At 43.9% G+C, this 72,089-nt stretch overlaps 1 protein-coding gene across 1 annotated transcript; it reads right to left on the reverse strand.

Annotated features, from left to right (window-relative positions):
* Window positions 1–2,035: 2,035 nt before the first annotated feature.
* Window positions 2,036–47,737, reverse strand: rnf11b (ring finger protein 11b). Its single transcript, XM_028812457.2, has 3 exons — window positions 47,198–47,737; window positions 5,240–5,409; window positions 2,036–2,299 (listed from the first exon to the last, which is right to left on the reverse strand). Exons 1-3 carry the CDS (start codon window positions 47,318–47,320, stop codon window positions 2,128–2,130), a joined length of 465 nt encoding a protein of 154 aa, XP_028668290.1. The 5' UTR covers window positions 47,321–47,737; the 3' UTR covers window positions 2,036–2,127.
* Between the last annotated feature and the right edge of the window lie 24,352 nt (window positions 47,738–72,089).

A 72,089-nucleotide genomic window follows, 5' to 3' on the forward strand; every position in this document is an offset into this window, starting at 1 on the left:
TCAACTAAGTTTATAGAAACCCACCAAAGATCTGGTTTGGACAATAAAGGCTGAACTCAGTCAGGTCTAATCTGAGCTAACAGGGGGGCCGCGACCCCTCTGGATTTAATATGGAGACTGCAGAGTTGCCTCAAAGTCACGACAATGGAAATGTCCAGCAGGCCTCGACAGTGTGTGTATACGGAACAAACATTTACGCACACACCTTCAGGGCTGGGGGTCTCCATTTCAACCTCCTTGGTATTCGGGCCTCCTCACTGAGGACATCCAGACTCCAGCGCCACCCCCTTTGGGGTCCAAATCCGGTTTGCTGCCACACTGCCGGCCTGACGCACACACAAACCTTTTCATTTTTTTTATTAAAAACACCGAAGGTAACGGATTCCATTTGGAATGGGGAGGGAAAAAAAAAATCCCCAATCCAGGGCTGTGCAAAACAGAAGCTTCCCAAGTCCATGCCCCTGTGCCAAGGATGCCAGAGCCAAGGACGGCCGAGAACGCCTTGACCTGTTTGAGAAGAAAGTCACTTCAGAGTCTTTCAGAATAAAACACAAGATTCCATCTGGGTGGCACCAGCCAGAGCTGACCATGGGAACGGCACTGGCATCTAATCAGCTGCAGTAGGAAGGCCCGGAATGTAAAGGGGCAAGGGGGCACCCTGGAGTTGAGGGTGGTGCAACGAGACAAATCCATTAAGAAAAGATGGGCGACAAGCAGCAGGAGAGACAAGGGGGTGGGGGGGCTGTGACCAAGCGATGGAGTTTAATGAAGGCCAGGAAAGTTTGCCCATCAGCATGGAGGGGGGGGGGGGGGGGGGGGGCAGTAATGTTAGATAAGAGGAGTCAGTGAACAACTTGGACAGAATTGACTGAAAAACGAAAAATAAATCAGCAGTGGACGTCAAAAGACGACAATGAGGGTCACATGAAGACGAGGCTGCAGCTCAGACCACCGATTGACTAAGGACCTCAAAATCAGGAGACGGCACACCGGGCTGGGCTGAGGGCGGAGCAGCACTGCAAAGGGGCGGAGCTAGAACACAGTACCATAGGATTAGGGGCGGGGCACAAGAACAACATAACCTTGGAAGACTCCCACCTGGTTACCAAAAGATGGCACCCACGTGGTAAGCAGTGCCACCTCAGTTTGGAGGACCAATCCCCCCCACCCAGGTCAACTTGTCACAGGAAAATATTTAGGATTTGAAGGGACCAATTAAAGACAAAGCAGCCACCACTCTGAGAAGTAAAAAGGGTTGCCTTCATTTTTGAAGCCGTTTTACCTTACAACATGGAGGAGCGGTCTGAGCTGCTTTTGTGCTTTCCACCTTTGTGTGACGCTGAGGTGGCAGCTCTCGTCAAGACCTGTGAAGAGAAGTGCAATGTGCCCCGCGCCACCTTCCACTACTAAATCTTCAAGAGGCAATCCTGCGCCCCTCCCCAGTCCAAGACCACCGAGTGGGCATTACTTGGGATGAAAACAAACGAGAGGGAGGTTTGAAGATACATGTCATGGTGGGAGCCCTGATATGACAAAGTGGGCTTCCTCACAGTACCTCCGCCCATCGCCATCATGTCTTCCACTCGTGAATTCCCACCACAGCTGTTCCTGTCTCAGTGTCCAGTAAATAAATAAATAAATAAAGTGTTTGGATCTGCTTTGGCACCGGGCAGCCTTGACCGTAATGATGGAATCGGCCAGAAACAACCCTGGGAAGAGCCGACTGTGCCAAGCAGAACGAGGGTCAAGGCGTCACCCGCTCAAATTTCAGTTAAACAGCTCACACTTTCTCAGTACTGACCCTTTGGCGTGTAGGAGTTCACAAGCCTCGTCCCGTCTGTCATTCCTTGTTGTCTTTTTTTTTTCTCCCCCCCCCCTTGGTGATTCCGTCGTCTGAACCAGCAGGACCATAAATCTGGAAAAAGCCCACCGATAGTCCAAGAAGGGATCTGATGTGCATCCACCTAAATGCCAGCCCCCGCCCCCCTCCAATCTTACAACCACCAGGGAAAAGGGAGGGTGAGGAGTATTGGGGGGGGGGGGGGGGGGGGAGAGAAGAGGGGGGTTTTGGGAAGAAGGTGGTGATGGGGTTTGACGGGGGGGTCAGTTAGTGTTGCGCTGGGCACATCAATTGGTCTCATAGGATGACAACAAGGCAGCATCAACGGGCTCCATGCAGGAAGGGCAGGTGAAGGATCGCATGAGCCAGTCGTCTATACAGTCCAGGTGGTACGTGTGCATGCAGGGCAGGAACCGGATGGGGTCGCCATAAACAAAGTCCATCATGCAGATGACACACCTGCAAGGGGAACACACAAAGCCAGTGAGAGAAAGGACGACAGGATGGTTACTTCTTAAACATACGGCATCAGCAACACAAAGTGCCACCTTGTCTGCCACTTCATCCATGTGGCAGGGGCACAGGCAATTCACACAAGACATAGTAGCTTCCCTTCCTGGCTCAGATGTGTCCACTCCACTCCACTGGTTTGGCTGGATGTCATCTCCCTCAAAAATGGACACTGAAGCACACTTGAGTTGTGATGGCAGTGCCCTTGAAAGATGCCACATAAAGAGTGCCACATAAAGTGAAGAGTGACAGACATCCAAACACGGGCCAGTCTACACCAGTGACATGTACGGCCAGTAGGGGGCGGCTTTGGATTTTAAGGGGCTGTCCACAAACCTGCCTATAAAAAAGTATGCGCCCCCCCCCCCCCTTCATATGTTCTTATCATCTACAGTGCATCCGGAAAGTATTCCCAGCGCTTCATCACTATTTCCACATTTTGTTATGTCACAGCCTTATTCCAAAATGGATTAAATTCATTTTTTTTCCTCAGAATTCTACACACAACACCCCATAATGACAACGTGAGAAAAGTTTACTTGAGGTTTTTTGCAAATTTATTAAAAATAAAAAAATTGAGAAAGCACCTGTACATAAGTATTCACAGCCTTTGCCATGAAGCTCCAAATTGAGCTCAGGTGCCTCCTGTTTCCCCTGATCATCCTTGAGATGTTTCTGCAGCTTCATTGTAGTCCACCTGTGGTAAATTCAGTGGACTGGACATGATTTGGAAAGGCACACACCTGTCTATAGAAGGTCCCACAGTTGACAGTTCATGTCAGAGCACAAACCAAGCATGAAGTCAAAGGAATTGTCTGTAGACCTCTGAGACAGGATTGTCTCGAGGCACAAATCTGGGGAAGGTTACAGAAAAATTTCTGCTGCTTTGAAGGTCCCAATGAGCACAGTGGCCTCCATCATCCGTAAGTGGAAGAAGTTTGAAACCACCAGGACTCTTCCTAGAGCTGGCTGGCCATCTAAACTGAGCGATTGGGGGAGAAGGGTCTTAGTCAGGGAGGTGACCAAGAACCCGATAGTCAGTCTGTCAGAGCTCCAGAGGTCCTCTGTGGAGAGAGGAGAACCTTCCAGAAGGACAACCATCTCTGCAGCAATCCACCAATCAGGCCTGTATGGTAGAGTGGCCAGACGGAAGCCACTCCTTAGTAAAAGGCACATGGCAGCCCGCCTGGAGTTTGACAAAAGGCACCTGAAGGACTCTCAGACCATGAGAAAGAAAATTCTCTGGTCTGATGAGACAAAGATTGAACTCTTTGGTGTGAATGCCAGGCGTCACGTTTGGAGGAAACCAGGCACCGCTCATCACCAGGCCAATACCATCCCTACAGTGAAGCATGGTGGTGGCAGCATCAAGCTGTGGGGACTGGGAGACTAGTCAGGATAAAGGGAAAGATGACTGCAGCAATGTACAGAGACATCCTGGATGAAAACCTGCTCCAGAGCGCTCTTGACCTCAGACTGGGGCAACGGTTCATCTTTCAGCAGCACAACGACCCTAAGCACACAGCCAAGATATCAAAGGAGTGGCTTCAGGACAACTCTGTGAATGTCCTTGAGTGGCCCAGCCAGAGCCCAGACTTGAATCCGATTGAACATCTCTGGAGAGATCTTAAAATGGCTGTGCACCGACGCTTCCCATCCAACCTGATGGAGCTTGAGAGGTGCTGCAAAGAGGAATGGGCCAAACTGGCCAAGGATAGGTGTGCCAAGCTTGTGCCATCATATTCAAAAAGACTTGAGGCTGTAATTGCTAACAAAGGTGCATCGACAAAGTATTGAGCAAAGGCTGTGAATACTTATGGACATGTGATTTCTCAGTTTTTTATTTTTAATAAATTTGCAAAAACCTCAAGTAAACTTTTTTCACGTTGTCATTATGGGGTGTTGTGTGTAGAATTCTGAGGAAAAAAATAAATTTAATCCATTTTGGAATAAGGCTGTAACATAACAAAATGTGGAAAAAGTGATGAAGCGCTGGGAATACTTTCCGGATGGACTGTAAGATTGAATCACCGGGGATTTGACTTTTTGACACCGACCAACACAGAAAGGGTCTTTTAAAGTCAGAGGGGACGCACATCTCTGCTAGGTGGTCTAAACGAGTTACAAATATAAGAGCCTTGAGTCTCTGTGTTCGGATCTTTCTCTATTGGTGCCCGTGCCCCCCCACCCCACCCCAGTTCTTTGTGACGCTCCTCAAGCCGTGCCAGGTGTCATGGAGGTCGTGAGTGAGAAGCCCCTGACAAGGCCAGTCCCGAATGCTCCACTGGACTCACTCAGTCAGGACTCGGCCACCTCAGGACATTCACGTTGTCATCTTTGTGGCTTTCTCCTTGGGCCGTTTTCGCTTTGACATTAAAGAGTCCTTTCCTGTTGACCAGAGGTCTATAAATGCCAAATGAAACCCGCTGCTAATCCATTTCCTGTAATGATAAAATGTCTGTGGGGGTGAATACTCTTTATAGGCAGGGCATCGTCCCTACTCAGGAATTCGCCCAGGATGTCTGTGACCCACCAGAAGGTCCTCTCTCCCCCATACGATGGCCCAGCTGGGATGTGAATAAGGCAGCAAATTCTAGCATTGAGCTGAACAGGGAAACTCGATAACCAGAGGGGAAGAAATCGCTGCTCGTTACCCCGAAAGGTGCCAATTTTGCATCCCAGCTGTGCCATCCTGAGGAAGAGGAGGAGGAGCGACACCCCGAGTGATCTCCTCAGCTGGCACACACACATAAGTTGACTGCAACTGGAATTAGAAAGTAAGAGGAACTCCAGTAAAGGACTGGTTTGGCAGGTACAGGGGCAGTGTAGGGGGTGCAAACAGGACAAGACCACCTAACTATACATAGTGTAAAAGATTTAAAGACTCACTCTCGTATCTTCTTCTCTGAGTCGTCCCGGCCGGGGCCGTACACGCCTTTGGGGAGGTGCTGGATGAGGCCGATACGCTGGGCGATCCTTACTTGCTCCTCTTCCGTCAGCTGGGTGGCAAGGCGGGTCTGGCTGGGTGTTGGATGGTAGACTGGAACCTGTCCTTGCTCCTACATGGAAAGCAGACTGGCATTAGATAATCTGAGGCACAAACCACCACCACCACCACTACCATTCGTGTATCCCCCACCTCTTACCCTCGGGACCACAGAATTGGCGCGTATGGCTAACTGGTGGGGGGTTAGGTGAAAGACATTTTGAAAACATGAAGCTCTGCTGGTGTGTAATTTGTCATAACCTCTGATCTCTAGTTGTGTAATCTGACATCCTCACTCAGGCGATGGCATCTGCAAAGGCAGTCGTCAAGTTTGACATCTCCACCACCTACAAGTCAGGTAAATGGGACACCAACTGTCGTTTAGTTTTTCTTGTACTCATTTGGATTATTTAGTATTGACACCCCCACCCCACCCCCAACCCCATCTCTAGGATGAGGTGCAGGTCCTTTGGATTTTGCCCAGATGTGTTCATCTTAAGGTTGCAGCAGCACAACCTAAAGTTGGCTACAACTCCCAGCAGCCCTGGCAGTATTGCACACTATTGGGCAGAGAGTGCAGGGGATGCTGGGAAGGATAACTGACATGGGCTCTTTAATAAGAGAGCCAAGAAAGACACAGAGGGGATCGCAAACAACTGCCTGAATTTGTTTTGACGCATCACACACCACAGGAGGACAATTACAACCACCATGGACTGCAGATTCTGTCGGGATGTACCGTCCTGTGGCTGCCTGTCTGTGTGATTTCGTCTCGGCTGGGGGCTCCCAATGACGCCAAACCTTCACACTACACCTGAAACCATTCAGAGGGCCGCCACACTCCATCGTCATCTGCTGCCATACTGGACTCCGTTTATCAGAAGTCTTTATTGTTTACCGAGCAGCCGCTGCTGTTTTTGTTTGGTGTCATGTATTTAGTGTATGCAAAGAATTATCACCGGCACGGAATCGAGGAGGGCTTTTGCGTACACTTTTTGTTTAATAATTGTTTTTTTCTTTCTAATTGTTTCTTTATTTGTTGAATATATACTTTATTATATCCTTTAACTGAGCCTCTTATAAGTGTCCCTGCCTGTGTGTGTGTGCTGGGGGTGCCCACAATAAAAGAAAGAAATCACTGTCTTTGGACTGTTTGGGCCTTTTATGCTGTTTTTGTTTCCATCCATACATCCATTTGATTCCTTTGCTTAACTTCTTTAGTTTTGCAAATTTGAACTTTTAACAGCACTGGGCCCAGTTGTGAGCCTGTGCAGACCGAGGCCTGCCTTCTGAGTTGGGGTTAGGTGGCCTCAGGCGAGTCCTAATCAAGAGGCCCAGCCTTGAATAAAGGCAGGTGCGGACTTTTAAGTGGTTCTTCAGAGACCCCTACCCCCCCTTTTTTTTTGTGCTTTATGTAGTAGGATTTGCAACAAAACGCCGAAATTCAACAATTAAAAAACAAAAACAGGCCACACGTGATTAAGAGTAGCCAAGTTCAGGCTGAGCTGCATGTCTTTAAGGTCACAAGTAAAACACATGCGTTTATTAGGAAGACACTTAGCAGCTCACAAATCACAAGAAAAATTTTTTTTTTTTGCAAATTACCAATAATTAAAATAAATAAAAAAGAAAGAAGACCACAAACGGCAGGACAGGAAAAATGGACAAAAATGTTGAAGAGATCCAGAGAAAATCCAAATAAGTAACCAGGGGCACAAAAGCAGAAAATCCAAACGAGTACGAAAAAAACGATGTCTTCCACTTAAGTACCCCAGCTGCCAATAATTAGGTGGGCCCACCACCTCCATAGGCCACACGATACAGGAGGCAGGGCAGATAACCAAAAATGCGACACATGTGCTTAATAGCGAAAACTTCATTTTCGCTTCCAGGGAAATTCACACCACGAACGTTTGCCCAGAAGTGTCTTAATGCATTAATTTCACACGTTCCTGTCCGTCATTCAGTATTTAAATAAAGACCTCTAGTGAAAAGAAAAACAAAACAAAGCATCCATGTGCTGAACTTTCCTTTCCTGTGCAAAATGGGGTGTTTTAGTGCATCTGTGGGGGGAAAAATATTCAACATGTCACATTTGAAGAAAAAAAAAAAAAAGTACTGCACTCCAACACATGGTGCCAGCAAGAGGCATACATAGAATTCATTTTACCCGTGGGGTACAAATCATATACTTTATGTAGCTGCAAAAAAAAAAAAGAACACAGGTACCCACAGAAGAGCAACCTCTCAGTCTTTAGGGAGCACCATCTGGTTTCCTCCTCCTCCCCCCCCCCCCGACCCCCCAACCCCTTTGCATTTTGTAATTGCCTGCCAAATGAATTTTAGCGTCAGTATTGTGAAACTGCATTCAAATCGAAACTTGCCTGCTTCGCTCATCAATAATCCACCTTAATAAAGGGAGAAATGTCTGTCAGTTGCTGTCTGTTAGATGTCATTTGGTAAGGGAGTCACAAAAGCAGTGCTAATGTTTGCAATGTGTCATCTGTTGGAAAGACAAATGAAATGCCTTTTACTACTACACGCTTGACAAAATACTTTCCAGCTGTACTGTATGGTGCACTGTAAACATTAACACTGAAAATGCTGAGGTTTATGTTGACTACTTCGACTTCAACTCGTCTTAGATGGGTAGCACAGACAGTCCTCACAGTATATAAAACAAATGCTAAGGTCTGTTTGTTTGTCTGTCATGCGATTACTCGCAAACTACTAGGGCTAGCACTCTCATCGTGGTCTCAATTAAAAGGTTATGATGCACTACCCAAGCAAAAAATGTGGGTAGTGCCAACCTCAGTGAAGTTATATTGCATCTTTCTTACAGCAAAGTAATTGACAGGATGACTAGGCAAAAAGAAAAGGTGGTAACATCTGCTGAGGATTAAGCAAACTGCAGAAGCCGATTAGGTGATAGAAGCGGCAGACTGACGCCAGCTGTGGCACCTGCTCACCGTCAAGACACAAACGGCATGGCATCCTGCTGGTGCTTGTGAACTTACGGGGGCTTAGAACCGGACACATTCTGGAAAGTCAAAACATTTCAGCTTGCGGCAACTTCAGAAAAATAAAATCGTCAACAGAGTGACAAGGCTGAAAGAAAAGCGGTGCCATCTGTTAAGGGTGTCACCACTGGGCTGAAAAGTTCATTTTAATAAAAGCTTGATTGTCACAAGGCACTCTACTAATAATCCCCCCCCCCCAGGACACACCACACTCATCCTTCAAGTTGGTAATCAAGTGGGTGTAGTGTGTTTATTGATCAGGACCCATGATGAAGAACTCCAAATTAGGAAGAAGAGGAAGATAAAACCATCAATGATGTTTGTGAAGTTGTATTTTTGCCATGGACTTTCCAAAATGAACAGTTCAACTTGCTCTACTTGAGGACCGGTGGTCCGTGTGTTTCCTAGGGCTTAACGTAAAACAGAGGGTGCATCAAGAACAAATCCTGATTATGTTCACATAACACACAGAGTTCATGGGGGGTACTTACTTTGTCACACACTCCAGGGGCGCAGTACCATAGCTGACCCTGTGCTGTGCCACTCCCCCAAATGTCATGTGAAATGTAACCAAGTATATCAAATTATATATTAAATTTAATAAGTTAATAAACACAAAAGTTCTTATTTCATTATTATTTAGTATTAAACATAATTAGCAAAGTTGCATTTTTTGTTTTCTAACTCGCCAAAGCTTAGTACCACATAAAAGAGTAACAATCATCACTTGACATGTATGAACCACAAAAAATATGACTAAGCACTAAAATATAATGGTCATGTGACCAAAGATGGACATTTTCCAGGGGTAACCCTCCCCCCATTTACCCCCACTGCTATATCAGATTCCTATGAGGAACCACCACCACCACAACACCCTCCACCCTAAAAAAGCCCACCTCATAAGTCTGCTGCTGCCACTATAAATGACACAGCCGAGCACAAAGCCAAGAGCTAGATGGCGGTCTATTTGTGTCCTCGGCGTCAAGGTCTCACAGTTGATGGACCCCAAAACTCCCGTAGGCTCCTCACATCTTGACCGAGGGTCGCTTCAGGCAGCCAATTGTGCCACCTCCTCGCCCGCACTGCAGGCTCCCAAACACGAGGAGCAGATTAACCGCGATGATCCGGCGAGTCACGTCTGCCGGCTGTCCTCACTCCACCGAGGTGCTGCCAGCTTTATGCTGTGACATAACTGAACTGTAAGAGCTCCCTGGGGCTGCTAAAGCCCACAGAAGTAGGTCACGTCGCAGCGGAGGTCTGCTCAAGTCGAGACTGGACCCCCCCGCAAGGCGGCATTAGAGCAGACAGGTTAGAGGAGGACGCCAAGGGCCTGCCATTAGCTGAGGTGCCACCCATGCAGACTTTAGCCACAAACCGGCTGCGTGACTCCTAAAAGGAGGTCAGAGCGAAACAGCTGGACGCCCCACTGACTCACAAGGGGAACATTTCCTGCAACAGAAAAAAAGTGCCAGCCGCTAAAAACTGGCAGGTGCAAGAAGTCGTCCGAAGTGAGCCGGCTGAGGAGCTTCATTCCAAGGTGATGAGTCACTCAGCCTCTGGGGAATCAGAAAAATAAGGAAAAAAACGTGAAACCGAAGAAGTTAACCAAGCCAAGGCTGCCAGCTCCATTCCTATTAGAGGTGAGGGCACAAATAAAAGAGAAAGAGAGAGAACTCCGAATACCTCATGATGCTGAAAGGCGCTTCATCTACATATGACTGACAAGGCCCGACACTTTGGTCACTTCTATTCAAATTTAATAATAAAAAAAAAAAAGGGGGGGGGGGTGCCTGTCATCCAAATTATAGACAAGCCGTCACACACACCTGACAATCAAACTTCATCTCCTGCTACTTCTTCCTCTTTTCCAGCTCATGGCAGTTGGCAGAGCAGCTTTAAGGAGCATCACTGCCAACAACTGAAGTGCAGTGTGAGGTGGTGACAGCAAATGAACCCAATTATCTGCCACTCCCATCTTAAATGACAGCATGCAATAATAATTATAATAATTCTTTACATTTCTAATTATAACACTCTTCTGCCTACTCAAAGCGCTTCACAGAGCGAGTGTGCAGACACATCAACCACCACACTAATGTGCATCCATCCACCTGCCTGACATGACGGCAGCAATGTTTTTATGCTGGTACGCTCACCACGCATGAGCTGTTTGATTGGCTGTGTCTCACCCCTTCACCACCTGAGTCAGGGGGTCATTAGGGGGGGCAGAATGGATAGGCTGTGGTGGGCAATTTAGCATGGAAATCGGGATACACCCTACCCAGGGATCTTTTATGACCAGAGTGTCAGAACCTCGGCTTTATGTCTCATCCGAAAGACGACACCATTTTTACAGCACACTCTGACACTCTGAGCCACACTCAGACCTAAGGGTAAGAGGTTACTAACGTTAGGGTTAAATGTAATAAGACTCTTGAAATGTGTTTTTACGTTGTTTTATATCATGTCAGAAGGCTTATAACAGGCAGACTGTTCATATTCGCTTATAAAGGATACCTTAACTAAAGAACCCCTCCCAAATTTTGTTCATTACACACACTTTAATACGACCGTTTATCTACAGTGGGTATAGAAAAGAATCCCCCCCCTCGAAATATTCCCATTTTTATTGCTTTCCAGCCTTAAATGAAAACACACAAACTTAATATTTTTGCCAGCTTTACTTACTCAATGCAACCTCTAACATCCAAGTGAAAGACATCACAGCTACAGTTCAGAAGAATTAAAAAAAAATAAAAAATAAAAAACAAGAAATCCTGAGATTAATAAAACACTCAATCAGGTGTCAGTGCCCCCCATTCCCATTACGGTTACTGGCTTCTTTCCACCTGTGATCAATTGTAATGAGTGTGATTAGTGAAGCTGTTCCTGGACCATTCATTCCCTTGCTTGGCAGTACGACTGAGACCACACAACTGACTATGGGTGGCAGGCCACTTTCAAAAGATCTCAGGGTGAGAGTTGTGGGCAGACATAAGGCAGGAGATGGAGACAACAAAATCTCAAAGGCTTTATCAATTTTAAGGAGCCCAGTAAAGTCCATCATAAAGAAGTGTTTGGTACCACTAGGACCCTCCCTGAATCCTCCAAACTGGATGGAAGAGCAAGGAGGAAACTGGTAAGAGACCAATGGCCACTTTGAAGGAGTTACAGGATTTGATGTGTCATTTAGAATGGACTTTAAAATACTGCTTATGGTTTACAAAGCTTTAAATAATCTGCTCCATCTTATATTTCGGAATGTCTTACACCTTACACTCCAAATCATAACATTAGATCTTGAAATGAGTGTCTACTTAGGGCTCATTTATACTTCACGCCTCAGAACGCGTACACGCTCGCATCATGGCTGCCACGCGTTCTGAGCATTCATTTGATGCGTCCTCTGAGCAGATCCTCAGAAATTAACGAGACACGTGCATGAGTTGCAGTACCAGCAAAAAGTCGGGGGGGGGGCGCAGTGTGCTAAAAGTTGGAATGTGACATCAGAGTCTCTGTTTACTATCTACATGTGACAGAAAGCCGCTTTGCGGATCCTACGAGATCGGTCTGCACGCTTCGATATTTGATAAATGGTTTGATGTGGTGAAGCAAAATGCCGACATACAGATGTATTCGTGGTGCTTTTATATTCAAACATCGGATTTTCCCGATCGTAATGACACAATACGTTTTAAAGGTCTCACATAACGTCTTCTGTGCCATCTTTCTTTCTAGGGCTTCCTCTGGTCCTGACAGCAGCGGATCGCCAGCAATAGATCACCACAGTGAGCACATTAAATGTATGACATTTCAACTCTCTGCACATTTAGAATCCTTAGATTTATACTTGATATCACTTTCATGAAGAAAAGCATTAAAGTATGTATATTACATTGTATAGATAAGTCGTAATTTCGTTTAAGTAATGAATACTGCTAATAATTACACACCTGGGGGTGACACAGTGGCGGAGCGTTGCAGGGAGTCACGTCGCTGATATTCCCTGCCTGGAGTTTCCATGTTTTCCTGCTGGGTTTCCACACTGTGCTCCAGTTTCCTTCCAAAGATATGCAGATTTGGGGATTTGGTGCCGCTAAAATGACGCCAGTGTGTATGTGTGTGCTTGTATTCACCTTGCGATGAGCCGAGGCCTCGTCCAGGGATTGTTTCTCACTCGCGCCCAGTGCTTGCTGGAATGGACACATCCCTGGATTTAATCAATAAACATCCTTTTCAGAGATATTGCGGTAAGGTGTCATCGGAATTTAATGGGTGTTCTAGGCAATTCACAACACAGAGAAGCCGGACTTTTTCTCGCCGTGATGATATCTTGCACCGCCACCTGGCGGATTCCTCCAGATTTACGTAAAGTACGCGCGCAAGAATAAACACTTCCAACGCTTACGTAGCTGGAGCGTCCGCTGGAGCATGCATCGCGTCGCGTGAAGTATAACTCCGGCCTTAGAATTCCAAGAGCTAAACTTAAAAGAAGTGGTGAGGCGGGTGACCTTCTGCTGTTATGCATCTAAAATCTGGAATAGCCCACCAATAGGAATTTGCCAGGCTAATACACTTTAAAACGCGGCTGAAAACACATTACTTTAACATGGTCTTCTCATAGCTTCATCTTAGTTTAACCCTAATGCTTTGTATATTCAATTTATTATTATTTATGGTGGCTCCAAAATCCATACTAACCCCTACTTTCTCTTCTGTTCTTTTTCCGGTTTTCTGTGGTGGCGATCTGCGCCACCACCACCTAATCAAAGCACCGTGATGTCCTTACATTGATAGATTAAAGGCCTGAAGTCCACATGACCGTCATCATCAAGTTCTTCCATGAGAACCCTGAATACCATGAGGACTGATTGAGGTCATTGATGTTAGGTAGAATGCCTACAGGGGGCTGGCCAGGTGGTCTCGTGGCCTTGGAACCCCAGCAGATTTTTTTCCTCTCTCCAGCCGTCTGGAGTTTTTTTTGTTTTTTCTGTCCTCTCTGGCCATCGGACCTTACTTTTATTCTATGTTAATTAGTGTTCCCTAATTTTTATTATTTATTTGGTCTTTTTTCTCTTTCTTCACCATGTAAAGCACTTTGAGCTACATTGTTTGTATGAAAATCTGCTCTAGAAATAAATGTTGTTGTTGATGGCACAGAGTGGTCATTAATGGTGTGCAGGTGACAACAATTTCACAAGCGCTCTACAATTGTGGTTTGTTCGGGAGGGTCGCACTTCTCAAGAAAGGCCACATTAAGGCTTGTCTGAGGTTTGCCAGAATGCACCTTGAAGATTCTGATGCCAAGTGGAAAAATGTCTTCTGGTCAGATGAGACCAAAATCAAACTATCTGGCCTCAACACTAAACAGTACACCAATGCAGCTCACCATACCTACAGTAAAGCATGGAGAGGGCAGCATCCTGTTGTGGGGGGCCGGGGGCTCACGTTAGGGTAAAAGGAAAAATGGATGGAGGAAAACCTGCTACCGTCTGCCAGAAAGGTGAAGATGGCCAGAATGGTCACCTCTCAGCACGACAACGACCCGAAGCACACAGCAAAATTGACCACACAGTGGCCGAAGGAGAAAAAAGTGAATATCCTCGTGTGGCCAGTCAGAGCCCAGACATAAATCACACTGAAAACCTGTGGAAATATCTGAAGATAGCAGACCACCAACGCTCACCATCCAATGTGACCGAACTTGAACAGTTCTGTAAAGAAGACTGGGGGGCAAATATTACACAATCTAGGTGTGCAAAGCTGATAGAGAAGAATCAACAGACTCAAGACTGTCATTAAAGCAAAAGGGGGGGTCAGCAAAATGAGATTGACACGGGGGGGGGGGGATCCTTTATTAATCTCAGTAGGTCTTGGTTTTGATTTTTATAACGTTTTTGAACTGTAGCTGTGATATCTTTCACTTGGATGTTAGAGGTTACATTGAGTAAGTAATGCTGGGCAGAAACATTAGTTTGAGTGTGTTTTCATTTAAGGCTGTAAAGCAAAAAAAAAAAGGGAATATTTTGAAGGGGGGGGGGGGATTCTTTTCTATACCCACTGTACGCTTTATCACTTCATGTCCATCTTCAAAGAATGGCTTTCTGATATTTCTTTGGCTTTTCCGCCCACTTCAGATATGAGACTGACCAAGACTGGGGGTCAAGTGTCACCAACATCCAGCCGTGTTTTATTTTAGGAATACGCAGGCCTTCTCGTGATATTCTTTGACATCCTCATTCATATCCAGTGAAGTGCACATGCACACACCAAACTGGGATAGGACCGAAAAAACTGGAATAAGGCAGGAAATTGGCTTCTTAAAGAAACCTCCATTTACAAGCACGAGTCCACCTGTGGAGGTCTCCTTTAGCGAAACAATCCGGTGTGTCATTAAACAGCGTGATTACTGTGTTGTGTTTTATAAATGACGTTATTTACATCACAGCACACGAACGACTAAACAGCCATCCCTTTAAAAATCCTCAAAACACTGGCCACTGTGTCCCCCAAGCTCACGGTTTCAACATATCTACCCCAAACAGCTGGATGAAAAGCAAACAGACACTTTATCACCGTGTTTTGCTCATAGATTGCATGTGGCGCACTCTTATTTCGGCTTGGCTGTGTGATGGATGCCACAGTTCCCATATTCCTCAACCATAACAGACTCTGTCCAATTACCAGCATTGTCTTGCCGGCATGCAGACACTCCAACCTGTAGGCTGTTTGGTACAGAATATGAATCAGAACATCTCGCCACACGTCCTCCGCCATTGTAGTGCTGCTATGACTGCCACCACCATTTCATGAGCATATGCTGATAGTCTGTCAGATGACCTTTTCCCCGAGTGAAACTTGAACTTCTGGAATATATAAAATACTGCGCCCGCAGAGAGTAACAGGATCTTATGATCCATCTGTAAATATTTTTGTCATACCATAATATTGACACTGCGCCTATCCCAACTGATTCATACACCCCCACCAATCACCTGTAACAAAAAGAGTCGAGTCTATCTTTGGTAAAGGAAGCCACCAATGAGGGGTGACCGGTAAAGCCAGACTAGATGCCTCCTTGACATGACAAATAATCCTTTAAACAGGCCTTGCTCCATTAATTTCTACAGAATTCACCCCCAAATATTTGCAGTTCGCAAGTCATTAATATCCACAAAAATGTACATAAAGTTTCTTTATACCCAAGAATCTTTTTTCTATGTACCAGGTGTTTAGTGGGCGGTCCCTCCCCTCTCAAGAGGCGGGGCCACCTGCCTTTCACCATCAAGGGACAGCCCACAGCCTTATAAAGATGGAAGAAAACTCAGAGTCCCCTGCGGTTCATTGAATGTGCTGCCGTTGATAAGATTTCTACTTAAGTTTGTGCTTCTGTGGATTTCTGGATTTTTTGACCCCTTTTGCTCTTTGCTACAAGACTCACTGTTGTATAATAAATATATTCATAAAGATTCTCTCATTACTAGCCAGGGTTAGAATCCCCCCCCCCCCCCCCCTTTCCTCCACTGTAGTTAGTATTTTGAGATAATTTGAGTGCTCAGGAACCCCCAAGTTCATGACAGTTATGCCCCCATCTGTGAGGTCGCTAGCTTATCTGCTTACATACTCACATGTCTCTCATCTCTCTAAGCTGAAATTCTCCCTACCTGCATGCCAACTTCTGTCCCGTCCAAGAGCAGTTACATGACAGGGATGCTTGGCTTCACCTCGAATGGCACGGACAGGCGTCAAGAGATCTCACACTTCACAGACTGGCAGAAGAAACAGGCACTTCACAGCGTATTCACTGTTCCATTTGGCTTTGTCTACCGAGGCAGATGCCCCGTTCCTTCCTGAATTATAAATCCGTAATAAGGCAGAGTGTATGCCTGGTGTGCCAGGCCTGAAAAATGTTGATCCAAATAAAAGCACATGCACAAGTGGGTGTTAGTTTATAGTCCATCCAAGAAAATCCATGTTATCTGTCAAGAGACATTCAGGGAAACACAAACTCTAAGCCAGTCGGATGCTGGCGTCTACTTCAAATTCGACACGCAAAATTAAAATTCAGCAGCACACAGCATCCATTGAAGCATGCGGCCTTTGCGGTTGCTGCAGACAATGCCTTTTAAAAGGCGAGAACAGCACACCCCATCCCAACAGGGTGTCTAAAGCCTAGGCCTGTCACAGTCTTGAGCATTTTGATGACGACTGTCCTAAAAATAATTTCAGTTAACAACTGCATTTTTTTGCCAGTAGAGTGTAACACGTATAATAATATTACAATTCGGCTGATGAAGAGGAGGCTCTCATTATTGGCATAATTTTTGGAACATAAATCAAAACTGGGGATGATCGTGGTCTGCAATCCTTTGCTAAAAAAATATTCCAGCGCTCAATGGTTACTCCGCCTGGGTTGAGAAAACTACAAAGCATGCCAGTCAGCTTCACCGTTCTTATCTTCAGCATGTCTTAGTGTACAGCCGGCTGTCTCAGGAGGAATAAAATCGGGGCGCAGGCCATCAGAACAACAACTTCAGTAGTGTGACCATAAAATGGGTGTCATATCAACCGACAGCAACCCACCATGAAGGGCGAGTCCAAGGAGCACTACAGGACTTCAGAAGGCTTTAAAACCTCTTTTTGCATACTAGAGAATTAGGTCTGTGCCAACACAAGTGGGGACGAGTTGCCCACCCCCGCATGCAATCTGATACCTGGGCACACACCGTAGGCTCATCCTTCAGACATGACAGCTGCTTCCATTGCAAGACTTTATTGCAAGCAACAGCACTGCCATTCAACAAAAGAATCCCCCCCCCCCCCAACCCCCTCTTCCAAGAGTGCCTCAGACTCTGCAAGATCAGCAGCTGCATACTGACAGGGGGGCGCAGAGCCGCCCTTGACTGGCTGCCAGGCCAAGCAAAGAGCGTCATCCTGTCCCGTTTAAGAGTGACTCTGCACTTTCTGCCTGGAGCACCATGAGATCAGCATAATCCTCCGACCAGCCAGACAGCCACACATAAAGCACCCTGGGGGGGTGAGGGGGGCCAGCAGCTCAGAGACACACAAAATTAATACTCAGACAGATACACCACTGTGGATGCTTAACAAAATATACTGTTCTATTTCATTCTCTAAAAGTGGTGGTGGGGGGCATTTACTAAACCAAACTACATACACCAGACAGCAGCACCTGATACTGGCCAAATAACTGACCACATGCCTTGGTCAAGTGCAACTACAGCTCCTCTAAGGCCTCATTATGATATATACACACACACACACACACACAACACAGACTGTGGGCTCAACACAGAGTTACTGGGCACAGCACAGGCTCTTAAAAATGAGTCCTAGGGACCCCCTGTGCCTGCAACTTTGGGTTCCAACTGGCTTCCTTGCCTTTTGCCCAGTGCGGGGCTGGGTGGTCTCGTGGCCTTGGAACCCCTGCAGATTGTTTTTTATTTTTTTTTTATTGTTTTGTTTTTGTCCTCCTAGCCATCGGACCTTATTGCCGAATCGTATTCATTCTTTATTCATGTTGTGAAAGCACTTTGAGCGACATAACGTGTATGAAAACGTGCTCTAGAAATAAACGTCGTCGTTGTAATGGAACAAACTTAATTTCCCAGTTTTTGGGCTCTGTAGAACTTACAAAGGTAAAGCCCGAATTGGAGAGGATGAGTGTTGAGCCAGGAGGTGGAGGAAAGTCAAAGCTTTAATTTGTACCTGCGTCCCCTTTAGTTAACGCACATGTAGCGTCACCGCAGACCACATCAGCAACCCTCGGCTATAAGAACCACCGCTATATTTGCACCACCAAAGGACACAACCCTGCACCCACATGCTTTTCTATATAAATTATGTATATCAGTGTGCCGACGAACCTCCGAGGGGATTGAACACTAACTACTAAAGTTACAGAGATCCTCCAGTACTACATTAGATTAGATAAACTTCAGATTCATATGGCAGCAGAAACAACAAAAAAAAAAAACACGGAAATATTCACAGGACAAACAATACAGACAATCAATCGATCGACAAGTCAATAAAAATAATTCATTAAATGTATGTTGTGCAGATATTTGAGTTGCACAACTTTTGTCCTGAATGGACGTTTTTCACATTGTTTGTTGTTGTTTTAATAAAGGAGCATGAGACTCGTGTCTCAGCCATCGCTACCTACATTAGGGGTAAGTGACACACAGAAACGCATGGAGTATTCCTTTCGTTTTATCTCAGAGAAGCAGGGTGGTGCAGTGCACAGCTCAGGTCACATTTACGGCTACAATAAGCTGCCCAGTATAGCTGGCAGGGCCTTCTCTTGCCCTTGGGGACACTCAGTAGACCACTGCGCCATTATAACCCACTCAAAACGTGTTCAGTTTCTCCTTCCTCATTGAGCTTGCGATACGGTTAATAAAAAGTGAAATACAATGACGTCTGTGAACATTGTTGGAAAGAATGCACAAAGCAGATGTCTTAAACGATACTCCAAATGTATAGTTTGTTAGTTTCAAATCTGTGGAGGGTTATAAAAGGGAGTTTTAAGAATTCACCACAAGTGTATAGAGACGTCCAACTTCAACTGTGTTTCTCCACCCTGCTGCGCCTTATTTATTTATTTTCGGTCGACTGTCGACATGTAAGAAAGAGCCTGATGACTCCAAGACTCTGCTGCTGACCCTGTGGTAGCCCAGTATGATTACATGGGAGGCACTGTGAAGGACAGGCACCCACTTCAGTACAGGTGTCCTGCCTCACACCCAAAGCTGCCAGGACAGGCTCCAGGCCCAGCAACTCTTAAATGGGCGGAGAGGAGCTGGTGCAGGAAATGGTGGCATGTTTGTTTTAAGATAAACGACTAAAAAAAGTGTTTAAACAGGAGGTAGTTTTGGAGCATGCAGCGATTTATATTGTGCTCATGGTAAATATGGGTCTGAAGGCAGGATTGAGCTCTCTCCAACGACCAATTAGCTGACTAGTGTGGGCTTCCCCTGCACAGCACGTCCTGCCAAAAACATCTCAAACTGGCTGCCATCCCATCCTGAGGCTCTCACGAAGCTCAAGCTATGGAGGCGGCGGAGGGAGAACTGCAACAGAGAGCAAGCGTTTGTGAGGCAAACCTATTAACTTGAGAGTCGACGACAGAATCGTGTCAGAGTTCTCCCTCTAGCAGACACACGAGTGACGCAATAAGGTGACATGGAGTGCAGTCACATGGAGACACAAAACTGGGATAGGGGGAGCAAGTAACCCAGTTAAGGCAGAAATCTCTGCTTGGAGTTCTCCATGGGCAAGACGCTGACATAATTAAACTAAACAAAAGAGCTAAATGTCCTCAGCGGCCACTGGGGATCCAAAGTCCTCCTGGTGAAGTCAGTTAATCTCTCGTGTGTGCGTGAGTCAGCCCCCAGCGTCACCGTTACGTCACTAATCCAAGTTTCACCAGACCCGTACCTTTTCTTATCGGAGCAGACACACCTGCACCTAACCCCACCACACTCCTTGGTGTTTGCAGCTTCACCGTTGAGAAACTCTTTGATCGAATGTCACCGTATCACCATAAAAAGCTCACCGCCAGTAATTTGGATCCACTGCGCACATCTGCACTGGGGGGCCACCCCCTCCACCCACTGAAACAGAAATACAAGAAACACACAGCGGATACCTGCCCTTTATTTACAGCCCCCTTTCAACTATTTCACATCAGAGGTTGAAATCTTAGGACCCCCGCACCCCATCTTATACAACCCCTGCTTTAAGGACAGCATCCTTGGGACTGAAAGGCTTCCACAAGCCAGCTGGACTGACAGGCCTTGCCCGGCTGGCTGCCACGACCTTGCTGGACTCCTTTAACGAACTCGTAGTTGAATTTATTTGCTTTGGTGTTGTCAAGTCAGCAGACTCCTTGCTTTGTTCGTGACTTGGATGACGTCACTATGAACCGTAAGCCAGCCAAGCTCATCTAAATAAGAGCATCTGGATGTTCCAGTTAGACAACGACATACACAAAAGAACTTCATGTTCTGCTTTCTGGCAGCTCTTACTGCTTGCTGGATGGTTGGAGTATGTTTAATGGCCTCATTTGGTGTAAACACAGCACCGCCCGGCCCAGGCAGATAGATGCCACTGTGTGAAGCGGCTTACGTCACGCCTTGTAGCCTTCACAGCCAAGTGCTGATTGGATCCCGAATGTGAAATTGTGCTTCTGTTTATTTATCTTTTAACTAGGGCATGCATTTGACTGCTGGTGCCACTCGTTCTAATAAATAATCTCAGCAGCACAATAACAGGAAACACCTGGGTGTTTATATTCAAGGCTACTGGACATGAATGAGGATTTAAGGGGGATGGGACTCTGTGGTCTCACAGCTGCTGCATTTCACAAGATGTCAACGGCAGTGGCCATCGAACGCGTCAGAATTTAGGGCAACCCTACAAATGGTGGTGGTCTCTACAAAATTACACTGTTTTTAATTCAGTTCCACAATAGGAAAACTGCCAACTTGTATCCTACCTTTCACAAATGAAGCTCCATTTTATATTATTACTTTCACAACAGCACTCTGAAGCGACACTAGGGACAGAACTCAGATGGGCAGCTCACATAAAACGTTTGCTAGGTCTCAGTCTAAATGTATTTTATTGTTATTCTGGTTGTTATGCGTCATATTATGTACTGCCCTTTTAAATGTGTCTCCATTCCCTGCGTTTTGTATGTTGAGCCCCCCAGGAGGCGGATCCACCCGACATCACTTCTGAGCCCTCCCATTGGCTATTTAAGGGCAAAGCAGAATAAACTCGGATCAGTAAATTATTGTGTTGGTTGGAGTTCTGCGAGCATTGCTGCCTCTCTTGGGACCATTCTGATTATGCAAGGTTCCCTGGGACCGCCTTAAGAATTACGATTACAGATTCTCTATTGGGAGATGCTTACTCGAAGGATCGCCTTTTATCCAACTACTAATGGCAATTCTTTGTGCTCTTTTGAACTTTTCCTTGCATTTTGCTGTTTTTGAGAATAAATCCTTTCTTTATAAAGAAAGACTGTGTGGCTCTTTTGTGCACGTGCTAGGGGTTTATGGTCAGCCTCCCTCTTGTGGGGTTTTTGAAATATTTTAGGACCATTCTTGTGATGTTTCGAGAAGCCTGCTGGCTGGAGTTGGGGTGAACTTCCTCAGGAAGGCTGTTTAGGTTATTGATCTGCCTTTATTGACCTTTTAGGTGGTCTCACACCCATTTTGTTATATTTGAGACATACCTAAACACTGCCATCTAAGAGTAGAATGAAACAGCATTTTGGCCCTATTTTTAAGTTATACTTTCCCATTGTTTTATTATAAGAAAGCATTTAATCCTGTCATGTACATCAAGACCTACACTTAGTTGCAGAAGAGCAGTGTAATTTATCTAATTGCTGTAGGTCCCTGTTGTCTAATTGTTCCAAAACTACACTAAATGAATACACAGGATTTGAATTTAAGTGCAGAGTTGCAGGTACCTGGCCTATTTTTTTTTTTTTTTTAAACCCAATGACGTACCGTGAAAAAAGACAGAAAATCCTGCTGCTCTCTCAAGGGCAAAACAGAGTTTTATTATTGCTGCTTTCATCTTATTAGAAATAGACACATGAGATGCATTCAAGCTTTGAAAGTACAATGATATGAACAATCAGCTGTGAACTCTAATTGTTTTAGCTTGCATTATACATTTAAATGGCAAGTAGGCTTGCATGGTATACCGGTAATGGAAAATGCACCCAAGAACCCATTTCCCCATTTTGAGCTTTTCGGTACTGAAGTAAACATCAGCTTTCTTCTCGATTCCCCAAACTGAGAAAGTCTTCTCATGAGGGACCCTTATTGCTTCAGCGTGATTGAGAAATCACAGCATCAAGAGGGTAGCGGTGCGTAGAGTGGCCAGGGCTGTGGAGTCAGGAGTTGAAAGCAATTATTGGGTTGTCAAAAAATGTACTGACTCTGACGAAACGTAAATTGTAATATAAATGGTGTTAAAATCTTCAATTTCACATACACTAATTCAATTAAACTATTTTTACTTTCTCATATACAAAAAATGAAAGGGAAAGTATTGGATCATCCAAAGATGCGATTTGAAGATTTTGATGAATCTCGATGTTTTAGACCTCTGAACCCGAAAATACCATTTTTGGAAATGGGTGTGTGTGTGTGTAAGTAAAAACGATAACTTGAGTACGCGTTCACTTTGGTCAACCAAATTTTGCAAGTATTAGGTACAAAACATAGCTTTCTATCAACTTTTGAGCGATTTCCATTAACCAGAGGTGATACCTTACCTTTTATTCATGCAGCTGCAGAGTCGGATTTATTTGACTTTACTTTTATAATAATTGTACAATAAATTAATTTGATTTGTTGATGGTTCTTTAAATGTACAGAATATAAAAAAATATAATCATTGTCTTGCAGTTTACTCCTCAAATATCCATTCCCATATCTGAGTATTTGAGAAAGTCAAGGGGAGACCACTCCAGATTTTTTCTTTGATGAACGCTTAGCCCCCTTTCTTGAGTAGGTTTTGTCTTTTGTTTGTTATTCAATGATTGAAACTTTTTTAATCAACAATATGAAAAGGCCACAATGGCATCACTGCAGCCTTTAAACCCACACTTTTACACGTTAGGCGTCTGTTGATTCACGGTGGCAGTGCTGAAATGCCTTACACTGTATCTTGTATGTTGGGCTCTTTCAATCAACACAATGAACATACGAGTCTAAATACAAACACAGGAGTCGGAGTCGAAAGTTGTGTGTGCCAACCCCATAGTGTGGCACAATGACACTGTGAACCACAGGGGCTGGAGTAAGACCAGGTGTATTTGGGGGGTTTAGAGTTACCAGTTATTGGTCTTCAACATCTTCCTTTTCTCAACTCACAACACAGCGAAACTGGCAGTCTTCTCCCTGTGATGAAGTCTCACAGTGCCACCTGGTGGAATCCTCCAGATTTAAAGTACATGTGCAAGTATAGACAGCGCACTGCTTGCGCAGTTTTCAGTTCGGTGATTGAAAGTATCAACAAACAAATTTAGTACGTACATATGGTAAGATAAAGCAAGTAGTGCATAATACTCATCTCTCTATTGTATAAAAAAAATTCTTCGATGAGACAAGACTTTTTGGAAGATTTTTTCAAGTCCCGCGAGATGAGACTTTGGCCATGAGATTTTTTTCAAGTCCCGTCCTCTTCTCAACCATATTCTAACACTCCCACGGTCCTCTCACCTCTTATTCGTGTGAATGCTTTTGACAGACACAGTTCTTGTTCTCTCAGTTGTTATAAATTAACGTTTTCCTCACTTTAAGTTCCCAATTAAAAAAAGACATGTCCAAATCTTACTGAAGAATTTCATCACGAAGGGTTATCAATAGTAAAAAGGAGTATACGGCCAAACCTAGCACCGAGAAACGAAGTCAAATGAATTAACGCCAAAAATGTCGATTGATTACACGGCAAATTAGTTAAATGCGTATCAATAGACTCTGCTGAAACAACTGGTGGTGATGGTGCGGAAGATGAAAACATCAACTTACAATATCATGGAGAATATCTACAAATGTTAACACCGTCTGGTCTTCCACTGCACGAATTACTGTAGACAGAAGGATGTATCCAAGAAAGGTAATGGAGTCCATCTTCAGGGGATAACATTAGGCAACAAAGGAGATCTTGATATGCCATTCGTATTAAAACATTTAGTTTCCCGTTAGAAAAGCTTTTGCTATGACAATTAATAAATCACAGAGACAAACATTTGAAAGAGTCATTTTATTTAATAGAGAGAAACAAACGAAATTCAATCACGGCCATTTATACGTTGCATTGTCATGATGTAAGTCCAAACACGGAATCAAAATTCAATGCAATATTGACAAAAATTTTATCTAAAAAGTTGTTTTTACAGAAGTTTTACAGTAAAAGCGTAAGTTTAAAAAGTATTTGCGTGTTAATTTCAAAGCCAAACAGAACAAAATCGTATTGTGCAACAAATAACTAACACAACATGAAACATAATAAAACGTAATAATTTGAAAGTAAACTATTTTTTACTATGGTTAATTACTATAAAATGGTTTGTTCTATTATGCATATGTAAAAATTCCCATGAAAATAATCTGTTTAAATTGTACATCCCCATACGCGAGCAACAGAACTGCAAAGTGGCAAGTGTGTAGCGCCAGATGGGGGTTGGCGAGCAGGGGGCAAAGCCCCCCCAAGTCTCTTGCTCTCTATATATTATATATACAGTATATATAAAAATCCAACGTCTGTCTGTTTTTCACAACAGAATTACTTAACTGATTTAAATTTATTTATTTTTTTTTATATAATTTGCTTGAACATTCCAGTTGATTTTGTGACTTCATCATTCACTTTCAGGAGCGATATATTCACGCTAATCCGAGACAGAGGCTGCGGGCCGAGGGGAGGGGAAAGCGTGACGTCAGGAGTAGGGAGCCACGCGTGGCCTCCGTTCGAATCGCCTACCTCTCGCTACGTTTCGGAGCGTAGCTTGCCTATGCTTAGCTAGTGATACCCATTTGTTTATTGGTTTTTCAAATTTGTCCCGTTTCACTACTGTGTGGGCAGAGCTCCAGGGGGTCTGCTAGTTCTTTGGAATGATCCCCATATGTTGTCACATTACAAGGACCCCCACTCCCCACTTCGTCTCTTAAATGAAATGGAGGCCTCAACACAAACGGAGGGTGATTCTAAGTTTGCTCCATTTGAACGGTGTGTGTACGTGGGTGGACCCTGCGATGAACCCATTCTTGTCTCCGACCCACCACAATCCTGAACTGGATTGAGGAGGTCAGTTTTCTCCAATTGCTTCATTAGAATAGTTTGGCGATGTGGACTATGAAAGGTAATATAATGTCACAAACGGTCCAGTTCTGTATATTCACATACGCTGCTTGTTCACTCGGATCAGGGTGAGCAAGAGGACAGTTATATGCAGGCCAAGAAGGATGCAATGAAACTGGAGATGCCACTTTTGGAATTAAGAAGGCACCACAGGTTCATGGGATACGTTGCCAAAAGACAGGCTGTAAGCTGGCTCTGAAACAATCAACTCTGAGACACAGGGGGGCTTTGAACGGTCATTTATCAGAAACTCAGCTTCCAGACAGACTCGTCAACACAGCTGGGACTCTCGCAGTTTACATTTAAAATAATCTGTAATCGAAAAAAAATAATATAATGAGACAAATCCACAGGCTCTTTTTTTAATGAGCCCCTCTGATCCATGAGGGAGCAAACAGCTCACAAAAAAAAAGAAAAAACAATAGCAAGAGGCTCGACAGTGTGAGCCCGATCAAGCGCCCACGAGAGAACAAAGGACACGGCATTGGAAAAGTCAGCATTGCACATTGCTGACGGTGTTTAAAATAAAGGAATACAGTGCTGGCTGCCAAAGGCCTCCGTGAAATGACAAAATCTGTGAAAAAGGTTCACATTTCAAATAACTCAACAGCCAAACAAAAGAGTATTCATGAAATAAATAGGGCCTGCACAGAGAGAGCACGGGGGAGTCAAGTTTCTTGTGAAACTGCTCAGGAAGTTATGATTAATTTGGGCAGGACGCAACTCTTCTTATTAGGCAGAAATGGACAGGCAGTGTCTGGATGAATTCCTCTAATCCGTGGCCAAGCAGCCTTTTAGCAGTCAAGGATTTAAAAACAAAAAATCCTGGTACCTGAGAATGGCTTATACAGCGCTGATGAATAAACGTTTATAAACGTAACAATAGGTGTGTTCACGCTAAAAAGTGTCCACACTGTTGGTGGTAGTGCTGGTTTGGATCAGAATGGTGCTCCAGAGGTAGTGTTGGATTGGTACTGAAACTGTAACCGCGGTATTGATGCCAGCTTTCGGGACTCCATACCAAAAGGTTCTAAACTCCAAAACCGCAGCCTTTGTAATGTGCTGTGCCATCTTGCAGCACAACACACCACTCTGTAAAGTCCCGAAAGGCATCGAAGCACAAAACCCCCCGACAAGTCCCAACGGCTTTAAAAACACCAAAGGGGAGGAGGGTCTCCATGAAGTCTCAATCGCGCCACAGCAATAAGAAATGCGTCAAAGCGGGTACTTTTGTTAAGTCTACAAAGTGGATGTTCTTCCACAGCTGCAGTAGAATGGGAAATGGAAAGGAAAGCCAACATTTACTTCTGGTACTGAAAAATCCCAAAATGCTGGCACCGTACTGTTTTAAAATTGTGTTTGTTTTTTTTAATAACTTTTCCAGTAGCAGTATATTATGCAGCCCTAGTACCAAGTGCCACCTTTTCAAAATGGCAAACGCTTCGGATTTACAAAGGCATATTTGTTATCTGTGTGGCCCAGGGGACATAACGGTGGGGCAGGAGAGTAACAGCTCTTATACAGTGGTGTACGGGGGATACTCTCTTGGAGGCTCCCACTTGATTTGTCCGTTTGCACAGGGGTCCTGCCAAGACTGCTTTGGGACGTGACCATTCTAAAGCGATGAACCAGCAGCAGAAACAAGCACGACATAAGGCGTTACACAATTTTCATTCATTCTGTTCAGCTCCACACAGAAAGGCCCATTAAAGATTTTGCAACTGACACCCAATAATTTCTATAAGTACTGCGGGTTCATGAAGGCAGAAGGCAAAAGGTACAAATAAAAAAAAAAAAAAATTCCGCACAGCATTATAAAAAAGGAGCAGCTTACATAAATGTTACCTAAGAAACAAAAAAAAAGGACGTCTGTACTGTGCAAAGGCCATGCGTTTTCTTTTTTTTTTTTTTTTTTTTTTTTTTTTTAATAACTAGGGGGTTATTCGTTCGCCAACACCAGGCCTGTGCTACCCGCTAGCCTCTTTGTGGTTCTGTTGCTTGCATATGGGGATGTGGATGTACAATTTAAACAGATTGTTATATTCAAGGGAATTGTTACATATGAATAATAGAACTATTTTACATTACAACAATTAACCACATTAAAAAATAGTAAAATGTAATAATTTGAAAGTAAATTATGTTTCATGTTGTGTTAAGAGTTATTCATTGCGTTATACGTTTTCGTTCTGTTTGGCTTTGCAATTAACGCGCAAATACTTTTTAAACTTACACTTTTACTGTAAAACTTCAGTAAAAACAATTTTTTGATTTGAATTTTCATCAATATCGCATTGAATTTTGATTCTGTGTTTGGACTTTCATCGCGACAACACCATGTATAACTGCCCGTGAATGAATTTCGTTTCTCTCTCTCTATTAAATAAAATTACTTTTTCGAATATTTGGCTCAGAGGTTTGTTAATTGTCACAGCAAAAGCTTTTCTAATGGGAAACTTCACGTTTTAATACAAATGGCATATCAAGATCTCCTTTGGTGTCTCATGTTAGATGGACTACATTACCTTTATTGTTGCCTGTTAAAATTTAACATGTCACAATTGTTCGACCAATTCTGAATACAACTAATCTTATCCTATTGCATAGCCCATTACCCATACATAAATTTCGCAATTACATTACGATACAGCCTTCTTTCTACAGTAATTCATGCAGTGGAAGATCAGACGGTGTGAACAGTTGTAGATATTCTTCGTGATGTTATAAGTTGATATTTTCATCTTCCGCACCATCACCACCAACTGTTTCAGCAGTCTATTGATATACATTTAACCAATTTGTTGTGTAACCAAATCGACAATTTTCACATTAATTCATTTCACTTCATCGTTTCTCAGTGCTAGGATTGCCCGTGTACTCATTTCTTCAATCTCCATGCTTCCATTAGGTCAGATTATCTCAGGGCACAACATGAGCTACCACAGCTATGCTGATGACACACAGCTGTATTTATCAATTGCACCTGATGATCCCGAATCTCTTGATTCACTAACACAATGTCTAACTTGTATCTCAGAATGGATGAATAGTAACTTTCTCAAATTAAATAAAGAGAAAACCGAAATCTTAGTGATTGGCAATAATGGATACAATGAGGCTATTAGAAATAAACTGGATGCATTAGGCTAAAAAGTCAAAACAGAGGTAAAAAGATTAGGGGTAACTGTTGACTGTAATCTAAATTTTAAAATTGCATATTAATCAGATCACTAGGACAGCATTTTTTCACTTAAGAAACATAGCAAAAGTTAGACCTCTTATATCATTGAAAGATGCGGAGAAATTAGTTCACGCGTTTGTTTTCAGTTGACTAGATTACTGTAACGCACTCCTCTCAGGACTACCCAAAAAAGACATAAATCGATTGCAACGCGTGCAGAACGCAACTGCTAGAATCCTTACCAGGAAAAGAAAATCCGAGCACATCTCTCCAGTTTTGATGTCACTACACTGGTTACCTGTGTCATTCAGGATTGACTTTAAAATTCTGCTTATGGTTTATAAAGCCTTAAATAATCTCGCCCCACCTTATATATCGGAATGTCTGACATCTTATATTCCAAATCGCAACCTCAGATCCTCAACTGAGTGTCTCCTTAGAATTCCAAGAGCAAAACTTAAAAGAAGTGGTGTGGCGGGCGGCCTTCTGCTGTTATGTACCTAAAATCTGGAATAGCCTGCCAGTAGGAATTTGCCAGGCTAATACAGTGGAGCACTTTAAAAAACTGATGAAAACACATTACTGTAACATGACCTTCTCATAACTTCACTGTAATTTAAATCCTGATACTCTGTATATCCAATTCATTATAATAACTATTCATGGTGGCTCTAAAATCTGTACTAACCCCTACTCTCTCTTCTGTTTCCTTTTCCGGTGTCCTGTTGGTGGTGGCGTGGCCACCACCATCTACCCAAAGCACCATGATATTCCAACAATGATGGATGGATTAAAAGCCAGAAGTCTGTATGACCATCAGCATCAAGTGACTCCGTGAGAACCCTAACTACAAAGAGGACTATTTCATTTATGTTAGGTAGAATGCCCAGAGGGGACTGGGCGGTCTCGTGGCCTGGAATCCCTGCAGATTTAATTTTTTTTTTCTCCAGCTTTCTGGAGTTTTTTTTTTTTTTTGTTTTTTCTGTCCACCCTGGCCATCGGACTTTACTCCTTTTCTATGTTAACTAATGTTGTCTTATTAATTTCTTATTTTGTCTTTTATTTTTCTTTTCTTCATTATGTAAAGCACTTTGAGCTACTTTTTGTATGAAAATGTGCTACATAAATAAATGTTGTTGTTGTTCATGATGAAAGTCTTCAATAAGATTTGGAGAGAATACATCTTCTTTAATTGGGAACTTAAAGTGAGGAAAACGTTAAAATTTGTAAGAGCTGAGCGTGAAGGAACTGTGACAAAATCATTCACACCAATGAGAGGTGTGAGGACCGCGGGCGTGGTTGAATATGATTGAGAGGAGGGGGCGGGACTTGAACAAATCTCATGGCCAAAGTCTCGTCTTGCGGGACTTGAACAAATCTTCCAAAGTCTTGTCGCAGAATTTTTTTTATACAATAGAGAGATGAGTATTATACACTACTTGCTTTATCTTACCATATGTACCTACTAAATTTGTTTATTAATACTTTTAATCACCTAACTGAAAACTGCGCAAGTGGTGCGCCGTCTATACTTGCACATGTACTTTGTGTAAATCTGGAGGATTCCACCAGGTGGCACTGTGAGACTTCATCACTTTTTCAGCATAGTCTATTGATACGCATTTAACCAATTTGTCGTGTAACCGAGCGACATTTTTGCCGTTAATTCGTTCCACTTCATCGTGCTTCTGAAATCCTTTAATAAGATTTGGACATAATATATCTTCTTTAATTGGGAACTTAAAGTGAGGAAAACTTTAAAATTTATAAGAGCTGCGCGTGCAGGAACTGTGAAGACAAAGGCATTCACACCAATGAGAGGTGAGAGGACTGCGGGTGTGGTTGAATATGATTGAGAGGAGGGCGTGACTTGAAGAAATGTCATGGCCAAAGTCTCGTCTCATTAGACTTGGGGGAAAAAAAATCTACAAAATGTCATTTCATCCCAGGATTTTTTTTATATAAAATAGACATAGGTGGGAAGAGACAAAACCCATCAAGTCAGGGGCACACTCTGGACAGGATACCAGTTCATCAAAGGGCACACACACACAAACAATCAGGCTTACAAATAAGAGCTGCCAATTCATTGAACACTTGGGCCTTTGTGTGCTGAAGGAAAAAAAACAAAAAAACAAACTCGGATACAAGAAAACGAACTGAAAGTTGGGCACCTGAAACCACACGGTAACACTAACTGCGCAGATCCGCCAATGTAACAAAACCTCAAGTATGAATCTGACTGTTCAAAAGCGCAATTGGCACTAGAAGAAAAAAAAACAAAACAAGCAGGTATTAAAAATACAAATATGTATGAAAATAATCTCACTGCTTTACCCTGCAGCACTGAAATAATTCACTCCCAATGTGCTATTCTAAAGGAGGTTAACCTGCCACCATGCTGGGTTTCTTTTGGATTTCACCGTCCACTTCTTTAGCTGCCTACTCACAGAAGGTGCTTTGTGTTCCTACACCACATGGTAGAGTTGCGCTTATTTATCTATTTGTGACCTGCTCGTTAACAGCTCATTGCTTATGATTTTGCACCAAGGTGTTCATCTGGGACTGACGGAGCGAGACCGCAGCGGCCTATTCCTTCTCAGTCACACGTCAGGCTGTATATTGTCAATGACGAGCTCTTTCAATGGCCTTCAGAAAGTGTAGGCTTGAAGAAGAAACACATTTTTCCAAATCAGCCAATGATGAACTCGGCGACATGCCGTGAATTTGCAGTTTTCATTTCTAATTTCTGAAACCGGCATATGAGCACAAAACACACACACAGACTGACACTTCGAGTAGCCCTCAAGTTGGATTGACAGCCGACATTCACCTCTAGCGAAGACGTTAGATATAATCAACTACTGACATTTAAGAGGCTCGGTGCACTAATGTTTCAGACAAACAGAACTTCTGCAGGCCTCAGGAGCAAAGGGATCTAAACAACCTTAAAACACTCCATAAGTTAACATGTTAGAATCAAATTACGTGCAAATATGAACAGCCATCTTAAACAATGGCAGTGGCCCACTCACATAGCCCTGACTACACACATGCTTACTTGCTTCCTTTTTACGCTAGCTGCTCAATGGCAGGTCTCGTGACACGATGAGTTTGAAGCAGAAGCTGAACATTCGCCTTCCTGTGAAGCGACTCAGGCCTATTCTAACAGGCCGGGTGGCCTGGTGTCTTCTGCATGTGAGACATCACAAGCTTACATGACCTTTCTTCTTTATTGACTCGGGAGGCAAACCTCTGTGGCTTGCTTCACCCACCCAGCCTCCTGATCCTGACCTTTGCTGCTTTACAAAAAGGAGAAGATGCACTCTGTTAGAAAACTAACTTGTAAGTCACATTATTATTTTATTTATATATATATATATATATATATATATATATATATATATATATATATATATATATATATATATATATATATATATATATATATATATATAAAACCCCTGTCAATCTGCATAATAATTGACTCTCCTTTCAACAAAAAAAGTTAACAGTGGTATGCCTTTCATTTCCTAGAAGTACTCGGGTGTTTTCCGAACAAAGATTTTTAGTGAAGCAGTATTTTAGTTGTATGAAATTGAATCAAATGTGAAAAACTGGCTGTGCACAAATGTGGGTCCCCTTGTCATTGTGCTGATTTGAATGCCTGTCACTGCTCAATGCTGATTGGTGTGATGAGCTCGTGAAGCCTTCATAGACAGGTGTGTCCCATCATGAGATATAAAGGTATTTAAGGTGGTCAATTACAAGTTGTGCTTCCTTCCCTTTGACTCTCCTCTGAAGAGTGACAGCATGGGATCCTCAAAGCAACTCTCCAAAGGTCTGAAAACAAAGATTGTCGAGTCTCCTGGTTTAGGGGAAGGCTACAAAAAGCCATCTCAGAGGTTTAAACTGTAAGTTTCAAGTGTAAGGAATGGAATCAGGAAATGGAAGGCCACAGGCACAGTTGCTGTTAAACCCAGCAGGTCTGGCAGGCCAAGAAAAATACAGGAGCGGCATATGAGCAGGATTGTGAGAATGGTGACAGACAACCCACAGATCACCTTCAAAGACCTGCAAGAACATCTTCTGCAGATGGTGTATCTGTACATCGTTCTACAATTCAGTGCTAGATCTACAGTGGTGTGAAAAACTATTTGCCCCCTTCCTGATTTCTTATTCTTTTGCATGTTTGTCACACAAAATGTTTCTGATCATCAAACACATTTAACCATTAGTCAAATATAACACAAGTAAACACAAAATGCAGTTTGTAAATGGTGGTTTTTATTATTTAGGGAGAAAAAAAAATCCAAACCTACATGGCCCTGTGTGAAAAAGTAATTGCCCCCTGAACCTAATAACTGGTTGGGCCACCCTTAGCAGCAATAACTGCAATCAAGCGTTTGCGATAACTTGCAATGAGTCTTTTACAGCGCTCTGGAGGAATTTTGGCCCACTCATCTTTGCAAAATTGTTGTAATTCAGCTTTATTTGAGGGTTTTCTAGCATGAACCGCCTTTTTAAGGTCATGCCATAGCATCTCAATTGGATTCAGGTCAGGACTTTGACTAGGCCACTCCAAAGTCTTCATTTTGTTTTTCTTCAGCCATTCAGAGGTGGATTTGCTGGTGTGTTTTGGGTCATTGTCCTGTTGCAGCACCCAAGATCGCTTCAGCTTGAGTTGACGAACAGATGGCCGGACATTCTCCTTCAGGATTTTTTGGTAGACAGTAGAATTCATGGTTCCATCTATCACAGCAAGCCTTCCAGGTCCTGAAGCAGCAAAACAACCCCAGACCATCACACTACCACCACCATATTTTACTGTTGGTATGATGTTCTTTTTCTGAAATGCTCTGTTCCTTTTATGCCAGATGTAACGGGACATTTGCCTTCCAAAAAGTTCAACTTTTGTCTCATCAGTCCACAAGGTATTTTCCCAAAAGTCTTGGCAATCATTGAGATGTTTCTTAGCAAAATTGAGACGAGCCCTAATGTTCTTTTTGTTTAACAGTGGTTTGCGTCTTGGACATCTGCCATGCAGGCCGTTTTTGCCCAGTCTCTTTCTTATGGTGGAGTCGTGAACACTGACCTTAATTGAGGCAAGTGAGGCCTGCAGTTCTTTAGACGTTGTCCTGGGGTCTTTTGTGACCTCTCGGATGAGTCGTCTCTGCGCTCTTGGGGTAATTGTGGTCGGCCGGCCACTCCTGGGAAGGTTCACCACTGTTCCATGTTTTTGCCATTTGTGGATAATGGCTCTCACTGTGGTTCGCTGGAGTCCCAAAGCTTTAGAAATGGCTTTATAACCTTTACCAGACTGATAGATCTCAATTACTTCTGTTCTCATTTGTTCCTGAATTTCTTTGGATCTTGGCATGATGTCTAGCTTTTGAGGTGCTTTTGGTCTACTTCTCTGTGTCAGGCAGCTCCTATTTAAGTGATTTCTTGATTGAAACAGGTGTGGCAGTAATCAGGCCTGGGGGTGGCTACGGAAATTGAACTCAGGTGTGATACACCACAGTTAGGTTATTTTTTAACAAGGGGGCAATTACTTTTTCACACAGGGCCATGTAGGTTTGGATTTTTTTTTCTCCCTAAATAATAAAAACCACCATTTACAAACTGCATTTTGTGTTTACTTGTGTTATATTTGACTAATGGTTAAATGTGTTTGATGATCAGAAACATTTTGTGTGACAAACATGCAAAAGAATAAGAAATCAGGAAGGGGGCAAATAGTTTTTTACACCACTGTACATAGTGAGAGAGAGAGATACGGTATGCATATGGTTCTCAGCTTGTGTAATTTAGGTAGATATGAAAAACATGATACTCTATTAGCTTTAATAAATATGCCAAAAAAACTAGGGTCAAATGGTCTTCTGCTTTCCCTCTAAAGCTGCCAGGATGGGCACTGGCGCTCTACCAGTGGGTTAGAAAATGGATGGTTTAAATAAACATACTATTCTCAAGCCTGCTCAATCCAGAGTCTAACATGGCCTTGCAAGGCCCACTCACCTTCTCACAAATCTAGAATGGTCAATGAGCCCGATTAGCACGACTTTGAGGATGTGGGCTAACAAGTACAGAGACGCAGAGAGATGTGCAAACCCCACGCTTACAAAGAGCAGGTGTTCGACTCAAACCATGAAGTGTGAGGCATCCACACTAAACTCTGGTCCACCTATACAGGCTTATTTTTCTGGAAATTCTGTAGTACTAGGGGTGTTGTACCGTATTAGCCATTATGAATGTAGTGACAAGTCAAGTAAAATGGCACATTTTATTGGCTAATTTAAAAAAAACATTACAATATGGAAGCTTTTGAGGCAACTCAGGCCCCTTCTTCAGGCAAGATGTAATCTAGGAGTTGAATACTGAGTTGCCTTGAAAGCTTCCATATTGTAATCTTTTTTGGTTAGCCAATAGAAGGTCTCATTTTATTTGACTTGTCACTGGAAATTCTGGAAATTTGTTTGCCCAGGGCAGGTGGTCTGTATGGCGTGTGCCTAAGCCTTGCTGTACAGGAGGAGGGGGAGAAAAAAAATACACATCTTCAGCGGAATTGCGTCACCAAACTAATACTTTCACAATGTGCAGGCTACACGTTTATGGTTAAAAATAGTAAGACTACCTTGTAAATAACCGAGACGTCTAGAGACAGACCACACTTAACTCAGAAGCCGCAGGCCTAAAGAAAGCTCCTGCACAATGCCAAACTCACACAGCTATACATTCTGTGATTTGTGTCACCCCGTAGAAACATGTGACCAGTGGTGGGGGCAGAGTTTTACTACCAACCAAAACCCTAACCCTCCCCCCCCCCCCCCCAACTCATTCAACAAAACAAGACAGTTCACCAGAGCCGCTCCCAAGTGTTACATCTGACCGAAACAATAAGCAAAGGCAGAAAAAAAGATCACAAAAATACATTATTGAAAACTTAAAACAAAGGAAAGCATTACATGGACTAAATGTTTGAGACCCCCATGTAAATGTGAACACAATTGTTGTCTGTAACAACTGCTTAGAAGCACTTTGAAATCAAATCAGTCTCTCTCTCTCTGGTGCCCCCGGCTCACCCCCACATATTACATACATGATATGTCTAGTTATGCAAAACGTCACTCTTTTTGCAGGATTCCCCCCTATTATTGCCCCCCCCCCCGTATGCCCAAATCCCCTCATTATATTCCACTTTCAGACCATAGATTGTGCAGGAAATGACACCCTTATGATTAAGTGTAAACCAATGGGTGTCTTCAGTGAATATGTTCAGTTGTGCAGCCCACATCAACTGACCCCCAGGGGTTCACCCCTAATGGGATATGAGGGGTCAACGTTACTCCTTTTCACAAAACCTCGAGGAAACGGGGGTCAGTAATTTTGGCATGTGGTGTGTCATTTTATGCCATTTTGAGGTTGCTGATCACGAAAATGACCAAATGTTTGATATTTGAGTCTTTCGGCCTCCAAAAGCCAATCCCTGAAGGATAAAAATGACAAATTTCACACATAAGCATGTGGGGTATCATTTTAGACCATTTCAAATGTCAACGATTATGAATATGGTGTTACTGTTCATCCTTTACTAGGGGGCCAGTCCTCTATGGACCTCTGCCACAGGGTGACAAAAATACAAACTTCTATTACAATCAAGAATATTAAGACGTTGAATCGTTTGAACTGAAGACACTCTCTGAATTAGGGCAGCTTATATGCTCATTGACTTTGCACGTCTTCACCCTCCGTGCCTTCTAAATGCTCAGGTGAAGTATGCAGACGTTCACAACGTGAAAAGCGGGCATTCCAGGCTGCTTTAGAATTGGCAGCTAAACTAATTTATTAATAAAATGGGGGCAAAAACTCCCTTGGGCCAAGCCCACCACCTGCACATCTGCCAACCTCCTGCCTCTGCCGAGCACAAAGCTGAGTGGGATTTGAACTCCCCAATCTGCTGACCCCCCCCCCCCCCCCATCACAAAGGTCAGAGTCGTAACCACAGCTCCATTCATTTCTAGCCAGACGGCCATTGGCCCCATCTGGGGGCCGGGGTTACAAGTTCAAATCCATCTGGGTCACAACCCACCAACATAACATATGGAGTTAAAACTGCGTTGCTTGGACAACCCGGCAGTTTTTTGTTTTTTTTTCCTTACAATTCATTTACGCATAAAAATAAAGAGCTTTCAGCTTTTTTTGTACTTAAAGCTGGGGGGGGGGGGGGCTTCACCTTCAGTTGTTCTTTTAGACAAAGCCAGCGAGTCCAACCACCAAGTAAAGCGGATAAATGTGCGAATTCAGAACACGCTCTAAATCAGAAAGGCTTGAGTTTAAGAGAGATTATGACATGGGCGACACATTCTAAAATACCACCGCTCGTCGGATTAACTCTTATCAACTGCAGGACACATGGAGGCAAACGGCCTTGCTGTGACGAAACTGTGTCACACACAATCTGAAGTAGGGACAAAGAAGCAGCCCCCCCTGTACCTGACAACGTGATGTACAGGCCCAAGGTTGGCCTTCATTTGAGTACTCAATGAAGCTGAAGACCATACAGATGGAAGGCACAGTGCAACCCTTGTGTAAAAAAAACGGTGGCACTGCGAAACCGCCCGAGGTGTTTATTTATATAACTCCCAATTTTGATGCAGCAAGAGACCATGCATTAAAGAAAAGTGATTTCAAAGTTGACTCTGGCGAAGCGAACACATTAAAAAGCCTGGTAAGTGTATGCAGATGTCTCTGAGGGAGAACTCCAAAGTGCCAACGGTTGCTATGCAGTCACACCGTGGAATGACAAACGTCTCTCACCGAGTCCAAGGAGGGTTACTCCTGCTTCATACCCACGAACAAACAGCTAGGCCTAATGAGAGCTCGACAACACATCACCAGCTCCCCCCAGATGAAAGGCGTCCATCCATTTGAAGGACCCGCTTGATGCACTCTTCCTACGAGACAACCCATCAAGATCAGACCAGCCGGCACTCTCTGTCTCTCTGTCAAACTGGCACGGCTCCTCTACAGTTAAAACACCCAAGTAGATGCCATTCTGTGCACCAGACATAAATATGGAGTTACAGTTAGGTCCATAAATATTTGGACAGACAATTTTTCTCATTTTGGTTCTGTACATTACCACAATGAATTTGAAATGAAACAACTCCGATGCAGTTGAAGTGCAGACTTTCAGCTTTAATTCAGTGGGGTGAACAAAACGATTGCATAAAAATGTGAGGCAACTAAAGCATTTTGTGAACACAATCCCTTCATTTCAGGGGCTCAAAAGTAATTGGACAAATTAAATAACTGGAAATCAAATGTTCATTTCGAATACTTGGTTGAAAACCCTTTGCTGGCAATGACAGCCTGAAGTCTTGAACTCATGGACATCACCAGATGTTGGGTTTCCTCCTTTTGAATGCTCTGCCAGGCCTTTACTGCAGCGGCTTTCAGTTGCTGTTTGTTTGTGGGCCTGTCTGTCTGAAGTTTAGTCTTCAACAAGTGAAATGCCTGCTCAGTTGGGTTAAGATCAGGTGACTGACTTGGCCATTCAAGAATTTTCCACTTCTTTGCTTTAATAAACTCCTGGGTTGCTTTGGCTGTATGTTTTGGGTCATTGTCCATCTGTATCATGAATCAATTTGACTGCTGTATTTAGCTGGATTTGAGCAGACAGTATGTCTCTGAACACCTCAGAATTCATTCGGCTGCTTCTGTCCTGTGTCACATCATCAGTAAACACTAGTGTCCCAGTGCCACTGGCAACCATGCTCGCCCAAGCCATCACACTGCCTCCCTCCACCGTGTTGTACAGATGATGTGGGATGCTTTGGATAATGAGCTGTTCCACACCTTCTCCATACATTTTTCTTGCCATCATTCTGGTAGAGGTTGATCTTGGTTTCATCTGTCCAAAGAATGTTTGTCCAGAACTGTGCTGGCTTTTTTAGATGTTCTTTAGCAAAGTCCAATCTAGACTTTCTATTCTTGAGGCTTATGAGTGGCTTGCACCTTGCAGTGCACCCTCAGTATTTACTTTCATGCAGTCTTCTCTTTATGGTAGACTTGGATATCGATACGCCCGCCTACCCCCTGGAGAGTGTTGTTCACTTGGTTGGCTGTTGTGAAGGGGTTTCTCTTCACCATGGAAATGATTCTGCGATCATCCACCACTGTTGTCTTCCATGGACGTCCAGGTCTTTTTGTGTTGCTGAGTTCACCAGTACTTGCTTTCTTTCTCAGGATGGACCAAACTGTAGATTTTGCCACTCGTAATATTGTAGCAATTTCTCGGATGGGTTTTTTCTGTTTTCACAGCTTAAGGATGGCTTCTTTCACCTGCATGTTGTCTGTTCACAGTAAAATCTTCCACATGCAAGCACCACACCTCAACTCAACTCCAGGCCTTTTATCTGCTTAATTGATAATGACATAACGACGGACTTGCCCACACCTGCCCATGAAATAGCCTTTGAGTTAATTGTCCAATTACTTTTGAGCCCCTGAAATGAAGGGATTGTGTTAAAAAAAAAAATGCTTTGGTTGCCTCACATTTTTATGCAATCGTTTTGTTCACCCCACTGAATTAAAGCTGAAAGTCTGCACTTCAACTGCATCGGAGTTGTTTCATTTCAAATTCATTGTGGTAATGTACAGAACCAAAATTAGAAAAAAGTTGTCTCTGTCCAAATATTTATGGACCTAACTGTAGAAGACACCCCCAACAAACAAACTGATAAAGCACCCCTAAAGCCTTACAAGCAGAGTGAAAATCAGAATGAGATGCCAGTCCAAAAGGCACAGGGAGGTGGTGAAAGAAATGCACTTCCTTCTCTCATGAAGCGTGCAGGGACAGAAAACTTCAAAAAATTACAACTTCAAGTCCCCAAATTCGATATTATTTAAGGAAAACAATTTGGTTGCTATGCCAGTGTTTTGTATGTTTGTGTGCCATCAATGGAGCAAAGGTAGGGTAGCCAGTCACTAGAGTTACAATAAGTGACCGTATTAATTTATTTTTTGGTTTCTATCTCCATTATTCTGAGTGAATGACATGAGTCCACAAAGACAGAGGCATAATGCCACTGAAAGCGGGCTTAGGCCCTGTCCTCGCCACTACATGTTCATTTAAAAACACAGTCATTAATCTCCGTTTCTGCTTTTTGTCCACACCACCCTCTGACAACAAACAAGATTTTAGAGAAGACTCTCTATGGGGCGTACACTTCTAAAACCATAGCCTCGACATTGTGAAGTGGACGGGCAAAAAATACAAAGTCTGACCACAATCCAATTTTTGCTTACTACGGGGCTCTTCTTTCACTGGATCCTGCCCATTACAGCGTCTCATTCCCTAACTGGACACCCTTCACGGAAGAAAAACATACACCAACACAATGGGCACTGCTTTCTAGCATGGTGCTTTTGTTGCGTTGTTTACCTGTAATCATCTAAATTGTGTTTTGTACAGTTTGACTGCTGCAAGGGTACGTAAAAGGCAAAAAAATTACCGGTCACTACAGTTTCGATTTAAATCCCGTTGCCGGTTAATGTTACCATCCCTTCAAGGATTCTTGAAACACCTTGTGCAGCACGCCCAGTGTAGGCGAATGTTTACATGACATGCAGTTTTGGTCGTGTCACGAAGTGAAATGTGTGGCTATGCAAATTTTAACAGAGGACAGGGGGCAAAAAAGAGAACAACAGTGCAGTTAATCACAGAGAGCAGGGTGACAGCTAAGTGACATCGTACCACAATGTCTCCTGTGCTAGATGAGGTGACCGGTTGATTGTACATTCACATGCAGATACTCGTGGTCCAGCCAAATGCCTTTCCAATGCCCCGGGAGTGTGTAATTAAAGTGGACACCTAAGTGCCCAAACGTTTAAAGAGAACAGCCTGAGCAGTAGAGGGGGCAGAATGAGAACAGTTCAGAGGACAAGTGTTGAAACTGAAATGCCATGGCCAAAGCAGGAGAGCAAGTGAGAGAGGTAGAGAATCTGAGGCGGCATGGTCAGGGCCCTGTAGGGAGTGTAGCTGATGGCAGTATGAGGGATGTCCCCAAGCAGAGACTCGGATGGACCCTCCCAAGGATCCAGGGAGTGCTAGGAGAGAGAATGGGAAGACAGAGAGCTGGCAAGATGTGCCTCAGCCCTTTAAGGAGACCACAGCTGATGTGGACCCACTGAGGTGAGCTGGGAAGAGACAGTGAGTCACGAGAGACTTGCAGGGAAGACTAACACAATGTCTTGGGATGCTTCAAAATGGCCATTTAAAATATGTTTTGCTCATTTTATTTTAACTTCCACTGATTTTTATAATGGATTATTTATGGCCTTTATTTTACCTCCACTGCACTTTATGTGGACTCGGTTGTTCTCGCACTCACCACTGTGCCCATCCTCATCCTCAGTTTAGATAGATAGATAGATACTTTATTAATCCCAGTTTATGTCCTACTAGGGGTCACGTGGACTAAAATGGAGTCAGGTGACAGATGTTGACCCCTGACAGTGCAGATGAAGATACTTTCATCAACGTTGTGGAAATGCTAGTCTGGACAGACATCTTGCTGGTTTAAAAACAAAGCAGGGTGGATGGAGCCCCAAACTGTTTCCCCGTGACAAACCTAAAATTATACACCAGGTCTGGGTAGGTGTGAAAAAAGCCAGGTTAAGTGTACAACAAGGCCGCAGGTAACATGCACAGACGCTGACACAAGTGAATCCGTCATTCAAGACTTAAATCTTTGATGCGGACTTTTTTAAAAAAATAGGTGCTGGAAAAGTATGCAAGGTTTGTGCATTTTTCATCAGACATTGAGAGATCGTCAGACAAAGATGGCACTGAACTGGGTGGCATGACATGCTCTTCTGTTGGATAAAGGGCTTTACAGTAGTCGGCTGTGGAAGCACTGCATCAGATCTTCAGGTCCTTCTTGACTCTGACATTTTTCAGTTTTTCCATGTATTGGTTATATCTGAAAATGCATCTTTTACCATAGTACAATGTAGAAAATTGGATGTCTATAAAATAAAACTCAGCTGCTGCCTACAAGCTCATTTTCATTTAGGCAAAACCCAAAAAACAACTTCTATGTCAGTGGCCTAAAACCTTTTGTGCACTTTTCATGATTCGTCCCACCCCCGGATTTTCAAGCTTGAACCTTTAAAAACAACAGTGTTATACTTGTATGCATGAATGAACACACTTCATAAAATCCCCAGGATGATTAAACTGGGAATTTCCTACATTTCGTACGTGAAAGGAGCTATTGTTTAATCCATAACTGATAAATAAGAAAATTATGCTTAGATTAACAACTTAAGAATTTAAAGATACAGTCAAAGTAAAAAGTATGTGGACCCTTTGGAATTATCTGGTTTACAGCATCAATTGGTCATAAAAAGTGATCTGATCTTCATCTAAGTCACAGGTCCTGATCTACACAATGAGCTTAAGCCAATGACACACAAAAAAAATTCTACCCTTTCATGTCTTTATTTTACAAACTTATTCAACGTTCACAGTGGTAGTGGAAGAAGTAAGCGAACCTTGGGATTTAATAACTGGTTGACCTCCTTTGGCATCAATGACCTCAAGCAGGTGCTTCCTGTAACTGCAGATCAGACCTGCACATCGTGCGGGGGGATTTTGAGCCCATTCTTCCCTGCAGAACTGCCTCAACTCTTCCATATTCTTTGGTCGTCTTCTGTGTATGGCTCTCTTCAAGTCATTGGATTGAGATCTGGGCTCTGACTGGGCCACTCCACAAGCCCGAGTTTGTGCTGTGGATTTGCTGCGGTGTTTGGGGTCATTGTCCTGTTGCGTCACCCAGCCTCTTCTGAGCTTAAGTTGACGGAGAGACACCCCCACATTATCCTGGAGAATTTGTTGATAAATTTGTGAATTCATTTTCCCCTCAATGATAGCAAGCTATCCAGGCCCTGATGCAGCAAAGCAGGCCCAAATCCTGATGCTCCCTCCACTATACTGTAGTGTAGAGATGATGTGTTGATGTTGATATGCAGTGCCCTTTTTACGCCAAATGAAGTTCTTCTTGTTCCTCCCAAATAGTTCAATTTTGGTTTCATCACTCCACAAAACAACTTTCCCAGTACCGTTGTGGAGTGTCCAAGTGCTCTTTTGCAAACTTCAGGCGTTCAGCAATGTTCTTTTTTGAAAGCAGTTACTTCCTTCTTGGTGTCCTGCCATGGACTCCTTTCTTGTTCAATGTTTTGTGTATAGTTGACCCATGAACAGAGATGTTAGCCAGTTCTAATGACTTCTTCAAGTCCTTTGCGGTCACTCTAGGGTTCTTCTTTACCTCATTGCTGACTTTGCGTTGTGCTCTTTGGGTCATCTTGGCAGGGCGCCTACTTCTAGACAGAGTAGCCACAATACCAAACTGTCTCCATTTATAGACATCTTGCCGAACAGTAGACTGAGGAATATCTCAAATCTTTGAGATGACTTTATAACCCTTTCCAGCCTTAAGTAGATGAACAATTCTCAACAGAGTGGTGGCTCTGAGGCTAGGGATCTGCACTGGCAATCAGAAGGTCGCCGGTTCGAATCCCGTAAATGCCAATAGGGACTCTGCTCTGTTGGGCCCTTGAGCAACGAAGGCCCTTAACCTGCAATTGCTGAGCGCTTTGAGTACTGAGGAAAGCGCTATATAAATGCAAAAAATTATTAGTAATTATTATAACAATTCTTGATCATAGCTCTTCAGACAGCTCTTTTGTGCGAGGAATGATTCCCATCTGGGTATGCTTCTTGTCAAAAGCTCAAACTTTATAATGTTTTTGATCAATCAAAGTCATTGTAGGCCGCACCTCTGAACTTGTTTCATTAAATGGACTCCAGGAGTGCTAAATTTGGACTGCAATGAGCTTTTTTAAAAAGTCATTACCTTCGGGTTCACTTCCTTTTTCCAACCTTCAGTTTCACAGTTTGAATGATTTATTCAATATGGTCAAAAAATCTCTGAAAAATCTGTGTGTCTTTAGTTATAGGAGACTGTATTTGTTCATTATTGTGACTGACATGAAGACACGACCAGGTTTTATATGGGAATTAGACAAATAGAGAGAATTGGGTTCGCTTCCCGGTTCCTCCCTGTGTGGATAGCACTTTCAGTACTGAGAAAAGCGCTAAATAAATGTAATGAATTATTATTATTATAATTCCTAGAGGCTCAAATACTTTTTAGTTTGACTGTATACTTCACCCTTTTATTAATTGAAGATAGGACTCTTGCCCAATGTATCAGAGGAGACGTGGGTCTTCATTTCAAGAGCAAGACCCCATGTGAAAGGCTTACTGCTTGCAGGCCATTTTCATTTTACCCGAGTAGAGTTGGATCAGCACTAAAATTTTGACGTTGGGTGTCGAAATCAGGTTTTAGACTTCAGTAAGGGCACCGGAGCAAACAACAGATTAAGACAAGTCTCGCTCCAGCCACGGCACACAGTCTCACACATACACACACACATCCCTGCATGTCAAACAACAGGGGACGTTGGAGGTCTTTGAGGGGTGTCCTCTGGAGTCTCCAGCCTGTCGAAGACGACTGGGAGAAGGAGCTGCTGAGCTCAAGGTATTTTTAAACCTGCCATTTACTTCAGGGACTGAAAGTAGCAAACTGCTGATACTGCACCATTTAAAATAATTGTGTTTTCCTGTACCAGCAGGCCATGCAACCCCATACCAAAGAAACTGATTTAATGATATTTTAGGGAAAAATGCACATTTTATGTATTCAACTAGATGACTTTATAATGTGACACAAGTAATGAGAGGTTTTTTTTTCAAAAATATATACAGTGGCAAGTAAAAGTTTGGGCACACTGACTTAAAATGTCTAATACTGTGAATAATTCTGCTAAGTTAGCAGAAGACAAAGTGATCACCAAAAGGCATCAAGTTAAACACGACATTTCTTTTCTGCATTTTATATAAGATTAGTTTATTGTTTTTGTTCTGTACACATTGTACAGTGAAAAAGGAAGCCCAAGATATTTGAGTGCTCAGACCTTCATTAGCTCATCAGGGCTACGACTTGTTCACAGTCATCACTAGGAAAAGCCCGGTGAAACAAATGGCAAAGCTGTATAAATTCTTGGGACTCCTCCAACCATCCCAACAATCAGCAGCCATGGGCTCCACTAAGCAGAAACCTGGCTCTCTTAAAAATGAAACAACTGCTGCTCACAAAGCAGGAGGTGGCGACAAGAAGATAGCAAAGCATATTCAGGTCGCTGTCTCCTCAGTTCATGAAGTTATTAAGCAAAGGCAATTAACAGGAATGGTGGAGGTCAAGATGAGGTCTGGAAGACCAAAAAATCTTTTCTGAAAGAACTGCTGATTGGATTGCTAGAAAGGCAAATAAAACCCCCAATTTGAAAAAGACCTTCGGGAAGATTCAGCCCACTCTGGAGTGGTGGTCCACTGTTCTACTGTGCGCCTCAACAAATATAACCTTCATGGTAGAGTCAGTGACCTCACCACAAAATTTAGCAAATTAACATCTAAACAAGCCTGAGGTATTTTGGAAACAAGTCCTGTGGACTGATTTTGGCCACAATGTCCAAAGGTGTGCTTGGAGATAAAGAGGGGGTTGAATACCGGAGGGGACACGTCTCCAACTATGTAGCATGGCGATGGACCAACTGGCTTAGGGCTTGGGTTGCAGCCAGTGGCACAGGGAACATGTCACTGGTACAAGGAAGAATGGCTTCAAATAAGTACCAGCACATTCTGGAAGCAAACATCACACCCTCTGTCAAAACGATGAAGTTAAAAAGAGGATGGGGTCCTACAACAAGATAACAATCCGAAACAACCCTCCAAATCTACAATGGAGTACCTCAAGAGGCGCAAATAATGGTTTTGCCACGGCCATCACAGACCGCCCAACCTAAACATCATTAACAAATCTGTGGAGAGATCTCAAAAGGGCAGTACATGCCAGATGGCCCAGAATCTTGCAGGATTGGAAGATTTTTGCAAGGATGAATGGAAAATACCCCAAGTAAGAACTGAAAGACTCTAAGCTGGCTATAAAAAGTGTTGAAAAGCTGTGATACTCGCCAAAGGGGGTCTTACTAGATAGACAGATACTTTATTAATCCCAAGGGGAAATTCACATACTCCAGCAAGCACCATATCAGGTGCCCTAACTTTTCCTTCAGGCCCTCTTCCATGTTTTTAGTATTTTAAACATGTAATCTCGCTTAAAATATTAAATGTGTCATTGTGAACTTTAGGCCTTGTGGTGATCAGCTTATCTTCTGCTCACTTAGCATTGGAAGCAAGGGGGCCCAAACTTTTGCATGCCACTGTATATTCTTTAGTGAGCTGCATTTAATGTACGGATCTCCGTCCAAAACAACATACCAAAATGGATGAAACTAGTGACATTATTTTTGAGACAGACCGAAGACAAAATGGCCAAGTTAATGTGACAAGCAGGACTCACCTCAGAAAACCAGACAACAGATGAAAACGTCTAACCCGAGGTCATACACTCCTCTTTCTGAAAGACCGACATTGAGAACGCGGGGGCCAGTTGGGTTTCACTGTTAATGGGCTTTCCAAGAAAAAGTACCTAAAGAGCTCTAAGAGGTGGCACTCACAGCAGACAAGTAAAGTGGCCAGCTGGCAGTGCTCCATTCAGGGGAAAAAAAGTCTCAATGGAAGGACTTCTCAAATAAGGTTTATAGTTAAACTGTGAAAAAGCACCCATCTGGAACTGTTTAGGTACGTCTCCTTTCAGAGGCAGACAAAAGGTTCAGCCGGGGTCTAAGCAACTGCACTACTCCCAGTTCCACAGAATTACAGAGAGAGATTAGCAGGCCAGCTGGTTCTCAATTGGCACGGTTTTCCTAATAAAAGATGCCCAGCTGAGAGTAAGCGGTGGCGTTCATTCCAAACTGAAAAACAAAACAGTCAGCTCACTGACCAACGGCCTAAAGCGGCCAGGAGGGATTAATGGGCTAAACTCTTGTCAGAGGCAAACCCACACAAAGTGTCCTACTGGGTCCGCAGGGCAGGAGGACCTTTTTAACAAATAAAACACCAAGCCAAAACACAAAAATGCCCACCGAGATGGTGGAAATCCTCACACACGATGCACTGTGCCGACCCTGACCATATGGTGCCGAATAGAGGGAGTCTATGCAAAGTGTCCAGCCATGGGGCTCAATCCAGGCTGGCCATCAACTGACCCTGCCTGGGCGTTACTAACACCGAACCAAAGTGGCCAATCATGGGGGCGTCGTGAAGCGCAGTCCCGCTAGGTGCAGAGGTCACTTACTCCCCCGGCAGACAAAGCCCAGCTGGGTCTCACCAGACAAGCGCCCAGCCGTGTCTGCCAACGGCGCCCCTCCCAGAGACGGACAAGACGGCAACACGCAGCGACCAGCAGCCACATTGTGTCGGCTCTGTGAGAGAAGACAAAGAGCGAGCGGTCCCGGCCCTTGGGTGCGAAGTGAGTGGAAGTTTCGGAATAAAAAGTTTCGGAAGAAAGCCAGCCTGGCATGAGGGCGGAGATGCCCGAGAGGCCCGGCGCTGGCGGTGTCGCGGAATCCGACAAAGCGCGCTCACTACCGGGGAACACAAAGCAAAGAAAAATGACGTCTCGTCCCTTTCGTCAAAAGCGATGGAGCGGCCTCACTCTCTCTCTCGCGCGCTCTTTCTTTCCCTCTCTCCCTTCGTCGCTCTCGCTTACCTGATATGGCGGCGGTGGCTCGTTGTACGGGTCCGTCCCGTCTCCATAGCTCGCCCTGTCCGACTGAGACTCGTGCAGCAGGGAGATGTCGTCCGAGGTCTGCGACGACAGGCAGTTCCCCATGTCCTTGCTCTCAGCCGCGCCGCCTCGCCTCTTCGCTCTTTTTTGTCTAACGGCCTCTCTTTTTCCTCCCGACTCGGAGTGCCGCTTCTTTGTTTCTCCGTCGGCTGCCTGTCGTGTTACCTGCTGAGGGAATGGAAACTGAAAGGGCGCCCTTCCTTCCTTACATTGCCCAACGAAAAAAAAAGAAAGGATGGAATAGAAGGCAGAGTCCCAGACGAGCTCAATCCGGCGGCGGCACACCCGCCTGCTGCGGTCCGTGACCTCCCTTGTGCTAGTTTAAAGGTGCGAAGTAGGCTGCGAGCAGAGAACTTGGACGAGCCGCCGGGGTCCGCCTGCAAAGTGAAGCGAAGCTCGGCGTCATCGTCTGCGAGAACAATGACGTCACAAAGGTGCTGCTGCAAACTTTCTCTTCTCGTCGCACGCGTTCTTGTGGGCGCGGATCTGCGCAGGTCGCGAAGCTGAGTGGTTAAGCTCCTCCTCCTCCCCGCCAATCACTTTGACGAAAATGCACACTTCTGCGTCTAATCTCTGTTAAAGCCTCACTCTCCGACGGCCGAGTAGGTAGGCTCGGTGTCACGTATTGGGCCCAGAAAAGTGCGACACAATTAACTTTAGTGGAACAGGAAATTCCATAAATAATTAGATTAGTCCAATCCGATTTCTGATGGATGTTCTTTTATGAAAGGGTCCCGGCGGCAACTACTGCAGTATCAAGAGTCCAGCACTGCAAGGCCGGCTCTACCATTTAGGCGAATTTAGGTGGTCCGCTAGAACGATCACTCGGACTCAAAGCGAATGTCCGTTTATATTATTTTATATTATTTTCGCATACTAGCGATGTTCGATCTTAACGTCTGACGACCTAGACTGTCCAACAATAACACGAACAACAACAAAAATGATGTTGATGATGAGAATAATAATAATCCTCAAACTAACATGAAGACAAAGACATGGCGAAATAAAAGTAAATGATCAAAATAGCAACAGGACTCTTGACAACATTGTTAAAGGCTGATTGAACTATCACCATCTCCCAAAAGTGCTTCCATTGAAACTTGGCGAATGTCGACCTCTGTTGCTCAGCACCATTTAGGAGATTCACTCTGGGCACACTGAAGCAGTTCTCCGTAGTCCATCTCTGGCTGGAAATCTCGTGCATTGTTTGGATAGTCAGATAGCAATATTTGCATACAGGACAAACGGTAAATAGGAATTGTGGGTAAATATGCCTATTTAAGAGAACTATAATGTTATCAATTTCACAGGATATTGTGATTTTGATTAGTTTTTTCAATCAATTGTATTATGTAAATGACACGTTTATGTTACGGTGCTGTCTTTTAGTAGGAAAAAAGGTAAACTAAATAGAATAATACCATCATCATAAAACACATGCTTGAGTGGTGGTTTAAATTGAGAAGTATAGATTTTACATATAAATTCCGGAAATAGGTGCATTTTTATATATTTTTTTTCTTTAGAGAAATTTTAAAAGCAATAAATAAATAAAAACTGCTGACACAGCCAAATTCCTACATATTTTTTTGAAATGGTACTCTTGAAGAGCAAATTTTTCTGGGACAGTCTTGTAAACAGTCGTTACTATAAGTAATCTCCCCCCCCCCCCCCCCCCAACTTTACATTCTCAAATTGTTAATTTTAGGACCTCCATATACTGTATCTCTGAGCCCAGTCTTGTCTTGCTCTGCCCCCCAAGAAACAGATGGAGGATTCAGAGTGTATTGAGACCCTTTCGCTTTCTACATTCAGTTCTTAGTAGAAGCCCGTTTTCAGTTCCAGCCTTGAGTCTTCTTGGGTAAGTCTCTACAAGCTTTGCACGCCTGAATCCTGACCCTCTCAAGCTCCATTCGATTGGATGTGCAGCGCCTGTAATTTGACATCTTCAGGTCTCCCCTTAGGTGTTCTATGGAGTTTAAGTCTGGGCTTTCGGTGGGCCATTCAGGGACGTGTCCCAAAGCCACTCCCGAGTTGTCTTGGCTCTAAGCTTTAGGTCATTGTCATGCTGAAAGGTGAACTGCACTCTTTATGATGTTGTAGACTTCATTTTAAATGGTTAAATTTGCCATTTTATCGCCATTAATCCACACTCAATAACCCATAATGACAGCCTCCTCTACTGTGCCACAGGACCCTAATCAATTTCTCACTGGCGACACTTGGGGGGGGGGGGGTTCAAAAGAGGGCTGAAACGTGAGACCCTCATATGTGTACTTTACACGTCAAAGACCCACTTATTCACTTCAGCCCAACTGGATAAGCTGCTGCTTACTGACTGAGAGGCCTGGACTTCAAAGTCAGCTGGTGTGTGCGAGGACATGAAATGGAGGGGGTGACAGAAACCCGAGCAACGTCTCTCTGGTGACACATGCCAAGGAGCCTCACCAGGCAGCATCTGCACAGTGAAGGAACCAGTGCTGGAGGGGCTACCAGTTAAATGGATGTACAGAAAGGCTTCAGAAAGTATTCAGACCAAGGGCGTTTGTAGGGCTTGAATCCATCAGGGTCTTAGCCCCCTTTTAAAAGTGCCTAGGGGCACCTTTCTCTGAGCTTGTGAACTCTCAATTAACATTAATACTTATCTTACTAATTGCTTGAAGTGGAGCCAAATTACTTTCGGTACTCGTATGTTTTGTCAGCGTTAAGCTTCTCCTTGTGATGTATTTTAAATTTTACACAACATCTTACTGAGCGTCTGTCCCTGTTTGAGTTTCTAGTGTATTGTTCGGGTTAGCAATACCACCCCGGGGCGAGAGGTGGCGCTGACACTAACAGCTTCTCCCTTTCTCACCCTTGGCTCTGATGCAGACATTTGCAGCCCCGCCCCAGTTTTCAAACTAAGCCCCGCCCTTCCAAGTACAGACGTTTATATTCAGCCTTAATGGCCGAGAGAAGTTCGCATTCTTGGACCAGAAAGTTCTTTGGGACAGAGCTCTGTAGATTCTTAGCTCAAGAGAAGTAAAATCTGTGCAACGTGAGTTTTTTTTTCTGACAACCCAGCTGGTGCGCCAATCATGCCTTTTGGGTTCATCCTGAGCCTGCGGCTGTCACAATATAAAGAACGGATGAAAGAGCAGGGGCAACAACACTGATTGAGACCGCGTCATTCTCTGCCCACTCTGATGTGCATACATTTGCCATTTATGACCATCAGTCTACACTCAATAACCCAAAGAGAAAACATGTCTTCAGAAAGGTGTGCAAATTTATTAAAAATGAAGTGTAGAAGTGTTCAGACCCCTCATTCAGTTCTTAGTAGAAGCCCGTTTTCAGTTCCAGCTTTGAGCCTTCTTGGGTAAGTCTCTACAAGCTTTGCACGCCTGAATTCTGATCCTCTCAAGCTCCATTCGATTGGATGTGCAGCGCCTGTAATTTGACATCTTCAAGTCTCCCCTTAGGTGTTCTATGGAGTTTAAGTCTGGGCTTTGGGTAGGCCATTCAGGGACGTGTCCCAAAGCCACTCCCGAGTTGTCTTGGCTGTATGCTTTAGGTCATTGTCATGCTGAACGGTGAAATGTTGTGTTGGTCTGGGCTGAGGTGGTGTACACTCTGGAGTGGGACCTCTCTATATCTGGTTGCATTCATCTTTTCCCCTCGGTTCTGACCACTCTGCCTGTCCCTTGTTCTGCCATCATGCTTTACCAGATGGATTAGGATGTTAGGCAGGTGATGAGCAGTGCATGGTCTTCACCAAACACAGTGCTTGAAGTTCTGCTCTCAAAGAGTCCATTTGTTTTTTGTCTCATCCAATAAGAAAATCTTCTCCCTCATGCTTCCAGAGTCCTTTAAATGCCTTTTTTGCACAAGAGAGGCTTCCATCTAACTGCCTGATGGATGGAGTGCTGCTGAGATGGCCGTCCTTCAGTCAGGTTCTCAGTAGAGGCCTTCTAAAGCCTTGTTAAGGTGACCATTGGGTCCTTCCCACCTCCGTGACCAACATCCTTATTGCCGGCTTTAGGAAGAGTCCTGCTGGTTCTAAACTTCTTCTGTTTCACAAGTTTTGAGGCCACTGTGCTCCTTGGAGCACCCTGCACTTTAGAAATGGTTTTATCCCTTTGCCCCAATCTGTGGCTCACCACAATTTGATCGTGGAGGTCTGCAGAAAGCTCCTTGGACTCCATGGCTTGTTTTGGGTCCTGACATGCGGTGTGAATTGAGGGACCTCCTATGCACAGGTTCACATGTTTGCCTTTCTAAATGATGTCCAGTGAGCTCAGTGCACCACAGGTGGACTCCAGTCAAGTTCTAGAAACTTCTCAAGAAGAATGAAAGCAAACATGAGGCACCTGGAGTGCCACCACCACAAAAGGTCCGAATACGTCTAGGAAGGAGAGATTTCAGTTTCTGATTTTTTAACAAATTTGCAAACCTTTCTGGAAACATGCTGAGCACCTGAGTGTAGCCTGATGTTCACAAATGGCAAATGTATCCACTTCAAATGAAATCGACGACACAGCAAAGTGGGCAGAGAGACAGACGTTTCTGAGGCCACTGTCTCTGGAGGAGATCCATTCAGTCATTGATCAGAGCTGGACATTCACACGACCATAGGATGTGGAACGAAGCCCAAGGGGGTTAAAGGAGAACACGCAAAGTCCATGTGGACAATGACTTGTGTGAGGACAAGAGCAGCTCTGTCCACAGCGTGTCCTTCAAACTTTAAAGAAAGGAAGACCCTGAACTGGACAGCTGAATGGCGCGGTGGGTGGCGCTGCTCTCTCAGGGCTCCATCATTCTGGGATTCAAATCCGGGGCCTGGATGTTACCTGTGTGGGGTTTGCATGTTCTCCCAGTGTTCATGTGGGGGGTTCCTCCAACATCCTCATATACGGTTGCCTCGAACCCCTTCACTTTTGTCACATTTTGTTCTGTTGCCGCCTTGTCCTCAAATTGTTAAAATTCTTATTTTTCTCTCATCAAGCAATGTCAGCTTGGTGTCTCCATGTTCTCCCGGTGTTCTTGTGGCCTTTCCCCTCTTGGTGTTCTCCTGGATGGATTGGCTGTAGGCACGTGCAATGGAGTACCCCGGGTTTAGCTGCCATTCTCTTCCTGCCTCACCCCCTGTGCTGTCGACATTCATCAACACTCAAGCAGCTCTCTGCCCGTGTAATAAGGTGGGCACAACATGTAATGAAACGCCCATGCTGCGTTTCATTACATGGTGTGCCCACCTTATTAGGCATTTCCGACGTAATGGACCACTCCATCAGCGATGGCTGATAAAGCTATCTGAGGCAAGTAAGACTCTCAGACTCACGAGACACCTTGCCAGTTGGAGGCACAGCCCGAGTGGTTCTCTCTAGGGCAGGGGTCTCCAACTCCCAGGCTGGGGGGCTACTGTGGCTGCAGATTTTCATTCTAACCCAGTTTTTTCCACAGATTCACTTCTTTTTCTGTTCATTTTTTTTCCGTAAATGGTACCCAAACAGAAGTGAGATGTGGGGTCAGGGAGCCAACAGATGACCACCTAAGTGGGGGCCTCAAACTCCAACCAGTTTCCTAACTAGAAGCCCAGTCTCGTTGTTGTTTAATCCCATGGTTTGTTGCTGCTCTCATTCTGTCACAGCAGACATTTCCCAAGCCATTAAGTTTCCTTTTTTTCCTGAGACCACCATCAAAGTGTTTTGTGGACCTGAGCAGATCAACATCACTGAGACCTTCACCTTTCTTTATTTTCAGATATGGAATGATGGACACTAGTGAGCTGGTCGGGTGTTTGTATCTCATTATTGTTTGGCTGCTAAGTAATGAAAAAAAGAAACAATTACGGGGTCAGAGTCTTAAATAAAAAGTCACTCAACATGAAGGCAAAAGAGGTAATTAATTAACAGCAAAAACCGGCGAGTAATTAAGACGAGACTGAGAATGAAAACGTGCAACCACAGCGGCGCTCCAGGACTGAGTTCTGCCGCCAGGGTTTGCTGCCACCTAGTGGATCATAGATGCATCTGCACCTCGCCAAGGCCACAGTCGACTCCAGCTGCGAAGCTCCGGAGCTCCACGCTACTGAAGAGGCCGTCGCTTTACGTTATACGTCACTGATGACGCCTGGTTACACGACGCATTTAAGATTAGGGCTGGGGAGGAGCTATCCGACGCAAGGCATGTGACAAAAACCTGCAATCCAAATGGCTGTCCAGCAGAGTACTGAATCAAGGAGCTGTGAAGGTCTTCAGCCGGACCCTAATAATAATAATAATATTTTATTTATAAGTGCCTTTCATAGCAGTTAAGAACACTGTACATAAATAAGTTAAACAAATAAAAATAAGACAAGATTAAAAACATTAAAAAAGACACAAATTAGAAAAACACTCGGCACATTAATGCTTGTTTAAGAAAATCCATCTTTAAATTGGCTTTAAAAGCAGCCATTGAGGATGACTGTCAAACACTGAGAGTCAGAGAGTCGCCCATCAACTGGGTGCTGCAGGACTAAAAGCTCAATCACCCAGTGACGTGCATTTGGTGTGCTGGGCAACAAGAAGTTCAACATCAGATGTCCTTACAGCATTGCAGCATATCTGAAATATAGATAGGACCCCTGCCATGATGACAGCAGGGCCGGCTCCACCATTAAGGTGAATTAGGCACAGATCATGGGGTAGGGGGGCCCAGACGCACAAGTTAGCTACCGAAGAGTCGGTTGGCACACTAATAAGCTTGGCCTAGGGTGCAAAATAACCTAACACCGGCACCGCTTGTAAGAGATCTGATATTTAGCAGGCCGCCAGTGCAAGGATAGCAGTCTAGTGGTTACATGCTCCCAAGGTTTAGCGCGTGTTCAGGTTCTGGCTGTGGAATTCTGTCCGTGTTGAAGTCCATTTAACGCTTTACCTGAAGCTCTAAAGAGCAGAACACTACAATCGTCAAGCCAAGAGGTGACAAAACCAGGAGGGAGTCCTGGAGCGGCGTAATCAAGATCTGATGTGTGAGATGTTCTTCAGCTGAACAACAGCGGATCACGAGGCTCAAATGACAGATGGGAATCTAAAACAACAACCAGGCCCCTGACATCTGAGGGAGGATAGACAGTGCAACCATCAATATCAATGCTGACTTTTCTAGCAGATTTAAGGAGAGTCTTGGTACCCATTAACAACCCCTCTCTCTTGTCTCCATTAAGTTTTAAATTGTGAGAACATCTGGACGAGAACAGGCCGTTCAGCCAAGCAAAGCACACCAGTCCTGTCCACTTCATTCTTCTAAAATGACATCAAGTCCAGTTTTAAAAGTCCCGAAAGTCCTCCTGTCCTCTACACTAGCTGCTCACTAATTTCATATGTCTGCAGTTCTCCGTCTGAAGAAAGCTTCCTAATGCTTGTGTGAAATTTACCCTTAATGGTTCCAGCAGTGTCCCCGTGTTCTTGATGAACTCATTTTAAAGTCACCATCTCAATCCACTGGACTAATTCCCTTCATAACTTTAAACCTTTCAATCGGGCCTGCTCTTAATCTCCTTTAACTTCATAACTCGTCCCCTGTAGCCCTGGAATCAGCCTTGTTGCCCTTTTGTGGACCTTGTCCAGAGCTGCTTTGCCTTCATGGAGACCAGAACTGCACACAGGACTCCAGATGAGGCCTCACCAGTGTGTTATAAAGCCTCAGCATGTCCTCCTGTGACTTGTACTCCACACGTCAAGGCGCTATATAACCTGACATTCTGTTTGCCTTCTTAGTGGTGTTTGAACACTGTCTGGAAGTCCACTGTGACTCCTAAATCCTTCTCATAAGGTGGACTCTCAATTTTCAGACCTCCCATTGTGTTTCCAAACCTCCCTTTTTAACTTTTTATGTGTAATTCTTTACATTTACTGACATTGAATGTCATCTGCCCAAGCCTGTCTGCTGTCCAAGTCCCTCTGTGATGATTTAATGGACTCCAGATTATCTGCCAATCCACCTATCTTGGTGTCATCTACAAACTTAACCAGCTTGTTCCTTAAATTCCTATCAAAATCATTTAAATGTATTAAAAATAGCAGTGGCCCCAGCACTTCTGGACACTGCTCTTAACAGCAGCCATTTCTGATGAGGTTCCTCACACCATCACCCTCTGCCTCCTGTGTCTGAGCCAATTCTGCACCCATCTATACCCTGAACTGCCAATTCTTTTAGTTTGATGCCCACCCTCTCATGTGGCGCCTTATCAAAGGCTTTCTGAATGTCAAGATAAATAATCTCATCTGCTCTGTGTTGACCTCCCTCTTCTGAGCCCATGCTGACCAGGGGCTCAACCTACCAATTGTTGTGATTGGCCAATTTACTGATCACCGATCGAGCCTTTTTTAGTCAAAGCCAGCAGATTTACATCGTCGGCTGATCGATCTCAGCATCCCTAACAATTAAACAGTTATCAGATAATTTGCACATTCCAAAACAAGTTACAATACCTTGGGCATTAGGAAAATCTGACTGTGGAAAGCTGCCACCTCTCTAACTCTACAAAGGGTGACATGTCAGCAGAAATAATTAGGACCTTCCCTAGGATACCGCAATTCACATCTACATTCTCTTATGGACTTTTGGAAATGTATCTTCTTGCCATGTGTTGCTCAATCTTTTCCTTAATAATTCTGTCCATTAATTAACCTGTGATGCACATTAAGCTTACTGGCCTACAGTTACTTGGATCTGTCTGGTCACCCTTTATACAGTATATTTAACCCAATCATTTTTGCCATTTTGCAGTCCTTCAGAATTTTGCCAGTGCATATTGCCATCCTAGAAATATGTGTCAAGGGTTTATATCTGTACTCAACTCATTTCCTTAAGCACTCTGTGAGAAGTGTTATCTTGGTGATTTGTTTCATTTCAGCCTATTCCATCAGCACAGTAGTCCTTAGTAGTCCCTGTTACCACTGGGAGGATATCCACTTCCTCACACGTGGAGAGCTCAGAAAATCAATGTGAGCAAAGCACTCGACCAGTGAGTCTGGTGGGACATCGGAGGTGGGCTCAGTGGTAGGCTCAGCTCCCAGCAACTCTGAATTGGATTAAGTGGCTTGGAGGATGTCTTTAATATGTACAGTATAGAATGGCAGTGCACTATATAATAAAAAAATTAAACTGAATTTATAGAAGAACAGAACGTTTAATCCAGACATTGATTCTCAAACCTGTTTAATCTGCTTCAGGATCCTGGGAGACCATCCTGGCAGCAATTATTTTGCATATGTACTGCAGTAATCTCTCTATTATAAAAATCTTGGGACGAGAGACGAGATGTGACTTTCTCAGAGAGATACTTTCACGTCCTGCAAGACGAGTCTTTGTTCCAAGAGATTTAACCACGGAAATAAAAGACAAAAGAGTAGATGACGAAGTAGAACGTCGTAAAGAATTCAAAAACATTGGCGCGATACACAAGCAGAGCAGGCTAGAGATAATGGAAGATAATAAAGATCGCATTAGCGCAAACGAACGGAAATTATTACGCGGTGAAATAACGGAACAGCGAAAAGCGATCGAATATATTGTTCAGATTTCAAGTTTAAGTTGGAGACTTGTAGATCGTCTAATTCGTGTTGTAGTGTCTCTTCCCAATGAAGAGGCGTATCCGTGAGAATTAAAAGATTTGTTGTTTGGTGAAAGTGAAATCGGGCAAGAGAAAATTTCAAGCCCCACGAGACAAGACTTTCTGCAAAGAGAATTGGAAAAGTCCCGCCCACATCTCAAACATTCACAGCCACGCACACGGCTCAGTCATTTCTCATTCGTGTGAATGTTATTGTCAGACATCAGTTCGTGCAGAGAGGAAAAAACGATATTCACTCGCGGGCAGTTATACGTGGCGTTGTCACGATGTCATTCCAAACACGGAATCAAAATTCAATGCGATATTGAAGAAAAGGTAAAAGCGAAAAGAGCTCGAATATATGGACAGAGGTGATGTGACAGAAGGATGTAGATATTGGTCAGCTTTAAAGTTTAAGTCGGAGACGTGTAGGTCGTCTAATTCATGTTGCCATCAGGGAAAAGTCGTGTTTCAATGAAGAGGCGTATCTGCGAGAATTAAAAGATTTGTTGTTTGGTGAAAGTGAAATCCACATACGGGAGCGGCACAGACGAGAAATGGCTGGCGCGTACCGCAGGCGGGGGGGTTGGCGAGTGAAGCCCTTAGTAATAATAATTAAATAATAAATATAATAATAATAATACCATCCATTTTCTATTCTACTTATTTAGTTCAGAGTCACAGATTGTTATTATTATCAATCCATACATTTACTATTGTACTTATCTGGCTACGTCACACGGTGAAGAGCAGGCCTGGGAATGGTTGTAACCCCGGACCCCCGGTATGAATCAGAAAAGGCAAAAGAGAAGCACAGAATGATTCAGGAACAAAGAAGAGCTGCAGTGGAAGAAGAGAAGTTCTGCTAGGCCGTCAGAATGAGAAAGCAAGGAACCTGGATGAAGTGGGAGCAGGTTGTGGACCGAATGACGACTTGGTGTGACTTATGGAAGGCAGCGTCTGTCAGGTACATGAAGTTCTCAGTGCAGGCAGAGTATGTTGTCTTTCTCAGTCCATCTAAGCTCGTTAACTGAGGCAAAACGGGGTCTGCAGTTTCAGGGACGTTCTTAGGCATACGCGAACTACACATCCGCGTAGGGTCCCGACTGTGAGGGGGGTCCCCGGCCAGGCCCCGACTTACAATTTTTTATTTTTGTTGTCGGGCTGTGGGCCTGTGGCCCCTGTCACTGCAGCCGTCTGTGCCAGTCCCAGGAAATTCAGTTCAGCGCATCTCTTAGTCTCATTAACAATGGTAATTTATGATCCAAATTGCAATTTTCACCTAAATCCCTAATAATATTGTCACGCGGTCGTAACTTTGCCAAAAGCAAACGTTAATTTTTGAGATTCGTTTCGGTTTCATTCAGAGAGATCCCCATAAAATCATGAAATATCCCAATATTCCCGGCCTTTACCAGATCCAGAACAAAAACAATATTTTACCACACAAGCGTACTGTACATGTAAGCCTACAGGTCATCTAAGGCCGGACGTTTTATTAGAACACCTTCCTGAGCTACGGGGGGGCTCTGCCCTCCTGGACCCCCCCCCCATCCGGGGCCTGCACATTTCTGAACCTGGTGGGGCCCCCAAACTGCTAAGAACGGCCCTGGCAGTTTGTCCAGAATGGTCAGGCAGAGAGAGAGAGAGAGAGAGACATTGGGGCACATTGTCAACTGCTGTCCACAAGCTGAAGGGCAAGGTCAGTACACCTGAAGTCATAATCAGCTGCTGAAACCAGCCGCAGAAGCTTGGATAATTACAGCAGATGATGAGCAACATGTGGAACATTGTGAAGGCTGGAGAACAGTCATGAGCAGGAAATACAAAGTCAGTAGGAACCCTGTGGATCTGGAGAAGTGGCACATCACGCCACCTCAGTTTCCTCAAGGTCAGACATCCTTCTTGTCTCAGAAGCAATGAAGAACATCGTTCATTAAGAGCTGACAGTCCCATGGGAGGACCAACCGGAGGATGCTCATGAGAGGAAGAAGGTCAAGTATGATAATCTTACTCTGAACTTCTGTAAGCAGGACTGGAAAGCAAGGTGAATGACCATCAGGTTTGTTTGCAGGAGCTTTGCAGGGCCATCACTCTAATAGAGTCTTTGGTACACTTGGCATCACCGGCAAGAGGAGCCATCAAGATCACGAAAGGGCCACAGTATGGAGATCCATGGGGAGGAGTAAGTGCCACCTGAGTAGAAGCCATGGTCTGATCAACCACAAGTAGGTCGATTGGGCGAGGTTCTGATGTTGAAAAGACCACCTGATGACCCCTGGTAACAACACTGATGATGTGCTCAGGAGCATCAATACATATCCAGTTCAGGGTCACAGATGATTATTATTATTATTATTCCTCCACCCTCTTATCCAATTCCACTTATCCAGTTCATTGCCCTTTCATCATCATCATCATCCTCCTCCATCCATCTGTTTTATGTTTTTTTGCCACAGGGTTGCATGTCCGTTGCTGGCCATGCTTGTTCTCTCCGTCAAACAGGACCATTTTAATGTCACCCATTAACTTAACCTCCATGCCTTTGGGATTTGAGAAGGGATTATGAGGGTCCACAAGCAGAACTTGCAAACACCATGCAGTCGTCTCTTGCTCCACAGAAGCAATTCTCTACAAATATTGATTGTGCTGTCACATTACAAATTGGTCACCAGGTGGCAGCAGAGCATAGCATTCCATTCTTTTTAAAGGCTTTTGTTTCCTCGGCTGGCCCCCGTTTATTGGCACTAATTGTGTTGTTGATTTTCGACACGGAAGTCTTTAACTCAGGGGGGTCAAAACATAAATGAAACTACCTGCAGAAATCCTCGGGTCAGGTTTAGGTAGTTACCCCCCTACGCCTTTAGCCCTTAGACTTTGTCACATCCTCTTCCTCCTCTTCCTTTATCTTTGCATGTCTCTTCAGGTGACTGGTCATCAGATGAGACCAAATCATTAAAAGCATTCTTTACCACACGAGGACCTCATGGCCCATCTCAGTAGACTCAATAACTCAGAGTGGGGCCCATGTGTGGTTCCCATTTGTCTGATTTCATCGGAACTCATGGTTAATCTAGATTTGACCAAACACGAACTGAGATGACCATATGGAAGGCACTAAATAAAAGATCCCTTATTCATCTGCTGATTCATAGATGACCACATTTGCTGCACATCAGGACCCTTTTATCAGTTTTAATGACAGCCCATTGTTCGCCTCTCCTGTCCTGGTGAGCTCCCTTCACCCAAGGAGGTTCATCTTAGCATTGAGGTGCCTGGCGTCAGGCACAAGCTGATGTCCCTCAAGTAGCAATGAGGAAAGGCAGAGCAGGCTCCTTATTCTTAAACCAAGAAACCCGATCAGGAAGTGTCTGGGTTTCCTTCTGGCTGACATTCATCTCTGCAAAGTGACTTCTGCCGACTTCATACTCCTGCTGTTGCGGTTTTCTGTGGTGGGCTTGTGTTGATCTGCCATTCTGCGCACCACACTGCCTTTCTCTCCATTAAAAGTAAATCACTATAGAGGTACAGTGCTAGGAGAGCATGGCTCCCTCAGGTCTCTTTGTTCCTATGTGTTCTGTTACCTGCAGAGTTTGTTCCCCAGCTTATATTTATTTCTCTTGTTGTTGTTGTTTTTGTCAGGTTTGAATTATCATGTGTTCTTTGTTTTTATGTAATTATTTTATGTACATCCACCTTAATTCCCCTTAATAAAAGGATAAGTGTCTACGTGGGTTATACCCAGTTGCTATGTATCTGTCATTCCATCAGATGGCACATCACAAGTATTTGTATTAATAAAATGTATTTTATTACAAATATCTGGGATGCACCATCTGATGGAGTGACAAACTCAATATATATGTCTCTGTTATATGCCATGTGGTATGACATTCATAAAAGTAGTGTGAATGTCTGCGATGCGCCATCTGTTGGAGCAACAAATCCAATGCATTTAATTACTACAAATGTTTGTGACGTTTCATCTGTTAGAATGACAAATGCAATGCATATGTCTCTGTTGCATGTTATTTGGCATGGGATTCATACAAGCAGTGTTAATGTCTGTGATGCGCCATCTGTTGGAATGACAAATGCAATGCATTTTATTACCACAAATGTTAGTGATGTTTCATCTGTTGGAATGACAAATGCAATGCATACATCTCTGTTATGTGCCATTTGGTATGCAATTCATACCAGCAGTGTTAATGTCTGTGATTCACCATCTGTTGGAATGACAAATGCAATGCATTTAATTACTACAAATGTTTGTGACGTTTCATCTGTTAGAATGACAAATGCAATGCATACATCTCTGTTATGTGCCATTTGGTATGTGATTCATACCAGCAGTGTTAATGTCTGTGATGCGCCATCTGTTGGAATGACAAATGCAATGCATATGTCTCTGTTATACACCATTTGGTATGGGGTTTATACAAGCAGTGTTAATGTCTGTGATGTGCCATCTGTTGGAATGACAACTGCAATGCATTTTATTACTATATGCATTACAAAATACATTTCAATAGATGATGCACTGTAAATATTAATGCTATGGTCTGCTTTGATTATTTATAACCCATCTTAGACAGGTAGCACAGCTAGTCCATATGCTGTATATGAAGGAGTTGTGTCCATCTGTCATACAACTAGTCATGAACAACTTGGACTAGAACCTTGACTTTGGTCTTAATCACAACCTTATGACGTTATATGTGTGATGAAGCAAAATATTGGGATAGTACCCACCTCAGAAAAGTTATCCAGGTTTGTGTTATTCTCACAGCATAATGATCAAAAAGGTGACATGGCAGAAAGAAAAACAAAAGCAGAGTCACCTGCTGAGCGTGAAGCAAATTGCAGAACCAATTACTTGTTAGAAAGAAGAATGACAGCTGTGGCCTCCATTAAGCATCATCAGGCACGGCATTCTACTGCTGGAGGTGGAACCTTGATATTGGGAGGACCAGAGGGCCCACTGTTCCCTAGTATTTGGATATTGTCAACTTGTGGACTTCGCCTTTCTCAATGGGTCCCTGAATTCTCCAGGGTCGCACCACATGTGACGTTGCCGACACATCCATACAAATATCGGCGCCTCCTTTACATTGTATCTCAGATTGGACAGGCCTTGTTTAAATTCCTACGGTCACCTCTTTGGTGCTGTTGACTTGTTGTTCTGAACTCTCGGCTGCGATTCTTGGCTTTGCCTTTGTTTTGATGAGGGATCGGCTCATTTCCTGGTTTTTGACCCTTGCGTGTCTCTGGTTGTCAACTTTCTCTCCGTCCTTTACAAAAAAAAAAATAAAAATCCCCTCCTTGAATTTTGGACAGAGACGCCTGACTTCTGGATTACAGATTTGCTGGTTTTTTTTTTGGATGTTACTTTGTATTGGCGGCTGTCTTGTGTTCTTTTGGGAGTGGCGCAGTTTTGTTCCTGTTGCTGGGATAGCTTTTCCTGTTGTTAGGGGGCGTGTCTCCCAAGGTCGTAACCCCCAGGTAATTAAAGGGCCGTCCATTTTAATGTGTCTTCGTCTGAGCTGCAGATAACAAACCTTTCTTGGGAATTCCTTGTTCCTGAGTTGAGCTATTTGGTTCCTCGATTTGTCGTCCATCTTTGCCGTTTCACTGTTTTTCATTTTGCCTTTTTCTTTTTCACGCCTGTCTCTCCTGCTTTTTCCTTTAAATTGTTTCTCACTTTGCCGACATTCTAGAATTGAACCATTTAGCTTTAAGTTGCCCCCCTTTTTTTACATTGTTTTGCTGTGTTTAATTTTTCTTTTGCTAATTTCATAAATTCTTTGAATTTTAAAGAACATAACTTGGCTTCAGTCCTTCAAGCTGGACGATTTCACAGTTTTACTCTCCCTTTGTTGTGAAATGAACACGCAAAATAGTAAAACTGGGTGTAAGGCTTCCCAAAAGACCCACAAAAGCAGGTCAGGACCTTCGCTCGCTGGCCTTCTCCCAGGCAGGCTGACCCCAACATTTAGTAGACAGGCTGTGGCCTCCACAGGCCTAAAATCAAGGCCTGGCTTTTAAAGCTCACTGGAGTTTTTCCGTAGAGATGTTTCTTTAAATACAAAACGACATTTTGAGATGAGACACTTGCAGACAGGAACGACACCCCTTCACTTTGTGTATGAATGGCACGAATTTCACGGGATTTGTTTCGCAAATTTTTATTTTTTTATTTTTATGCCAAGTAAAACATTGAGTTTGGTTGTAAAATTAATTTCAAACTGATTTGTTCAGCGCTACAGATGATCAATAGAAACATCCCAGTGAGTGTCACCTACAGGTGACGATTTCCAGTAGCGCTGCCACCAGGTTATGCTGGCAGGACTTTGCTTGTTCTCAACCCTGGCTTAAGCGTTCTTCCATTCTCAGGGATCTTTATTTATTCTTTACCTTTTCTTATTGTGTATGTTATATCACCGATGTCCTCTTCAAATCTAATCAAATTTTATTTGTCACACACACACAGAGGACAATATGTCATGATACGGGAGTCCCAAAAGCACAAGTTCAAAAGCATTTTCAATAATTGCCCACTAGAGGGGGAAAATGCTGTCAAAACCCTGGTTAGAAACCCAAAGAGCGCCAAAGAGCTCAATCGCAGAAAGCAAAGACCCAATATGGAATCCAGAGGCATAGTCAAAAAGTAGAGCAATGGTTCAAAAATGATAAAACACACACTCCCAAAACAGAACCCAAAGACGCAGACGAACAACAGAGCACAGGGTCGAAATACCAGAAAATCAAGAAGCAGAAGCCCAAGGCACAGCAATCACCAGAACTCCCCACTCTCGAAATGAACTAGCAGGAACTACGGAAGACCCTCCCATAAATAGGGTGATTGGCAGGTGGCCCCGCCCCTTGGGGAACCACCCACAAAACACACGGGACATAACCCGGGCCTAATCCACTTACACATAAGCACAAAGAAACATGTACGTAATAAATAAAAGAAACATTAATAGAAATACATGACTTAAATAAAATTAGACACAATAAACCAGAAACATGACTTTGAACCTCAGCCAGGGGGGAAAAGCTATCTGAAACAAAAGAAATTTTAGCTTGAAATGCTTAGGGGGCTAAGATTGTGCATTAAAAAGATGAATACAAAAGACAATCAAAATGTATAAAGACAACCTAAACAATAAATAAGTTAAAAAAACAGAGAATTAGCAGTAGGGCATCATGTCGCCCTGGGCACTGCCCTCATTCAGGGTTCTGAACTAGAGAGTCCAAAACCACAGCACACCCCAGTTAAACCAGTTATTACCAGTGTGTCAGAGTCTCCATTTCTAATTCTGATGTCACTTCCGGCTGACCAGTTAGCAATGTGGACTCCCAGCACATCCATATCAACCCGTCTCCCAGTGTATGCCCAGCGAGGTCTTCTCCTCGACCTCCTAAAATGTAAAGGAACAGGCTGTGTTATTACTGGAAAAAAAAAAGCCTCCATAAACAAAACTGTTTTGTTATCCTTTATATTTTTAGCTTTTAAAAACAGCGCCCGCGTTTGGCCTCCAACTGGTCACACAAAAGGCGCATTCATGTGCCAGCTGGTGTGCGGCGCGAGAGACGAAGAAGCAGCAAAACAGACGCCATCAAAGTGCTTCATTGTGGCAGACCCCTAACAGCGGCCTTTGTGCTGGCGATGAGCCACTCTATGGTGCCCACGATGCCAGCGATCCTCCATTGGCACGACTCGACGGCTGCTGAGTCCAGAGTCACTCCCACCTCTGGGGGGTTTCCAGACGTGTGAAATGAAAGGTGTGAAGGTGCGTCCTTGAGGTTCATCTTCTGATTGAACTTCCTTAAGCGTAAGAAAGTGGTGCTGGCGGGTCGCCTGATGAATTTTATGTGTGTGTGTCTCTAAATGAGCAGAGTGTGCCATGCGTAATCGTCATGGTTACAGCAAGTGCAGGTCTGACATCACGTTATCATTATTATTATTGGATGGATGGCTGCGGCCTTCACACATGGCGACTTTCAAGATTAGGATTTTGCACGGCTGCGGATCGAATTCTGATGTTTACCCTTCGTTTTGAGAGAGGAAGCAGCAATTGACCCCCTTGGCCTTCGAGCACAGTGTCCTCTAAAATAAAATAACAAGTTGTGGCCTGCAGAGGGCGCTCCAAACCGACACACACACACACACACACAGGCGCAGGACACACGCTTTTATTTTATTTTTTGCCTCTTCCCGTTTCCCACCTGTACAGCACAGTTTACAGCACAGTTTACAGCACTCTTTCCTTCTCCTGCTTTCTCTCTCTTCACCTCCACTCCTTCTCCAGCAAGCTTTGTCCTCCACCTCCTGACTCTGGCTGCCAGAGTAGTGGCAGTTGGCACCTTTTAGGGGGCACCCGACCTTCTTCCAGCTGCCACACAGGGCTCAACGATACCTGCAGCCCCCTCTGGTGGCGCCCCTGGAACCCAACAAGGGCTGCACCAAACACCAACACCCATGGAGCCTTGTGGGAGTCTGAGGCAGGGGGGCTGCCAACTATCAGTCCGGGGGAGGTAAGGGGCTCTCCTCCCCGGTCTTTCCAATATAGAGACGTCCCGGCTGGGTCCAAAAACACATTGTAATTACAAAATTAAAGTAAAAGGGAAATCTCCACATACAAATAACATATTACGGAGGCTATTTATTGAATGTCTAACCTCTCAACGGTTAATTAGCGCCATTCGAAATTCACCTCTAAGCGCCGAATGTTCATAACCTCCGATTCTTTACTTCTTTCTAATGTGCTTGTAGTGAAAGACGTTATATAAAGTTTATTTACTAAAAGACCGTAAACATGGAGGGTGACCTTACTCTATCCCACCAACTACGCCATCTACTGACTCACAAGGAAGCAGTGAGATTTTTAATGGAAAGGATCAGAAGAGACGTAGACAAAAAAATTGAGCCAAAGTCATCACTGAAAACGTCAAAACAATCCGTGGTCAAGTTGGAAAAAAAAAAAGATCCTACTCCCATTACCGGGGAAAAAAATTACTCGCCGAAGATTCGCACCCCAACTCCATCTCAGTCCTTCATCTCAGATGATCCAGAAATGCGTGTGCCGAACTTTCTGTGGTTGCTCTGCTGACATCACACGTGTCCTGACTTGGCAAGAAACAGATAACTCATAACTTTTTGAGTCATACTGGGAGACAAAACGAAACCAATAAAAATCTAATCAAAGTGACCGAAACCCGCACGAGAGGCAAGGATTGAAAACTGGGCAAGAAGTCGAAAACCGGGCAAGACATGAGAAGTCAATCACAAAGAGAAAACTTCTATTAGGGTTCTGAAGGATTTATGCACAGATCGGGTAAAGCTTGGTGCAACCGCTGACATTTTGTCTCATCTTGCTGAGGAACTCGAGGTCAGGACCCCACAGACCACCACCCCCCCTAAAAACACGGGATGTAACCCAAACAACGGTTATGCAAAATGGCGTCTATTATCGACAAATTCAGCCCTGATATCGACAAACCTCCATAGTTTCCTGGGTGATTTCCGGGTAGCATCACCTCAGCAACTGCTAAACTGACCACTCTAACAATGGCAGTGCCACTTTATAAGCCCACCTATTACAGAGCAGGGTCAATGGAGGCTGGAGAGCATCCTAGCGAACACAGGGGGGAGGCAGGAACAAATCCTGGACAGGATGCCAGTCATTTGTAGGGTGAACACACACACACAGACACACACACACACACGCACACACATAGACACACACACACACACGCACACACAGACACACATAGATACACACACACACACACACAGACACACATAGACACACACACACGCACACACAGACACACACACATAGAGACACACACACAGACACACATAGACACACACACACAGACACACACACACAGACACACACACAGACACACAGACAGAAACACACACACAGACACACACACACATAGAGACACACAGACACACACACACACACATAGATACACACACACAGCTACACAGAGGCACACACACACAAATTTTATTCTCTTTATGTCGTATCTTTGTGTATTTTGGGGGTGGATCCCTGGGAGGCGGGGCCAAAACCATGCAGACTGAGCCGACTGGCCCTCCCTGCATTTCTCCGGGGGATGTGTGCCCTGTGGTAGACTGGCGCCCCCTACAGAACTGTCTCCTGCCTTAAAGGTGAGGCTGCTGGGATGCAGTTCTTATTCTTCATGGCTCACTGTTGGCATGATTTGCTTTGGGGACTGAATGGAGAAAAGGGGAGCTGGACGTAAAGCCTGGTTTGCAGTTGGCACAGTAGGCAGAGGCCAAGGGCTGCTGTGTGGCATGCCCCCCCCCCCCCAATTGAACTTGAGTCACCTGCATTTAACATTGGATGAAAAAATAAGCCAAGGCTTTCAACTTTCTAGCTGAGTCACCAGCATTTTGCAGGAGTCTGTGGCTAAAGAACAAGGAGGCGTCTTTTGCCATCTGCCTGCCATACTCTGAAGAGAACTTCAAGTTGAACGAAACTGCCAAGATCTGCCCTGCTCCCTGGAAAGAATTGTCAGTGGAACAGCACACAGCTGCTAAATCACAGCAATGGCATGCCAGACATCTGCCCTGAGACGATCACAATCATCATAACGATTTAACAAATGGGAAACACCAAGCCGCGGGCCACAGACAGAGTGGGGAAAATCAACAGAAAGGAACAAGGAGGGCTGGGGGCACCGCGGACCACAGACAAAATGGCACGGCCTGGCTGTCATCCTGCCCACAGATTGTGACCTTATGTGTAGAAAGTCAAAGCTCCTTAAGAAGCATGTGGTCCACATAGCTGTTAGCTCACGTCTCCCTTATATAGCACCCATCCATCTATTGATCATATATTGCCTTGCATGTCTGTCTTCAAACTACAGCAACTACCTGTCACAGAGATAGTGCCTAGCTATCCATTTATCTATTATACAGTATAGTGCCTTTCATATCTGTCTACATTATCTACCAGAAACAGAGCTATTGCCTTGTATATAGTGCCTTTCATCTTCTTTGCATTGTATTATCTATCATAAAGATGGTGTCTTCTATATAGTGCCTTTCATATCTGTCCATCTAGCCATCTATTATGAAGTGCCTTTCACATCCGTTATATAGTGTCTTTTACATCTTTCTAGTAATCTATCAATTATATAGTGCCTTTTAAATATACCGTCTATCTATAGTATCCACTTGTCATATAAATATTGTCTTGTATATAGTGCCTTTTATATATGCTGTATGTCCATCTAGCTGTCTATGATATATTGTCTTTCATAATATGTTACATAGTGCCCTCAATACCTTTTCATCTATTATATAGTGTATTTACTATTTAGATAGATAGATAGATAGATAGATAGATAGATAGATAGATAGATAGATAGATAGATAGATAGATAGATAGATAGAAAGGCATTATATAATAGATAGATAGATAGATAGATAGATAGATAGATAGATAGATAGATAGATAGATAGATAGATAGATAGATAGATAGATATCGCTCCTCTTCCGGTTGGGATCCTGCGCTGTTTTTTCAAGGCTCCCCCCAGTGGTACCCGGCGGGTGGCTGTGCCCTCCGATCGACCCCTGCTGCTGTAGTCCCGACACCCAGCAGCTCCTGTCATGCTAAGGTTTGAGGTCCAAGTTTGACCAGTCGTGATCAGAGCCTGAAGAGCCCAGAATATGTTTTAGATATCCACAATATACAGTACGTGTGACTCGTCAAAATGAAAACCGGAGTCCACTCAGTTCACCACTGACGACTCAGAATGCGAGTTACAGATGAGTGGAGGCCATTGAAGGTATTTTTCCCTTTGACTTATTGAACTTTAAATCGTAGATATTTGTAATTGTATTGCTACTACTAAAATCTGAACTAGAGATTTCTTTGATTACACTTTAATTAGTCCACACTTCAGATTTAGTCCCACCGTATCTAAAATTCAGATCGGGACTGGACAAGACGTACTTCCAGATGTAACTAATTGATCTAACGTATGAATTCGCGCCAGCGGTCAGATGATAAAAGCACTCGCGCGCACACACGTGGGTTAGCGGCTTGTGTTATGTGGGCGGCCGCTTGACTTGCAGCGTGACGTCTTGGCCACTAGGGGGCGCACTGCTCACGTCTGCTAGGTAAGGAAACACTCGAACGTCACTCCCACTTCGAAGTCAGAGCCACGAAGAACAGGAGCCGCTTCTCAGGGTATACAGGGACACACTCAGGACGGGACGCCACTCTGCCAGTCCACCTCAGGGCCAACGCATCTCCACCAGGTCAGTTTTAGAGTCACTGGGACACGAATGTGGATGTCTTTGGGGCCTGGGAGGAAAACCGCAGTACCTAAAGGAACACCCAGGGGGTAACTTCAAAGGACAACAACATAGGACAACTTTGGTACCCTGAACTCTGGACATGTAAGGCAGCATGCGAGCTTCAGGTATCATGTTTTATTCACACAAGTCACTCATTGATGGAAGTCTCTTTGTTGGAGATAGCTGCAACTTCCAATTTATTCTCCAAACATCTCCATCCATCTTATTAAACATTTACTTCTTCCATCCACCCATAAATTAATCCAACTATCTGTCTTATAAACCACTTCCTCCATCCATCCATCCAACCACACATGCTATAAACCACTTACTCATTTCATCCGTTCATCTATCTTTCTATTCACCCCTCCCTCAATTTATCTTGCTAGCTGCTTCCTCCTTCCAACCATCCATCTTAAAAACCATGTACTCCTTCAATTCATCCATCCATCCATTTGCCAATTTAACTTTCAAACTGCTCCATCTATCCATCAATCCATCCATCCATCTGTCAATATATACATCCATCCATCTTATTACCTGCTTCATCCATCCATCCATCTTATAAACCATTTAGCCCTTCCATTCATCCATCGATTTACATTTTAAACTGCTCCCTTCATCCGTCATTCCTATAAACCATTTACTCTTTCCTTCCGTCCATCCATCTATCCATCTAGTCATCCATCCATTTCTCTTATAAACGCTTCCTTTTTTCATCTATCCTTCCATTTGTTTATCCATCCATCCATCGTGTCTATGTACTCATTATACATTATAACTGCTTCCTCCATTCATGGATCCATTCATTCATTACTCCTTCCATCTATCTATCTGTCCATCCATCTGTCAATGTATCTTCCAAAGTGCTCCCTCCATCCATCCCTCCGTCCCCACGCTGGCTCACGGCGTGTGTCACTCATTGAGACGTTCGTCGCAAATGTGCTGTCTTGGTGGCCTCGCCTTGTCTGATTCGCGCTCACAGTTGCTCCATGTAGCGTATTTATTAAAAACACTGGCAGTTATGTGGCCACGTTTTAAAAGATCAGCATACAATCACCGATCTATATAGCGCCTTCCGCGAAGGAATAAGCCGCTCCCTTTCTAATAAACGTTTCACGCTGCGCTCTATTTAATGACACCTGCGACGCCTTTCTATCAAAGTCTGGGTCACTGTCCTCCAGTCCCCCTGACATCAAGCAGATCTGGCCATCTTCTCCTTGTCCTTATCGTTTACGGTCGTCGTATCATTTTGCCCCTACAGACACGTCATTAATTTGAAGTTGTCAGGGCCGCCTTTTCCTTGTCATTTAACGGGCTTTGGCCGTTTACGGCGTTTACAGTGCCAAGGTGTTTTTTTTATTTTTTCGATTTCATTCCTCAGCAAATGCTGCAGTCGGTCAAACAGTTGATGGACGCTTCTATCCGTGAATTGTACGCGACGTCTCGCCATTCAGCGTTAAGAGTGACGTCCTCGTTTATTCAGTCTAAAGTCAGCTCGCGAGAAACCGCGCCGTGCAGAGTTCGTGGTGAGTGCAAGGAAGAAAAAAAAGAAGAAAAAGAAGAAGAAGAAGAAAAAGAAGAAGAAGAAGAAGAAAAAGAAGCGTGATTTCACACCTGATATGAGCGGACTGTCCCAGCGAGAAGAGGAGATGCGACAAGTGAGCGGCGGCGCTCCAGGCAGCAGAGGGAGCCGTCGGGTTTTTGAAGTGCGCCTCTGATGCAGTACTTACGGTAATTACACTTCCAAGTAAGCAGATTTGTAAACTGAAACAGTTGCTGGTGGCGCCATAATTTAAAATAAACGGTGCATGAAGAGGACGCAATCACAGACGGATTTTTTTTTTTTTTTTTCAAAAAATAACGGTTTATTCGTCTTCGATGATGGTCGGCGCCCAAGTCACTTCCGTGTGAGAGTCCTGGCCTGCAGAAGGACCGCCTGCAGTCTGTAAGTGCCACACGTTTGTATATCGCGAATGAATTAAGAAGTACGGGCCGTGCATCTGAGATATCGGGGAGGAAGAGAAAGAAACAGCGGAGTCGGCGTGCAGTCCGTAAAACAGCGAGTGCTAAAACGGGGCACAATAATTAATAAGAGCACAGAGAAATAGGTATGAAAGACAGCAAGGAAAGGCGCTATATAGAAAATGGACAGATGGATGTAAAAAACACTATAGATCGATAGACAGTCAGATGTGAAAGGCACTATATAGTAGATAGACGATAGATAGAGAGATAAACAAGAAAAACGCCATACAATGGAATGATAGATTGACATGAAAGACAATTTAATAGATTAACGCAATATAACAGATAGATAGATAGATAGATAGATAGATAGATAGATAGATAGATAGATAGATAGATAGATAGATAGATAATGAAAGGCGCTATATAATAGAATGATAGACATGAAAAACAATGGATAAGCGCAATATAATAGATAGATAGCTGGATAGCTATATAGATATTAAAGGCACTATATAATGATAGATAGATAGATAGATAGATATGAAAGGCACTATATAATAGATAGATAGATAGATATGAAAGGCGCTATATAACAGTATGACATAGACATGAAAAGGCACCACACAAAAGATGAATTGAAAGAAAGTACAAAAGGTGCTATATAAAGGCTGTCTGTAAGATGCTATACCATCGTAAGTGTATAAATAAGAAGGGCGCTATATAAGGTGCAAATACAAAGTCACGGAAGACGCTTATTAGGAAAGCGATTGACAGCCATACATCTATTTCTCTGAACGTTATATGCAATTCAAGGTGTCAGAGTGTGCAAGGCAGGACGTAACCCCGATAGCTGGTTCGTGGATAAACAAGTCTCCATATACAGCAGATATTTTTCAAAGACGCCATT

Source organism: Erpetoichthys calabaricus, chromosome 10 (genome assembly GCF_900747795.2).
Source record: "Erpetoichthys calabaricus chromosome 10, fErpCal1.3, whole genome shotgun sequence".
NCBI classification, from domain to species: Eukaryota; Metazoa; Chordata; class Cladistia; order Polypteriformes; family Polypteridae; genus Erpetoichthys; species Erpetoichthys calabaricus.

Coding starts and splice junctions, on each gene's coding strand:
- rnf11b (XM_028812457.2), bottom strand. CDS start 47,320: ATGGGGAACTGCCTGTCGTCGCAGACCTCGGACGACATCTCCCTGCTG. Junction 5,410..47,197: donor AGCCACCGCCGCCATATCAG/GTAAGCGAGAGC, acceptor CTTTCCATGTAG/GAGCAAGGACAGGTTCCAGT. Junction 2,300..5,239: donor TCAGAGAAGAAGATACGAGA/GTGAGTCTTTAA, acceptor TTCCCCTTGCAG/GTGTGTCATCTGCATGATGG.